Source organism: Peromyscus maniculatus, chromosome 9 (genome assembly GCF_049852395.1).
Source record: "Peromyscus maniculatus bairdii isolate BWxNUB_F1_BW_parent chromosome 9, HU_Pman_BW_mat_3.1, whole genome shotgun sequence".
In the NCBI taxonomy this organism is placed as follows: Eukaryota; Metazoa; Chordata; class Mammalia; order Rodentia; family Cricetidae; genus Peromyscus; species Peromyscus maniculatus.
In genome coordinates this window covers 71,302,830-71,374,918 of record NC_134860.1, presented here as the reverse complement: position 1 = coordinate 71,374,918, position 72,089 = coordinate 71,302,830, and the positions used below count along the sequence as shown (strand labels likewise).

The 72,089-nt window shown below is 44.1% G+C and overlaps 1 protein-coding gene across 1 annotated transcript; it reads left to right on the top strand.

Annotated features, from left to right (window-relative positions):
* The first annotated feature begins 46,826 nt into the window (after positions 1–46,826).
* Itm2b (integral membrane protein 2B) lies at positions 46,827–70,717 on the top strand. The gene is made up of 6 exons (XM_006992147.4): positions 46,827–47,121; positions 65,105–65,233; positions 67,114–67,320; positions 67,771–67,881; positions 68,838–68,988; positions 69,988–70,717. The coding sequence occupies exons 1-6, from the start codon at positions 47,005–47,007 to the stop codon at positions 70,071–70,073; spliced, it is 801 nt and encodes a 266-aa protein (XP_006992209.1). The 5' UTR covers positions 46,827–47,004; the 3' UTR covers positions 70,074–70,717.
* The last annotated feature ends 1,372 nt before the right edge of the window (positions 70,718–72,089 follow it).

The following is a 72,089-nucleotide window of genomic DNA, read 5'->3' as shown; positions in this document are numbered from 1 at the left end:
AAGAAAACAGTCGGGTCCCATCCACCCTCACCAGAAGCCATCAAACTGTGACGCGCTACACTTCAGCATCTTCATCGGTTTTTAAGGAATCTCTTCAATAGCTTCCTATCTAGACTGTTTCCTTTTTTGGGGTGTGTGTGTGTGTGTGTGTGTGTGTGTGTGTGTGTGTGTGTGTGTGTGTGTGTGACAGAAACCTTCCATCTCTCTCATTCCCAGTTGAGTTCCTTGCCCATAGCAGTTGGTGGCAGCACAGATCGTGGACTTAAACGTGATTTCCTGCGGCAGCTGAGATCAAGGACATCACCCTGGTCTCCAGGGGCGATGAAGATCACGGACATCAACATGGTCGACGGCGGCAGCACTGGACACAGACACCCACACGGTGTCCTCTGGCGGCGTGGACCACGAAAAACTTTCAAGGAGACGTAATCCAGAAAATGAAGCATTCTTTGCCTCAGATATCTTGTGGCTGTTCATAGTCGGGTGATCGTGTGGCTGGGCAGCATGTCGCGGGGACAGGACCTTGATGAGCTGTCTACCACCCGGCCGGCCCTCGGTGTCAACCCCCCGCTACCCAGGCACAGCCATCATGTTTGCGGGGTGAGCAGCCCAAGTAGCAGCAGCCCGGCGGGTGGCTACAGGGTGTTGCAGGCCTGGTGGTGACCTGAGTCTCCCAGCAGCCTGAGGACTGGCCCTACTCAGCAACAACAGGCTCCTTTATCTGCCATTGCCATCCATGCGCTCATACCTGTCGTCGCTGCTGCTGCTGCTGCGACTCTAATCCACTTCTTTCTTCCACGCACGCCTCTTCGTTCCACCATCTTTTTCCCCAATTCTATGAAACCACTTTTTAAAAAGCATCTTCCCCAAAGGCCCGCCTTTTTTCAGTTGTTCCGGAGATATTGCGCTTTTGGCAGGCTCATCCTCCCTCAGAAGCTGCGGTCTCCCTGCGAAGCCCCTGTGGGTCCCTCAGGCTCCTCGGAGCATCCCAACATTTCTGGGGGTGCTAGTGGCTGCTTCCATGTTCTCCCTTATGTTCACCTCGGCTTTTAAATAGAAATTAAATTATGAAAAATCTTCCAGATATTGACATTGCTGGCTGTCCACGTGAATAAAAATTTGATTCCTACCCACAGACAGGTCTAATGTTGACCTTGGCTCAGCACTCAGACACAGGTGGCCACCATTAGGTGACAGTGACTTTCCTGGTATATGGGAAATTAAATAGCAATACACTTTAATATACTTTTAAATAATAACATTAGCCAAAGTCTTAAGGGTTTATTGTATACCGTTGGCTAGCTCCTAGACATGGGGAATGGTAGAACTGCTTCCAGAGCCCAGGCCCTTAATCATTAGCACTTTCTACTGCATGTCCAGTGATTACATCAAATTCTGTCTCTACCTAGAACGGATGCAGATTAAGCTGTAAACAGGAATGCAGTTTAAAATCATTTGCACCTGTGGTCTATCCAGAAGCAAGAATCCCAGTGGCCCAGAGAGATAGCTCAGCAGGTGGAAACCCTTGCTGCCCAGCCTTGATAACCCGTTTGATTCTTGGATGCCACAGGTGGAAAGAGAGAATCAACCTCTACAGGTTGTCCTCTGACACTGACATATGGATGCACAAGCACACATACACACACACACACACACACACACACACACACACACAGACGCACGCACACTCACACACGAATAAATAAATGTAATGCTTTTTAAAGCTTTTCAAAAATTTTATATTTATGTGTATGTGTGTGCCTATGTGAGTTTTGGTGCATCAAGTGTGTGCAGATGCTGTGGAGGCCAGAAGAGAACATAGGTTCCCCTGGGACTAGTTATAGGCAATTGTGAGCCATAGGTTGTGGGTACTAAGAACTAAAACCAGGTTCTCTGTAAGAGCAATATGCAGTCTTAGCCACTGAGCCATCTCTCCAGCACAAATAAATATAATTTTAAAAATTAAAAAAATAAAATCTTCCTAACAGCCTTTGGAGACTCATATATGATATAGTCTGGAGAGGTTAATTATCCTCAGTGAATAGCCAGGAAGTGACAGCACTGTGACTGTCAATCAAATCATTCAGCTCCAGTGTCTGGGCTTTACAACGTGAGTTCAAAACTAGGATTTCAGAAGACAGGAAACTGGTGTGTCACTGCTTTCATAGGTAAGTTGCTGCACTTGAGCCTTTTCTTTTTTAGATTCTATTTCTTTTTTTATGAGTCTGAGTGTTTGGCCTGAATGTTATAGCTGTGCAGTTCATGCATGCAGTGCAGAAGAAGGGCGTCGGGTCCCCCACAGCGGCCATATGGGGGGCCAGAAACTGAATCCGGTTCTCTGAGAGAGCAACCAGTTAGTGCTCTTAACCGCTGAACCATCTCTCCAGCCTGATCCCTCATTTCTCCAGGACACAATTATTAAGCATGCTGCATGTCCCAGAGGGCTGAGGACTAATGACACGAACTGACACAAAAATAAGTGCCAACCAAGTGGGAAAGCGTTACAAAGAAGTCTGCCCTGGTCACAAGGAGGAAGGGCTCACTCACCATTCGCATACTGTGCGGACCGTCTTCAATTTCGCTGGTGTAACTTCTACGTTGACGGGGTAGGAAAAAAGACCAAAAGCAATATTGGAAGATACCTGGGGCACAAGAAGATTGAAAAGCCTCTATGTGGTCTACTGCAGCATAAAAACAACCAGTAAAGCTGTGCACGAGATAGAGGGGAGGCACTGGAGAAGAGGGAATAATAAAAGGCACCATGACAAGCAATGATAGGACAACCTGCAGAAGTCAGAATTACAGGAGCAGTTATCTATCCCGTGAATCTTTAAAAGATACTTGGATAAAACTCCTCATTTTCCAAGCAGTAATTCCTAAGGGTAGGGAAATGTCCAATACAAGATAACTATCAATCAGGGCCAAAGCAGAGGAGTCCAAATGGTAAGACCCTAGAGGTTTGAAGTTCATGTTTTTTTAGTATAGGAAGGCTAACCCAGAAGAGGAGTAAGAGGATGGCCAAATGATGATGGACCAAGTCAAATACAAGGAGCCGAAGCAGCAGCCAGTGATGCTGAGGTGGCTCTGTCAAGAGTGCTTCTCCCACAGCGACTGCTCGCCCAGCTTTCAGACCCTCATGGCTAGGGGAATCCAAGGGATGGAAGTGTTGATGAGCTAATGGAAAAACACAACTATCCTCTCAAACTTACCCAATTTTTAAATTGGCTTGTCACAGAAAAGAGAATCTCCAACAAGTGAGAGGTCGAGTGTTTGCCTTATCAGAATTTCACCCACAGAGAACACAAAGTGGTCAGCCCTCGGGGTGACTCCGAACTAGACCTTGGTAACGGGTGAGAGCTCAGTCTGGAGGCAACACGGAGAAGGGGCAAGAAAGAAGGCCCATCCACGACAGAAGGCGCAGAGAAGTCTAAACCAGCAGCGTCCCACTACCGCGTCCATCACTGCACACCGTCTCCATCACTGCACACCGCGTCCATCACTGCCCACCAGCAGCTGCCGTGTCGTCCCTGGGGCTCCCTCACTTCATTTTCACCATCTGTGATGGCTAATACTGATTGTCAGCATGACAGGATCTGTAATCACCTAGGAGACAAGCTCTGGGCAACTCTGTGAGGGAGCTTCCAGATTGGGCTAACTGAAGTAGGAAGGCCCATCCAAGATGTGTGTGGTACCAGTCCCCCGACGAGGGTCCTGGACTACATAAACTGAGGACCGGCATTCATCTCTCTTCGCTTCCTGACTGTAGACACAGTGTGGCCAGCTACCTCTAGCTCCTGATAGCATGATAGAGTGTGTCTTATAGATGAGCCAAAATCAATCCTTCCTTCCTTCCTTCCTTCCTTCCTTCCTTCCTTCCTTCCTTCCTTCCTTCCTTCCTTCCTTCCTTCTTCCCTCCCTCCCTCCCTCCCTCCCTCCCTCCCTCCCTCCCTCCCTCCCTCCCTCCCTCCCTTTCTTCTGTCAGGGATTTCTTTGCAGCCATGGAGAAGTAGCTAACACACCACAAAGCTGGCAAAGCTGCTTCCAGAGCCCAGGCTTTTTTTTTTTTTTTTTTTAATCACCAGACCTTTCTATTGCATCTTAAGTAATTATGCAAAATTCCATCTCTTCTTTGAATGGGAGAGGAACAAGGTGTGCTCATGAATGCAATCTAAAAACATTTTTGCATCTGTGATCTATTCAGCCCAGGAAATCTGTCCTATTTTTCTAAGTTTGTTTCTAGTCTGTCACAGGCTATGAAGGATTGGAGTCGAGAATGAAAGGCTTGTAAGGAGCCGAGAGTGAACGCAGTGACATTTGTATGACAGCATACACTGTCTCCTGGGGCTGGAGATAACAGCTCAGTGTTAGAGTGTGTGCCTTGTATGAATGGGGTTCTAGATTCAGCCCCAGAACCAAAAGGAAATTAAAAAGAAATTCTCTGGGACTAGCAAGATGGCTCAGTGGGTAAAGGCACTTACTATCAAGACTGATGGCCTGAGTTCAATCTCTGGACACAGGGCACGCTGTCCTCTGACCTCCACACTTGCATGTGCACACACGTGTACGCACGAAATAAATAAATGCGTGTAATAAAAATAATTTTTAAATTCTTCTCAATTTTGAATATTACTGAAAACACGTCTCAGAAATGTTATTATCCTGCGCAGAATTTATCCCCCAGACCTTATTTGTTTACAGCCCCAGGGACTTCGAAGCAGCCAAGCTCTTCTTGGGAATCATAGCACACTCATATGGGAACTCAGCAGGTCTCATACGATTCACACTCAATCTATTCCCTGAAAGATAATGAGTGACTTTGTAATATCAGGCATCAGAGAATAAATATTAATTCTCTGACACCCTGAAGATAAGATTTACATGTCAGTTATACTCCCTCGTGACAAGATGAAAATTTGTCCAATGTCTGTGCATTTGTTAAATAAGGAACTGCAAACACTGGAACAGTGCAGGAAGATGTAACACGAATTGCTAAACAGTCCTATTAATTAAAACAAAACAAAAACAACCAAAACAAACAACAACAACAAAACAACCCGGAGCCAGACTTTGGAGTGAATGCTGAAAGATCAGAGAAACAAAACAAACTACAGCCAACCTCACCCCCCCAACTCCTCAGTCAATCCTGTTTCCATGAACCCTCAGACTGAAAGCCTCTGAGTCCTCACCCCTGAGGGTCTCAGTTGAACTGCTGCTTAGTTCCTGTCTCCTCAGGCCTTATACACTGTTCTCCACCCAGCCATGTCACTTCCTGGGATTAAAGGCATGTGCGCTTTCCAAGCAAAAACATAAGATCTTAAGTGCTGGGATTAAAGGTGTGTGCCACCACTGCCTGGCTCTGTTCCCAGTGTGACTTTGAACTCACAGAGATCCAGACGGATCTCTGCCTCCCAAGTGATAGGATTAAAGGTGTGTGCCACCACTGTCTGGCCTCTATGTCTAATCTAGTGGTTGGCTCTGTTTTCTTATCCTCAGACAAGCTTTATTTGTTAGAGCACAAATAAAATATCACCACAGGAAGGGAAACAGATCAGCAAGTGTCAGAGTAGAATATACTTCCCTAGAAACAATCAGGGGTGTTGAGAGCCGGACATGCTTAATTTCTATCTTAAGACCTTCCTCCTCATGAGGTTGTTTATTTAATTGCTAAATAGTATGGACTGGGTTATAGTACTCTAAAAATTCCAAAGTTGAAATCCCAATCTCCTGGTGCCTTATAATAGGATTGTATTTGGACATTCTACAGAGGTAAACTTGGGTCATTAAGGTCGACTAATTCAGTATGACTGGTGTCCTTAAGGACCCAGCACTAGCCAGGCAGAGACAGACCATGATGACCATGAATTTGAGGCCAGCCTGGACTACAGAGTGAGAGTCAGTCTCAAACTAAAACAAAAGCAAACAAGGAAATTTGGCTACTGACACAGAGGGGAGATGGAAAGATTTCTCTCTCTCTCTCTGTCTCTGTGTGCATGTGCATGTGTGTGTGTGAGAGAGAGAGAGAGACAGAGAGAGAGAACACATAAGTATAGTATGCATGTATGTAAATGTGAGTACACCCTCAACATGTACATATGGAAGTCAGAGATCAACATCAGATGCCTGTATGGCTCACCACACTTTTGTTTTGTGACAGGGTCTGTCAGTCAGCCTGGAGGTCACCATTTTGGCTAGACTGGGTGGACAGCAAGCCTTCTATAACTTGCTTGTCTCTGTTCTCTAATCGATAGGGTGTCAGAAGCACACAGCCCTGCTTAACTCTTTACAGGGTGCTGGGGCCCAGACTCAGCTCCTGATGTTAGCACAGCAAACACTTTCCTGACAGAGGAAAGTGTTTCCCGCTAACTTACCCCTCTAGCTATTCCTACCATAATTAACACTACAGTAAGTATCTTTGGCCGGGCGGTGGTGGCGCACGTCTTTAATCCCAGCACTCGGGAGGCAGAGACAGGCGGATCTCTGTGAGTTCGAGGCCAGCCTGGGCTACCAAGTGAGCTCCAGGAAAGGCGCAAAGCTACGCAGAGAAACCCTGTCTCGAAAAACCAAAAAAAAAAAAAAAAAGTATCTTTGGCGACAAGCCCTTTTAAAAGATTTATTTTTATTTTATGTGTATGAGTGTGCTTGCCTGCAGATATGTGTAGGCACCATGTGCTTGCCTGGTGCCCCTGGAGTTCAGTACGGGCATCAGATCCTCTGGAACTAGTTACAGATAGTTATTAGCACCATGTCGGTGCTGACAATCAAAGTCTAGTCCCCTGCAAGAACAGCAAATGCTCTTAACTGATCAGTCATCTCTTCAATCCTGGCACAAAAGCTTGTATCCATTTTCTAATACCTCTCTGGGGAGGGAGAGTCCGTTTTCTTCAAGGGTGTAGCTCTTGGTAGGGCACCAATGTTCCAGTGGATGGTCTTCTACTCATGAGCAAGTGGAAAGTCTAAACTGGACCCAGGGTCACTAAAATAAATAAATTAGTTAATTAATTAATTTTAAAAAACCACGAAGCTGGAAGAGGTTGGGGGTAGACCTGGGAGCATCTGGGGGAGAGGTGATGAATATGATCAAAATACATTGTATGAAATTCTCAAAGAATAAACGTTTATTGAAAATGCCATCCTATCACAGTTATGTAAAAGATACACCATTAATAAGACTTTAATACATCACCTTTTATTGCGTTTTGAAAAACTTAAACTACTTTCAAGGTAATCCATAAAGCTCCTCATTACAGTTTGTCCTTAAACACTGCTTTTGCAAACTTTGCTAATTTGATAAAAATAAAACGGGATTCATGACATTTTAATTTATTAATATATTCTATGAATATTAATGACGCTTTCCATTTCTCCCCTATTTACAGTTTTGTCTTTTAAGAGGGGGCTTCTCTAAACCTTGTATAATGGTTCACATATGTCCTAGCATTCGGGAGGCTGAAGCAGATGGATTTCCAGGCCAGACTCGACGACACAGTGAGTTCTAGGCCAGCCTGGCCATGGAGTGAGACTTTTTCAACAAACAGAAAGGAAGGAAGGAGGGAGAAGGAGAGAAAGAAGGGAAGAAGGAAGGAGAGGAGAGAGGGGGAAGGAGAAAAGAAGGAAGGACAGAAGGAAGAAAGAAGGAGGCTCTTTCTGGAAGCACATGACAAAGCTGTGGTCCTGCCTGGCCGTCAGCCACAGCCTTGATTCCTCAGTCAAGGAGACTATACATGTAGAGTCGTCTCAAATCTTATCCTTACGGGCTGACAAACAATAATGCAATTTCCACTGTTCAGAACAGACAAGGGAATTTGTCCCAATTATTTTCCTCCTACTCACAAAATGTTGATACATCAGATGCGTGTGAATATGTTTAATTTAGCTATCTAAGTCTGAAATCAGCCTTCTTTGCAGAATGAAAAGAAAGTTTTCATTTAATCTGGAAAAAAAAGGGGGGTGCTAGAACTTTTGGAAAGAAAGCAGATAGCTCTCATTATTTCCAACGTAATTTTAGCTCAAACACACTCATTTCCCAGCTGCATTTCTTACATTCAGGACACAGAGAAAACTCAAAAATGCAAATGTTTCCCAGGTGACTCATTCTCAAATTCAGAGGCCCTGCAAGCAAAACATTGCATCTTGAACAAACCTAGAGGTCTTGAGCAAACTCCTCTCTGTTCAGAACTGGAAATTCTCAATAGAAATGTTTTTAAACGATATAGTTCATGGGGAGAGGGCTGAGTTTTCCGGGGAGAATCATACCAGAGAGGTTGGCTCGGGCAGCACATGATGCTGAGCTGGGGGTTGGGGGTTGACTGCGGAACGGTCCATGGCCGCAAACGCTGTCATGTGCATCCCCTCCTCACCCAGCTTTGATTCTCCTCCTCCTGTTCCCAGGGCAATAGGTGTCCCTTAGCCAGCCAAGGATGACTCTGCTCTTCCTTGTTGGTGCTCTCCTCCACTCCTCCACATGCCACGGCCCCCGCCTCTTCCAGGGTCATCCTCCCTCTCCATCTGTCTTACAAACTAAAAATAGGTCCAGTTTCACCTTCCCGAAAAGAAAGCCTTGGTTTTGGCTTCCCTCACAAGTGTTACCCATTTGCCCCCTTTCTTAAACTCCTTGAAATGTACACACACGTGGGTTCTCCTTTTTTTCAATTTCTTTTTCTCACTCCACCCATCTCCACGTAAGCCTGGCTAGCCTTGAACTTCGTAGAACCGAGCTCCTTGCATATTCTGTGTGTGGCTTCTTTATGCATTATTTACTAGTACTATTATTATTAATAATCATTTTATTGCAGTGGCACACGTAACAGGAGCTGGGGTCGTGAGGGGTTCAGTTAGTAAAGTACTTGCTGTAGAGCCTGAGGACCCGAGTTTGATCCCCAGCACCCATGTGAGAAAGTCAGGCACAGGAGCATGCTCCTCCGATCACAGCACTGGGGAAACAGAGAAAGGGGATTCCTGGAACTCTGGCTGGTAAGCCTAGCACAGTCAGTGAGAGACCCTGCCTCAAAAACAAAGCGGAGAGGCCTTTTAAAAGACAGCTCAGGAGGAGAGTAAAGCCACTTGCCACCAAGCCTGACCACCTAAGTACTATCCCCAAGACCCACATGGTAGAAGGAGAAAAGTTATTCATGAAATTTGTCCTGGCAGAGTGTGTGTGTGTGTGTGTATGTGTGTGTGTGAAATAGGTACATACACAGAAAATATGGTAGAGAAGTAATTGAGGAAAAAGACACCCTATGTTGACCTCCGGCTTCTGCATGCACTCACACTCACACACAAATACATATAAACGACCAAAAAAAGCAAAATGTAAAAAACATATACACAACACAAAAGACTCCACATTAGCTATTTTAGGTACACACTTCCGAAGCATTGAAACTGCCCAGGTAGGATTGGATGGTGGTGGCACACACCTTTAATCCCAGCTCTTGGAAAGCAGGGGCAGGCCGATCGCTGTAAATTCAAGGCCAGCCTGGTCTATACATTGAGCTCCAGGCCAGCCAGGATTGCATAGTAAGACCCTGTCTCAAAAAAGAGCAACAAAAAATTGTCCAAAGTGTTGAGCAGCCATCACTACCATCTATTTCCAGAACTTATGTGTCTTCTTAAATGAGAAACTCTGCCCATCACGCAAGGGCTCTGCGTTCTTCCTATCTCCTGCTCCGCACCTTCCAGTTCACTTTCCGTCTCTGAGCTGCCTTTCCTACAGACCTCTTATAACCAAATAATAACTGACATTTCCTGTCTGACTTCTGCCACTTTGCCTCATGTTTTTAAGACTCACTCATGTTGCAGCATCAATCAGAAACAATTCTTTTTTCAGGGCTGAATGATATTTCTTAGTACAGACTATATTTTGGGACTTTTCACACATTTATTAGTGGATATGAGGGAGAAAGAGAAGACTTTCACGCTTTTTGTTAGTGTGGATTCATCGTACACCGTGGTATTTTTCATACGCTATTTTCAGTCTAGTGTACTATGTACTTCGAGCATATTCATCCCTAACCCCCTCCTTTCTCCTCTCTTCCTTTTCTGGTAGTTCTCCCCTTTGCCCGGAAGGTCGGCTCCTTTCATGTCATGTGTGTACACATCCAGGATCCACATATGAGGGAGGAGGGAGCACATGCAATACTTGTCTTCCCGAGTCTGGCTTATTTCCCTTAAAATGACCCCCAGCTGTGGCCATGTTCCTGTGACCCTCATTTCATTCTTCATCATGGCTGAACACAACTCCGCTGTGTAGAGACTGCATTTTCTTTATCCTTCCTCAGTTGACAGGTACTTGGGCTTTTTCCAAAACTCAGCTCTTATGTACAGTGTTCAAATAAACATGGACGTGCAGGTGTCTCTGTAGTATGCTGCCTTAGACACCTCTGGGTATGTTCCCAGGGGTGGTATAACTGGATCTTATGGTAATTCTATTTTATTTAGGTTTTGGGATTTTGTCTTTGAGGAACCTCCATACTGATTTCCATCATAGCTGAGTCAATTTACATACTGCCCAGTACTGGGTAAGTATACCTTTCCTGGCTGCCTATATCTTCACCAGAATCTTTTTTTTTTTCTTTCATAGTTTTTTTTTTTTTTTTTAATAATTCTGACTGGGATGAGATGAAATCTTGATGCTTTCTTGTGTGTGTGTGTGTGTGTGTGTGTGTGTGTGTGTGTTTATGTGCACATACGCATATGCACAGAGGCACACAAGTGCTCTCTGAAGGCAGAAGAGATCCCCGGGCCCCCTGGAGTTGGAGTTACAGGCAGTTGTGAGTGGCTTGATGTGCATGCTGACCGCCAAACTGAGGTCCTCTGCAGGAGCAGCCAGCCCTCCTAACTGCTGAGCCATCTCCGCGGCCCCTCCATGTGGTTTTGATTTGCATTTCCCTGGTTTCCAAGGCTGACAAAGCACAGAGTGGCCAACATCACCATTTTTAAATAGGCTTTTGGACAGCCGGTTTAGGCTCACAGTAAAGCTGAGCAGATGAAACTGGGATCTCCCTGATGTCCATACACAGCCTCCCCCACTGTCACAGCTGTCCCCGCGACCCAGTGGCACATTTGTTGTGCAAACCAAGTAAGTTTGGGAGTCTGCTGCAGTAGCTTAGTCTCAATCAGTGTGTCCCATGAACCCTGTGCAGGAGCGACAATCAACATTACTAAGTCATCGTCACCCAGGCTCCATGTTTTGCTTTGTGTTTTAATATCAGTACGGTACACTGTAAGGATTTTGATGAGTGAAAAATATGAATCCTCCATTACTTTACACACAGAGTGCTTTCATTATCCCTTTCTGCCCAGACCCTGAACATCATTGAATTGTTTATTGCCTCCATCCTCCTCCACTGCCCCAGGATGTCATATAACTGGAATAGCACAGGAGGTAATACTTTCATGTTAGTTTCATTTACTTAGTAATTTGTGTCTCTTCTTCTATGTGTTTATGGCTTGGTAGCTATCGTTCAGTGCTGAATAACAGTCCATCATATAGACAGATGTACTGCAGTCAGCTTACTAGTCTCCCACTAAAAAACACTGGACTGCTTCCAAGTTTTGTCAATTGAGGAGAAAGCGGCCATAAACATATACGCACATATTCTTGTGTAGACATGGTTTCTAATTCTTCTGATTAAATACCAAGAGGTATAATTATTGAATTGTATAGTAAGAATACTTTTAGCTTTGTAAGAAATAGCCAAACTATGTTCCAAAGTGGCTGGACTATTCCACATTCTGCTAGAAAGAGTGTTCCTTTTTTCAGTGCGGTTTATTCAACCCAGGGCCCTGTGCATGCTAAGCAAACACTACCACTGAGACTCTCTCTCTCTCTCTCTCTCTGTCACACACACACACACACACACACACACACACACACACACACACATTCCTTTTTCTTTCCTTCTTTTTTTTTTTTTTTGTTATGTTTGTTTGTTTTGAGACAAGGTCTTATTTTGTAATCCATGCTAACCTAGGACTCACTATGTAGACCAGGATGGCTTCAAACTCAGAGCAATCCATTTGCCTCAGCCTCCCAAGTTCTGAGATAACAGGGATGAGCCAACATAAGGGGCAAAAAAAAGACACCCTACTGAGTGTCCTCTTCCCAAGTATTCAGTGATGCCAGAGAAGGAAAGAATTGAAAGGATGAATTTTGTTAAAATTTAAAACTTTATCCAGGTGGTGGTGGCTCACACCTTTAATCCCAGCACTCGGGGAGGCAGAGGTGGGCAAATCTCTGTGAGTTCAAGGCCAGCTTTATCTACAGAGCAAGTTCCAGGACAGACTTCAAAGTTACACAGAGAAACTCTATTTAGAAAAACAAGCAAAAAAAAAAAAAAAAACTTTAATTTTGCAGAAGATCCTGTTAAAAGAATGAGAAAAAAAGAGCTACAGATAGGGAAAAAATAGCTGCAAAAGACATATCTGATAAAGGAGGAGTCTACAGAACATGTGAAGAACAACACATGCCGCAGTAAAGCAAACAACAGAAAAGAAAAATGGGCCAAAGACAGATATCTTAACAAAGAACATCCTTGGTGAGAACCGGGCCCAAGAAGAGGTACTTCCTTATGTGACATCAGGGAGACATGAATTCCAGAGCACAGGCTGCCTCTGCATGTTTACACAATGCCACACACACTGTCATTATCCTCTGTTATTTGGGGAAAGGGGTGTGTGTGTGTGTGTGTGTGTGTGTGTGTGTGTGTGTGTGTGTGTGTGTGTGTGGTGAGAAAGGGTCTGTTTCCCAGGATAGCTCAGAACTCACTGTGTAGCCACAGCAGGCTCAGATTCCCGGCAATCTTCCTGCCCAGCGCTGCCCCCACCCCCATGCTGAAATTATAAACATGAGCCACCACCCCGAGCTCATAACCATTTTCAAGTGTTGTAGTTGAGAAGTGTAAATGCACTCCCCTGTGTGAGAGTTCCTGACCTTCAGAACTTCATCTTACAAAACTGAAACTCAATGGTCCTCCATTTTCTCTTCTTGTAAGCTGTGGCGGCCACCATTCTACTTTCTGTTTCTATGACTGTGGCTATTCCTGCTCCCTTACGTGGAACTATACATGGTTTGTCTTGCTATGACTGTCTTACTTCACTATAATGTCCTCAGGCGTCATTCATTCATTTGAAACAGGTGACAAGATTTCTCATGTCTATATCTATCTAACCTATATATGGAGACAGGGTCTCACTATGTAGCTCCGGATATCCTAGAACTCACTATGTAGCTCTGGCTATCCCAGAATTCACTCTGTAGACCAGGCTGGCCTCAAACTCACTGAGATCCACCTGTCTCTGCCTCCTGAGTGCTGACATTAAAGACATGCACCACTGTGCCTGGCTAGAAACTTTTTTTTGTTTGTTTTTTGTTTTTGTTTTGTTGTGTTTTCGAGACAGGGTTTCTCTGTGTAGCTTTGGAGCCTTCCTCTGCCTCCCCGAGTGCTGGGATTGAAGGCATGCGCCACCGCCGCCCGGCTGGCAAGAGTTTTTTAATTTAAAGTATTGTTCAGGCCTGGGATGTGACTCAGTGGTAGAATACCTGCTTCACATCCACAGGGCTCTAAGTCAATCCCCCTGCAGAACCACCGACACCAAAGGTATTTTTGTGGCCTGGGTAAGTGTCACCCAGGTCTGTGTATTAAAGGTTCAGTCACCAGCCTGTGGCACTATTGAAAAACTGTAGAACCTTTCAGAGGAACTTGTGGGAGGAAGTTAGGTCACTAGAGGAGTGACCTTGAAAGGGACTTTGGACACCGGCTCCTTTGTGTCCCTCTCTTGTTCTCCAGTCCCAAGGTGAGGACTTCACCCAGAAAGTTCTCCCAACCATAGTGTACAGCTTCACCACAGGCTAGCCAGAAACTCATTCTACAGTCCAGTCTACCTCTCAAATGCTAGAACCACAGGCGCATACAACCACGTTCTGATTTTCAGACTTTTTAACTGAGAAATCACACTAAGAATTAGTCTTAAACATATATTAACACAGACGCACAAATATTGATGTTACTGTGCCGCTCTCTGTAATAAGGAAAAGAGCAAACCCCCTGCAGGGAAGGAACTCTCTCTGAAGTTTCCCTTCTACAATGTACTATCCAAAGCTAACATGCTTGCTTAGCTGGGCTTGGACGGCATATGCCTGTAGTTGCAGTGGCTGAATCAGGAAGATCACTGAGGTACAGGAGTTCAAAGCCAGCCTGGGCAACATAGAGGACAACCCCCCTCTTATTAAAAATAAAAACAAAGCCTAAACCCAAACAGCGCTTACTTAAGAAAGATATTCATGTATTATTTAGTGAGGAAAGCGATCTGACGGGGTATATACGGTGAGATTGCACTTGGGTGAACGTGTGTTAGATGTTCTGGTTAGGATAGTTTTGGTTATGGAGAGGCCATTTGGGTTTAAGATTGGTGTGAGCATCCTAACCCAGAGATCCAACTTGGTTTCTGTGAGGAAGGGTCTCTCACCAAACCTGGAGCATGTGGGTTTTTGTTTGTTTGTTTGTTTGTTTTTTTGTTTGTTTGTTTGTTTTTGTTTTTTTGTGTGTGTGTGTGTGTTTTGTTTTGTTTTGTTTTGCTTTGTTTTGTTTTTTTGGTTTTTCAGTAGGCTGATAGCCAGCCAGCCCCAGAGAACCTGTCAGCCCTCACACTGCTAGAAGTTTCAGCAGTGCTGGAAAGCACATCTGATTAGCTCCATGAGTGCTGGGATCTGGACTCAGGGCCTCATGGTTGCGCAACAATTTCTCTTAACCTCTGAGCAGTCTCTCCAAACCAATATTTTTATTAAATTAAAAACATCTGAATGTGCTTTTTGGTATTCATGTCCTTTGCCAAGCTTCTATTGAGTCCAGTTTTCTTACTAACTTGAATTATCCCTTTGCAAAGTATTTTAAAGAGTTATTTGTTACAACGATTATTTTTTCCTCTGCTATTTAGTACTGTTAGTTTTTCATGGTCCACTTTTATGATAAACTTTTATATATGGTTTAGTGTCTGAGTTTTCCCTTTATCATTCTAGATAGTATTTTATGCCTTGAGTCCTTTTTTGGCTCCTGAGATTTTTGTTTGAACTTACCAATTTTCCCCTTCAGTAGTTTGTGGATTCCTACTTACTTTTAAATTTCTGACCCAAATAAAATGCTATCAATCTACATAAATGTGTACTCTCCCATTTATTTTAAAGATCATTTTATGTGTTTGTATCTGTGTGCATGTACGTACGCCATGTGTCTGCAAATGCCTGCGGAGGCCCGAAGCCTTGGACCCCCTGGAAGTGGAGTTACAGGAGGTTGTGAGCTGTACAACGTGGGTGCCGAGATCTGCACTCGGGTCTTCAGCAGGAGCAGCAAGCGTTACCAAGCCCTGAGCCATCCCTCCAGCCCCCGTCCCAGCTCTTGTTACCATAAGCACATAGTGCTTTTATCATTATTAAAAGCCTAGTCAGTAGCTAACATAGCGTCGGCACATCTTTCTATTAAAATCTTGACAAAAGCAAAACCAGGAGCAGATGTACTGTGAAAGCTGTCAATATGTCAGAAGAAGGAAACTGGGCTTCCCATCTTTTACTTTAAACTTTGAAAGTTCATCGTATGTGTGCCTCTCTCTGGCACTTCCGAGTTCCTCTTGCACATGTGCCACTGTTCAGCACAAGAGACCTTCAGCTCCGTGTCAGTGACTACCACTCTTGAGTTATCCATCCGCAGAGGGCAAAGGAAGCAAAGAGAGAGAGCAACACACCACTGGAAGAAGGGTTTTTTCCCTAGGCTTCTCCAAATGACAATAGTATGACTTGATTTCCATCCCACTCTTCAGAGTGCTGGTCTATAGCTCCAACCAGTCTCCAGTGGACAGAAAGCTCAGAGCAGGGCCTCTTGAGCCACACTGCTTGGGTCACAATAAACTGTCACAGGTAGCTCTGGACCCTTCACGTCTTCCCTGAATCCCTCTAGACCTTGGTTTTCCCGCCTGTAAGACGAGAAGAGCGTACTTATTTTGAGTGCACATCTTGCAGATTGATGACCTCACTTAATACATGGAAAGCTCTTGGCAGTGTCTAGAATAGAACAGTGGCCTACCAGTATTTACACAAGACCAGCTAGGCCCGTGTGAGCCAAAGGTCCACTGTAGAAGTCTAGGGGACACCTGAAAGCTAGGAATTGTGGGATACTCCAGTTTTACTATGGTATGTATGACAGCTGTGGGAAATGATACAAACTTTGCCTTCCCACTTTCCTGAACTCTGCCCCACAGACAATTAGCTTCTCATTATAGCTAACTACTAATTGTCTAGTACCCTACGTGTATAGTGTGAGGGACACTAGCTTTACAGTAGTTACTTAACTTAAGACCTGTTGCTTTTTGTCCAAGTGACTCAGCCTGCTCCATACGGCTGTTGTGCAAGAGCTGGGAGAAAGTTGGTGAATCACTCCAAACTGCCTTATTAATGCCAAGAGCCCATTGTGCAAGCACAGACAAAAGATCTTAGTCCCACAGTGAAGGCAGGGGCGGTGTGTTTGCGAAGAATGTCTTACTTTGAAAACCACGGAACTGGGGAGTGTTTTATAATAATAAGTCCCACGATTATATAAATCAAGAATTCCACGAAGTTGTCTTTGAAGTCCCCCTCAAAGAGAAGAGCAAAGCAAAGGAAGACCAAGCTATACTGAGTGCCACACACCTGTCTGTCGAAAAGTCCTTGGGAGGCTGAAGCTGAGCCAGGGGGGGGCCCGCGGACGGGGCTGGATGCCAGTTAGAGCTGAGCCTAAAGAAAACAAACAAAATCAGAGCAATACCACTCACTCGACAGGCTCACATCCCCAGGAACAGTGTTAGAGATCCAACACATGCATATGTACGTATGCATTCTCTCAAAACAAACTACCACCTGGCACAAGGGCACACATCTGGGAGCCCAGCATTCGGGATGTAGAGGCAAGGGGAGGAGGAACCCAGGCTACTCATAGTTACAGAGTGAGTCTGAGGTCAACCTGGGCTACATTAGAGCTTACGCTATGCAGAAAAACAGTGTTCCCTTTCCACCTCTGACTGCCAGGCTCGATTCTAGCCGATTCTCATGTTCGTTTTCCTGCACAGTCTAGTCACCCTCTGACTTGGCTATCTGCACTAAGAGGCCTATGATTTTGGTGGTCATGAACTGTTTTTATTTTCAACATAATTCTTTAAAAACTGCCTGTAATTATGACTGCAGTATCCTTTACTACCTCTGAGTTTAATTGCAGTGAGCAGTGACTCTTATTGGCTCCGCTGACAATCTCCTGGGGTGCTCTGTCTTACATTTGTTGGATGTTGGGGTCCTTCAAAGCTTTGTGATTCTTCATCTGCTGTTTGTTTTTGCAGCTGAGCATCTCTGTGATGCCCAGAGCTTGTCTAGGGCCTTTGTGACTGGATCAAAGACGAGATGCCCAGAAGTCAGCCCACTGTTCTCCCCCTTAGCCAGCTCAGTGCCCCCTGGAACAGTAGTTCACAATCTTTTTTCCATAGCCCAGGCAGGCTCTCAACTTCAATCTTCCTGCTTCAGCTTCCAAAACAGCCGCAAATCATGCTACCAGCCCAGTTAGGTTTTTTCATTACTATCCTCTTAAGAAATCTTTTATTCTTATCAAAATTTGTTCATTATACAGCATATTTTGATCATATCCATCCACCACTAGCTCCCTCCAACTTCTCATAGTACCCCACAACCTGTCTCCCTCTCAACTTCACGCCTTCCCCCCTTTTTTAAATATAACTTCCAATTAATAAAAAATAAAAGAATAAAAAGTATTCTGATTCTAATGATCTATTTATTTTTATTTTATGCACATTGATGTTTTGCCTGTGTGAGGATATCAGATCTCCTGGAGCTGGAGTTACAGACAGTTGTGAGCTGCCATGTAGGGGCTGGGAAGTGAACTCAGGACCTCTGGAAGAGCAGCCAGTGCTCTTAACCACTGAGCCATCTCTCCAGACCTACTATTCTGATTCTAATTAGCTGTCCATATGCACATGGGGATGGGTTACCCACTGGGGCATGTGCAGCCTGCCAGCAACCACTTCCCCCAAGGAGACTAGCTTTCACTCCTTCAGCAACCAACAACTGCCCAGAGTTCTTCCTCCTCCTCCTCTTCTGGGGGAGGGCTCCCCGATACATGCTGGAATTTTGACTGGCTTGATCTTGTGCAGGTAGCCACAGCTGCTGTAAGTGTATTTGTCCAAACGCCATGCCATACCCCAAACCCAGCACTTCACAGCTCTCCTGCCCACCCACCAGCTCTTACCTCCTTTCTGCAGCCTCCTCTGCAATGTTAACTGACCCCTGAATAGAGGTTGGTACAGATGACCGGTCCACAGCAGAGCATCGCAGTTGCATACACCCCGCTCTTTGACCAGTTTCTGAGTCTCTGTGTTAACCAGTGCACACAGTAAAAGGAAGCTTCTCCAATTTAAAGTAAAAAGAAATACAAAGCTGGGCCGTGGTGGCGCACGCCTTTAATCCCCAGCACTTGGGAGGCAGAGCCAGGCGGATCTCTGTGAGTTCGAGGCCAGCCTGGTCTACAGAGCGAGATCCAGGACAGGCACCAAAACTACACAGAGAAACCCTGTCTTGAAAAAACAAAAACAAACAAACAAACAAAAAATGCAAAGCTATGGACAAAAATACAAATATTTAGAAGGTAGTTTGGGGCTGGTGAGACTGCTTAGTGCGTTAAGGCGCTTGCCACCAAGCCTGGTGACCTGAATTCATCTCCAGGACCCACACCCCAACCTCACTATTTAAATAAATAAAATGAAGAATGGTCTAGAACGCAGTGTGACCATGTGACAATTTGGCAGAACAGTATGTGACCCCTTAGGGATTCATGAACTCCCTGGCCACAGTATTTTGACCGTGTTTACAGTACCAAGCATACATCCCTCCCGTGGAATCGTCCTCATATCCAATCGGAAAGCAGTTGGCTACCCCCCTACCCGCCATGCCAGTATGGCACCATGGGCACCTCTTGCCAGGAATGTTAGTATCGCAGCATGTAGGGTCTAGTGCTGGGTAAGCCTATTGCGGTCCTGCCTCCCTCAGCGGCCTGAAGAGGACTTTCTGGCACTGGGTAAACTAGCCAACAGGAAGGGGGTTTCCTGCTCAGTTCAAGACTGGCTTCACCTATGTTCAAAAGCGTGTGGTGTCTTCAGCATCAGGCTCTCACCATCTGGTTACGGCGAGCCACCAAGAGCAACGACAACAGCCTGCGTTGTTCTGAATGCCTCTGGGGCCTCCCTGACCAACAATTATTTATTTAAAAAAAAATCCAGTGCCTGGCACTGAGAGTTTTCACTTAATAACCCAGGTCTTCTAGACAGCATTGTCCACTCACGCAGAACACACACACGCACACACACTATTTTTTAAACTATCCTACAAACTGGTGGATTTCAATTAGGCTTCTCCATGCATCCTTAGGCTAGCCTACTCCCTACCATACTCTCTCCCTAATCTTCCATCCCCATTTAAACCTCTAACTCTGAGTTATTCTCCCCGTCTCCTTCCATGTTACCTGTGTTCTATCCCCTCTAATCCCATCTCCTCCCCTCCTTGCGTGGGAAGATCACGTGTTTCCACATAGCTTTACCACACACCCTTCACTTTGGTTAAGCCCTCTCCGATGTGCACCTCCCCATCTTCTCTCCTGCCTCTCATTGCCCGCCATCATCCACCTCACTTCATCCTTGAGTTGGTCCATCCCCGGTACCCCCTTCTCCACTTCTGTTTTCCTTCCTCCTCTCCTTCAATGCATCCCACTCTCAGTGGCCTGTTTCTAAGTTCCTGGCTTCCAAACATACTCTCCAGGCTAAACATACACAATAAAAAAAATCCAAAGCTAGAGTCCACATAGAACAGAAAACGTGTAGCCTATGTCTTTCTAAGTGACCTAAACTCAGTATACTAAAATGTATTCAGTATGTTTTCCCAGCTCTGACCAACTGCCTGCAAATTTCATGATTTCATTTTTCTTCCCAGCAGAGTGTATATGTAACACATTGTCCTTACCCATTCATCTGTTGATGGGCATCTAGACTATCTAAGCTATTACGACTAGAGTGACTGAACATGGACGTGCAAGTGTCTCTGTGGTGGGGTATACCGTTCTTTTGGGTAGATTCAGGAGAAAGATGGCTGGGGCATGTGTCATTTTGAGACCAATTTCCAGAGTGGCTACACTAATTGACACCCAGACGAACAGTGTCTAAGGCCTCCCTTTCTCCACACATAAGTCGGCATCTGTTCTTGTCGGTATGCCTGACTTGGAGTGAGATGGAACTAGGGAATCTTTCTAGAGCCTTCTCTTTTATCCCCCCACCTCCCACTCCCATGTTTATCTATGGTGGCCCTTGTTGGGGGTGGGGGCACAAAGTATGGTGACATTTATATGCTCCCCTGTTTCTCTTTCTCTCAACATTCCAACCATGAGCCAAGTTTTGCCAAGGGAGGAGTATCAACGCATGGAGAATGCCCCTGTACCTCTGCCTAAGTGTCCAGGTAAACGTGGGTTTCCCTCTCTTTAGAAATCGACTGACCACAGAATTCCCCTGATGCTTTTCCCAGTACCGGCAACTTGCAACACCAGAATATTACAGAAGTACAAAGAGCTACTGTGTACTGCTTCCTGAATGCGCAAGGCCACCCCACCAACAGTTTGCATCAGGTGGTACATTTTATATTAGATTTTAAATTAGGGTTTGCAATCTATTTATACATGCTTTGAATCTCGAGTTTTGTTTTTTGTTCATTTTTTAAAAAACATTTGGATCTGCTGATGCCTAGTCGATTATTTTCAAGCAACAGTACAAATGTTCTCTTTTGTAGCCTGACAAATCTAAATTCCGAAGGGCCAGAAGAATATTCTTAACTAAATGGCATTCAACTTTTGTCTTTGTTTTGGTGAGTTTTGTTTGGTGAGTTTTTGAGACAGGGTCTCATGTAACCCAGACTGGCCTTGAACTCTCCGTGCAGCCAGGGATGACCTTGGACTCCTGAACTCCTCCCTACAGCTCTGAAGTGCTGGGATTGCAGGTGTGTGCCAGCATGCCAGATCTCCACATCCTTTATAAATATTGCACACTAGCCCAACTGTGAGAAAGCAGAGTAATGCTATGTCTGATCAGTCCTTTTTAATGGCTTGCATTTATGGTTATTGGAACTTGGGGTATATTTCATTCATGAAACATATTAAAATTACTAATTAGTACTAAACACTTCAGCAAGTGCATAAGAGAAAAGGAACACCAAAAGCCAGGTGTAACGGGAATCCCTGTGCTCAGGAGGCTTTGGACCACCACAAGTTCAGGGCCAGTCTAGGTTCTATGGCAAGTACCGTGGCAGGTAAATCTACATAGAAAACCTTGTCTCAAAAAACAATGCTAACTTCCAATGGCTGTGTATGGGTGCATGTGTGTGCATAAGGGACAGTTCTGATGTTTTATGTAGCCTTGGCTGGTCTGGAACCCACAGAGATGCATCCGTCTCTGCCTCCCAATTGCTGAAACTAAAGGTGTGCACACGCCCAGCTGACATTTTTCTTATCGACATAAATACTAAACTACACAAAACCATTGTGTTTACTGTCTCAACATTTCTATATATTTTTTTGTGCTGCTTCAAAGGGACACACTGTCAGTTTTCTAAACTCTTAAACTAATTTAAAATGCACCTTCAGCCAGGCCAAACACTATGTTCAAAATTTTAAATTCTTTTGGAAGTTTAAGATTAGCTTCCTGGGGTTGGGGTGTTGTATGTGCTAAGGCAGGTGTTCCATCCCTGACCTACATCGGCAGTGGTGGCCCCGCCCCCAGCCTCCTTCCTATCTCACTCCTTATCAAACCCGTGCGTGTATAAAAGTGTCTGTGACACAACGTACGTTCGTTCTCCATCTGCCACAGCCAAGCCAGCACGTGCACTCCTCGTTGAGAGGTCACAGCTACTCTGTCCCTTCAATGTGGCTGGTTTGGGGACTGTGGCTGAAGTGACACCCTGCAGTCGTCTCCCAAGGTGGCCTCTTGGAAGAGAGCCATCATGCTGTGAGGACTGCCCCTCTGGCTGAGCCCACAAGGTGGCCGGTCCCAACCCACTCTTCACTCCACTGCCTGCACCTGCCATGATAGCTGGGCTTCGGAGGAGGGAAGCGGAGAGGAAGCCTCTCTGCTGAGCCTTGCCCTGGTTAAAGGCTTATGAAGACACACACACAAAAAGCAACTGTTGGTTTCAACTACAAAATCCAGAGCTAGTTTCACCCAGCAAGAGAGAATCGATGCTTATTTAATTCTTCATTTTGAATTGCCGCTTATTTTTTAATGAAAAAAGAAAGAAAGAAAGAAAGAAAGAAAGAAAGAAAGAAAGAAAGAAAGAAAGAAAGAAAGAAAGAAAGAAAGAAAGAAAGAAGACAGAAGGCAACCTAGCATAATGTGTAAGAGCATTCTGAAATCCCTCTGCTGGGCTCTGCCAATCAACCAAGAAATTATTAATATGGAGCTGGTTATCTGTTGAATGGAAATGATAACCATTACCAATTCAGTAGGAGTCCTGTGAAAATTAAATGAATTAATATATTGCGAGAGTTGATCTTGAACGACAGCTTGCCTGGACCTAGAATCACCTAAAAGACACACCTCCGGCCTGTCTGTGAGGGAGACTCTCGGCTGGGTTAAATGAGGTGGCATGCCCCACCCGAAACATGGCGGCACCATTCTGCGGGCGGGGGCTTTGGACGGTTTAAAGGAGGAAGCTAAGCAGCTGCTTTCACTGCTCTTGGCTTCCAGACTGCTTATTCAGGAGCTGCCTCCCAGTCCTGAGACTGAGCCAAATAAACTCCTCCTTCCTTAGGTTCTGTGTGTGAGGGGTGTTTGTCACCAGTACGCATGTCTAAAGTCTTTCAACCAAGGCTCAGCTCCTTCAAAGAAAACAGACAAACAAACAAAAACCTGCCTAAGAGTTGGCTGTTCCGGGGCTGGAGAGTGGGAGAGCTGAGAACACTTCTGCTCTCGGAGAGGACCTGAGTCTGGTTCCCAGCATCACAATCACCTGTAACTCTAGTTCCAGGGGACTCAACATTCTCTGCTGGCCTCCCGGGGCACCTACACTGCTGTGCATCTACTGTTCCCCACTGATAAAGACATCATTTTAAAAATTTAAAAATCTAGAGTTAGCCATTGGAACAGATGCATGTTTTATACACACTCTTCTTTTGTTGCTTTCTCCTTTTTTTTTCCTACTTCAACTTATTTTGTGTGTATGGAATGTTTTGCCTGCACATATGTCTATGTACCATGTACATGCCTGGTGCCGGCAGAAGTCAGAAGAGGGAGTAGGATCCCCTGAAACTGGAGTCATAGATGGTTGTGAGATGCCTTGTGGGTACTGGGAATTAGAGCCAGGTCTTCCTCAAGAGCAACAAGCGCTCTGAAGTGTCGACCTGCCTCTCCAGCTCACTCTCTCTGCATTAAAACGTACATGTTTTCTTTATTATCTTTTTTGTTTGTTTGTTTGTTTGTTTGTTTGTTTTGTTTTTTAGAGACAGAGTTTCTCTGCGTAGTTTTGCGCCTTTCCTGGAGCTCACTTGGTAGCCCAGGCTGGCCTCGAACTCACAGCGATCTGCCTGGCTCTGCCTCCCGAGTGCTGGGATTAAAGGCGTGCACCACCACCGCCCGGCTTTATTATCTTTTTAGTAGGACTGGAAATCCAGTACTGTTTCCGTTGTTGCTGCTGCTGCTATCGTTTGCTCGTGTGTGTGTGTGTGTGTGTGTGTGTGTGTGTGTGTGTGTGTGTGTGTGCATGTGTGTGTGTGTGTTATATGTACATGTGCACATGTATGCGTAGGGACGTGTGTCTTTGGAGGCCGTTGGAGGGCATCAGCTATCCTGCTCTACCATATTCCATCTTATCCCCCGATAGGGTTATTCACTGCACCTGGAGCTTGTTGTTTATTGGCTAGGCTGGCTGGTCCTTGTGCCCCACCTCCTCCAGTGCGGGAATTACACGAATGCTCAGCCACACCTTGGCAAGGGGTCTGAATTTAAGTTCTCACACTGGCGCAGTGAGCATTTTTATTCTCTGAACCACTGTTTGCCTTTTTCTAGAGGGAAATGTCAGCCGGGAGTGGGGTGCACGGTTTCTATCCCCGCGCTTAAGAAGAGAGGGAGGAGGGTCAGGAGTTTAAGAGCGGCCTGGCTACAAGAGACCTTGCCTCAATCAATAAATCAACGGCCACAGACCAGAGGGTCAGCCGCTATCTGAAAGTGGAAGCACCAAGCAACGGCCTCACCTCTCAAGTATTCATGGGGAACACAGTTCCACTAACACTTCGATTCCGACCTTGCGACTTCTGGCCCCCAGAGCTACGTAAAAACAGCTCTCTGTTGTTTTTCCAGCCATATTTATGATGACCTGTTAGAGCAGCCACAGGAAATGGCCAGGGTGCTGACCACCGCCACCCTGGGAGGCTGCTGATGCAGCCGACTTCCTGAAGCCCTCTCTGCCTTCCAGCTCTGCGAAAGGGCACCATTATCTATCAGCCGCACTGCTGCTGGTCAAGGAGGCAGCAACTCTTGATGCCTGTTATGCTGCACCCACCGAAAGTAAATGTTTTATTTTGTTCTTGAGACAACAGTCTCACTATGCAGCCCATGCTGATCTCCTGCCGGGACCTCCCGAGTTCTAAGATTGCATGAGTTCTAAGATTGCAGGCATGCCTCTGTCCTGGGCTATCTTAAGTAATTTCTTTTTCTCTCTTTCTTTCTTAAAATTAATTAATTAATTAATTTTTTTTTTCGAGACAGGGTTTCTCTGTGTAGTTTTGGTGCCTGTCCTGGAACTTGCTCTGTAGACCACGCTGGCCTCGAATTTACCGAGATCCTCCTGGCTCTGCCTCCCGAGTGCTGGGATTAAAGGCGTGCGCCACCACCGCCTGGCTTTAAGTAATTTCTTAATGAAGTTCAAGAACCTTTAGTCTACCAGGTGCTGGTCCGTTCTGGTTGATTTTTACCATTCTGGGTTGTCAGGAAGTAGGAGTCTTTAGCAATGTACTGTGTGATTACAGCAGGGTTCAGGACGGGAAAGGGGGCTACCTTGGTATCTGCCTTGAAACCAAAGTATTCTATGGAATAACCCAGCAGCGGAGTGGGGCCGTCTTCAAAGGGAAAAGGAAAACGGTCGGCTTTCTGCTGTGGTTGGGCTGTAGACCCCCAATGGTCCTATGCTGGAAACGTAATCTTCAGCTTCACGTGTTCACAGGATTGAGAGGCAGGGAGGTAATGGGTCAGAGAAGAGCCCAGACATGGGATTCTCAGGATAGAAACAACAGGATTATGAAGTGAGGAAGGAGCCCTGGCTTCTAGCTGTACCAGTTCTGCTCATATGATGCCCCCATCACATTATGACACAGCATAAACCCCACAACGACCGATGCCATCCCTGATGTCCCCATCACATTATGACACAGCATAAAACCCACACGGATGCCATCCCTGATGCCCCCATCACATTATGACACAGCATAAAACCCACACGGATGCCATCCCTGATGTCCCCATCACATTAGGACACAGTATAAAACCCGCACGGATGATGCCATCCCTCAACCTCCAGAAGCATACACCAATACATCTCATTTCTTTTCTTTTTTCAGAGCTGAGGACCGAACCCAGGGCCTTGTGCTTGCTAGGCAAGTGCTCTACCACTGAGCTAAATCCCCAACCCCGCTTCTTTTCTTTCTTAAGACGGGGCCTCACATAACCCAGGATGGCCTTAAATCCTGATCCTCTTGCCTCTACTTCCCAAGAACTAGATTTGCAGGCCCAGGCCACTCTGCCTGCCATATTTCTTTTCTTTATAAATTACTTGACCTCAAATATTCTGTTACAGTCTCATAAAACAGACTAAAAACATTTCCCAAATTAAAACAGCTTTCTTTCTTTTTCTAATTAAGAATATGAAAATAACCTGGTTATCATAAAACTTAAGATGGAGCAAAATTGCCTATTAGACACCAATGAACAGAAATCTAAAAATGTAGTTTTCGAGTATGCAACAGGGCAGCCATCCCTCCCCTCCCCCGCTCCCAGGGCTTCCTGTGAGATAAGGTCTTTTGTTTGGCTCACTCAGGAATCCCCCGCTCAGGACACTAGACAGACAAAGGCCTCCCCCTGCTCTGTAACCATTTTTTGCTTGCTTGTTTGTTTGTTTTTAAAACCAGGAGAAAAAAAAAAAGAGTCTACATTTGCAAGGTCATTAACTGCGTCTCAGCGCTCCTCTTTTCACGAGCATACGGTTTTCTGTTCTTGAACCTGGAAAAGAACTCAACCACAGCGTAATGCTTAGTTTTTAAAAATAGCAGCTGAAAAAAAAAAAAAAAAGGCACAGGATGTGTGAGGCTAAAACCCACTGTTTAGGCGCTCTCTCTGTCTGTTAGGTTTCCGCAGCTCCCTCCTGCCCTAGGCCAGCTTTAAATGTTCCCCAACCAGCCGAGAGAAGTCCCCTAAGGTGAGCGGCAGCACCAGGAACAATCTGCTCCAACGTCGTGGGTACAGGGTTAATTGCAGGTTTGCAGCGCGTTTTCCACGGCTTGCTCTGCTCCTTATTTTGAGACTTTGAGTGCGCTGGGCTTGGCTTCTCCCCTCGGTTGTGTGAAAATACCACTTGATCATAGAGTGGAGCTTCTAAAATACTGAACTTACTCAGGAACTCTGTTAAAAAAAAAAATTCTGAAAATTTTATCTTCAGCCAGCCGAGTGCCTCTTTTTTTTTTTGTTTGTTTGTTTGTTTTGAGATGTGATCTGCCACACAACAGGATTTATTAATTTAACTTCCTGCCCGGCAAAGCTACTTGGCCTTAATGCCACATGTACATCCTTTCTCCTACTTCTTACCCCTTGTCCATCTCTCTGCCCAGAATCTTCCTTTGAATCAGCATCTTTGTACAACTGCGCGCAACCACCCACCGATCTGGGCTGGTGGGAATGGCTCAGCAAGTAAGAGCTTTTCCCAGCGAGCCTGACCTGAGTTCAATCCCCAGGACCACATGGTGGAAAGAGAGAATCAACTCCTATAAACTGTCCTCTGGCTCCACACCCATGTACGTGAGCGCACGTGCACGTGTACACACACACACACACACACACACACACACACACACACACACACACACACTTTTTTAAGGGGACTTCTCTCGTCCCTATTGTTACGCATCTGACTTTTATAAAACACACAAAAGGCAGAGGCAGAAGGATTGACACAAGCTCATGACCAGCCTCTTCAACGCAGCAAGTTCCAGGCCAGCCAGGACTACACAGGGAGGCCCATACAAAAACAAAACAAAACAAAACAAAACAAAACAAAACAAAACAAAACAAAACGCTCCTTGTCTGCAGTATGCACCTTTGTTTATTTTGCACCCTCCCCTGTTCTTCATGTAGCTAACTCTAGCACCACAGGAAGATGGTCACAGTCTTTTTGGGTAATGGCTACAACCCGTGCTAAAATTATACACATATCAAACTTATCAGCATTGGGATTCAGGACTTCCTGCGTGCTAGACAAGCACTCTATCCACTGAGTGACATCCCCAGCCAGGGCATCAAAATAGAGAACTTTTTTTTAAAAGGTACTAGGAAAACCTAGCAGTCACAGCAGCATGCTCCATCAACAGTTCGGCCCACAGTGGCCCTGAAAGGGTCACAGTGGCCCTGACAGTCATGCAGAGTCACTGTGGGGTACCGCCTCCCATTTTATATCGGATGTGGCTTTAACTGAGACTAAACCACATTGGGAAATTTCCTGAAGGTAAGTTGCTTCATGAACAACATTTTTTTTTTTTCTTCATTTATGGTGAGTAGAGGGTGGCTTCTATGCAATTTTATTATTTTTTTTCCAGGGACTGTCTTAACTGTGTTTGCTCCTTTAATCTTTTTTTTTTGTAAGATTTATTTTTACTTTTTAATCATGTTATGTATGTATGGCTATGTGTCAGAGGCATTGGATCTCCCTGGAGCTAGGATTACAGGTGGTTGTGAGACATCTGATGTGGGTGCTGGGAATTGAACTCAGGTCCTCTAGAGGAGCAGTAGATGCTAAATCACTGAGCCATCCCAGCCCTCTACTTATTTATTTTTTTTTTTTTTAAGATAGGCCTCATAAAATGAAGTCTAGGCTGGCCTAGAACTTGCTAGGTACACCACTCTACCCAGCTGCAATCTTCCTGTGACTTGAAAGAAAACAGTCCTGAACTGAGCCCTCAGAAGGGGGAAGACGGTGGTGCCGGCGCTGACTGGCTCTTCTTCTTTCGCTGTGTTCCTTGGTAAACTTTGTGACTGTCACTGTGTGACTCACACTGGACTCAGACTCACAGCAATCCTCCTGGTGTAGCTGCCTAAGGGGCAAGCTTTCAGGCCTGGGCTACCACGCCAGCTTCTGATTACCCTTTTCCTCTGTGTGGCCTCTCAGAGCAAAGGCAGCTGAACACGAGATTTCTGATTTAGGCCACGTGCTTTCTTTAAGATGAAATTAACAGGCTTTTTATGCAGCATGATCATTCAAGCCATGACTATCACAAGGAGAAACTTGTGTGTTTTGTACATTGAATAGGCATGAATTTCCTCTGACCTTCACAAAGTCCATCCTGACTGCGCGTTTATTTTATCTGCCTGAAACATCCTTTAAGGGTGTTTTTTTTTCTTTTTTTAACTTAAAGGAGTTTTCGTATCAACATTTTTATACTGGCTCCTTGGAACTTTAATAAATGAAACCTTCTCCCCCACCTCCTTTCTTAAAACAAGCCAGAGGGAAGCAAGATGAGCGATTACGTTGAAGCAGGTTCTTCGGCTGTTTGCTGAGTCACAGTGCAGGTGGTTTCTCACTTGGCTGTGAGTCTTCATCAGTATTCAATGATTCAAAGTACAAGAAAGCTCATCATTACAGATTCAAGGTAAAAATCCACGCAGGTTTCTCCGGTGGCGGGGACTCGTTTGCACTCTCTATATTCTTTCGCAGTTGGGAGAGACTGGGCGAGGCACATGCATATTTAGAAACGAAACAATGTCCCTGTGTCTGCGTGCACTATAGGAAGCAATCCATAAGACAGAGGGCAGGAAAATAGTCTGTTTATTTGTTTGTTTTTTTTTGTTTCTTGAGACTGACTCACACTGTAGTACAGGCTAGCCTGGAACCCATGGCAATCCTCCTGCCGAGGCCTCCTGAGTGCTGGGATGATAGGCTACAGGCCCACTACAGAACCACTGCCCTCAGGTCAAACATTGTTGTCTGAGGAGTGTCCTTTGTTCCCTGGCACGGATGCCACCGCACAGATCACTTCTTAGACTGCCATTCCACCTGGAGCCACTTCAGTGATAAATCTCCAGTTTGCCTTGCAGATGTCACTTCGTTAAAGAGAGAATATAGTCCACGTTCTCTCTCATATGCAGAACATAGAATTAAATCTGTTTGTATAAATATATATAAATATACCTATCTGCATATACATAGATGTGTGGTTTTATACACACACACACATACATACATACATACATACATACATACATGCATGGATATGAGAGTCATGAAGCTAGAAAAGGGATGATGATCAGAGGAGGAGGTATAAAGGGAGGGAGGAGCAGGGAAAGAAGGTGATGGAATTACTGGACACAGAGGCAGAGAATCAGCTCCTAGGTAAAAGGGGACCAGCAAGAGGGCACAGAAGGGCATCGGGGAAGGGGATGACTACGAACAAAGTAAATATGAAAAAGCCATTACGAAACCCATTACTTTGATAACTTAAAAAATTAGTTTAGGGCCAGCCAAAAGGCTCAGCAGGATCTTACTGCTAAGACCGGAGATCTGAGTTTTGATGGAAAGAGAGGACGAACTCCCCACAAGCTGCCCTCTGACTTCCCCGTATGTGCTATGGGGCACACATGCCCATGTGTACACACACACACACACACACACACACACACACACACACACACACAGAGAGAGAGAGAGAGAGAGAGAGAGAGAGAGAGGGAAAAAATGTAGTGAAAACGCTTAATTTAGTTTTTAAAATGTTTAAAAATAGGCTGTGGGGCTGGAATGTATTTTGGCAGAGTGAGTACTTGCCTCACGTGCACAAAGCCCTAAACAGCACCTCATAAAACTGGATATGGTGCTGCATGCCAGTAATCCTAACACTTGGGAGATGGAGCCTGGAGGATTAGAAATTTAAAGCCACATTCAGCTATCTGAGGTACTATCTAATAGAATAATTTTAATAGGAAAGAAAAACATGCAAGAAACATCAAAAGGCAAGGGACCCTGCAATTACTGAAGGCAAAGATATTAAAACACGAGCAGAACATTTTAAAGTTTACTAGTAAAAAAAAAATGACAGCTAACCTGAAAGAGGGCACAGAGCAGACGGATGTAATCCAAGATGGTGCTGGCTAGTTTTGTGTCACCGTGACACAGACTGAAGTCATTTTGAAAGAGGAACCTCAATGGAAAGAATGAGCCCACCAGACCGCCCTGTGGGCAAGCCTGGGGTACACTTTCTTGATTGACAATTTCGATGAGGGACTCAGCTCACCATGAGCACTGCGGCCACTGGGCAGGTGGGCCTGGGTGCCGTAAGAAAGCAGGCTAAGCAAGCCATGAGGAGCAAGCTAACAGACAGCATTCTTTCATGGTTTCTGCTTCAGTTCCTGCCTTGAGCCCTTGCCCTGACTCTCCTCAGTGACAGACTGGGAACGGTAAGATGAAATAAATCTTTTCCTCCCCAAGTTGCTTTTAATCGTCATGTTTATCACAGCAAACTGAGAACTAGGATGGAAATTGGTGTCAGAGAGTATGCTGTGCTGTGACAGACCTGACCAGGATGGTTTCGGGGGAGGACTGTGGAAGCTGAGGAGGAAAAATTTGGAAATGTTGCCAAAGAAGAGCTTAAAACTTAATGAATCAAATGTCACGCGGGAAAGCATGATCAACAGAATCCACCTAATTGAAAGAAAGAGGGGCAGAGGTGGAGGGCACGGGAGATGAAGTGCCACATTCAAACATCAATAAAAGGAAAAACAGACAGACAGACAGACAGACAAAACAAATGAGTATGGCCATGACATCATGTAACTCTGGATACAACAGGAGACGAAACTCAAGAATGCATGCAATTAAGGAAGGAGCAGATATGAAAACTAAAAGCAGGGAACCTAGTCAGTAAAATTATAGCAAAAAAAAAAAAAAAACAACAAACAAACAAAACAATTTCAAGTGCAGAAGAAGAAACAAACAAACACCAGAAGCATTGAGAACCCCAGATCCGCCTGGCCAGAGGACCCCCAGGACACACTGTAGTCAAGTAGTCAGAATGCAAAGCAGAGAAATGGGCCCCCGAGACGGCTCACAGGGGAAGCAGAACTGCTCGTCTGACAACCCGAGTTCCACCCCAGAAACCACATAAAGGTGGAGGAGACAACCCACTCCACAACACTGTCTTCCAACCTCTACACACATCCTGTGGCACGGATGCCCTCCCTCCCCACAAGGTAACTAAATGAAGATAAATTTCTAAAAACAAAACAAAACAGCAAAAAAAAAAAAAAAAATCTATTGAAAGTTGTAAAGGAAAAACCTACAGGAAAGGAAAGTGAACTCACCTACAAAGGACACACATCAGAATAAATATCAGGTCTCTCATCTGAAATGCTAAGATCCAGGAAAGCATGGCATGATATATTCAAAGCCCTGAAAGGGAACAACTGCCTACCAAAATCCCTATATTCCCAGAACATTATCTTTTTTAAAAAGATGAGGAAATGAGGTTATTTATTTTTATTTTTAAGTGGTGTGTGGGTATATGCACGGGCAAGACAAAGCACACACATGGAAGTCAGAGGACTTGTTGTCCAGTGTTGTTCTCTCCCTTCACAATGGATTCTGAGCATCAGACTCAGGTCAGCCAGGGGCTAGCGAGATGACTCCCTGGGGAACAGGTAGGTACCTGTGACCAAGTCTGACAACCTAAGTTTAATCCCCAGGACATATGTGGTGGATGAGAGGACTGACTCCGGCAACCTGTTTCTGATCTCCAAATGTGTGCCATGACACCTTTCCTGGAACTCACTCTGTAGATCAGGCTGGCCTCGAACTCACAGAGATCCACCTGCCCCTGCCTCCTGAGTGCTGGAATTAAAGGCATGTGCCACCACTGCCCAGCATGAATGGTTTTAAAAGAGAACAATCCAAACTCAAAAGCAGTATACAACAATAAATAACAAACATATATAAAGGCCAAAAATTTAATGAAATTGAGACTGAAGGGATAATATATAGAACAACTTATCAAATGAAGGAGTTAGTTTTAGAAAAATGAAAGAGCTTGGTAAGCTCCTAGGCAAGCCAGGAGAGAGAACACTCAAGCCAATGAGAGTAGATTTGAAAAGAGGAGCTTGCCAAAGATGCCAGTGAAATCCAGAGAACCATTAAGGAATACTTTGAAAACTGACACTCCTCAAATCTGGAAAATCTAGAAGGGAATAAATGCCAAACACAGATGTGGTATCTTGAATAAGAATGGCCCTCATAGGCTCATATATTTGAATGCTGGGTCATCAGAGAGTGGCACTACTTGAGAGGGATTAAGAGGCGTGGCCTTGTTGGAAAAAGTGTGTCACTGGGTGTGGCCTGTTCTCTCTCTTCCTGTTGCCTGCAAGATCCAGATGTAGAACTCTCAGTTGTGTCTTCAGCACTGTGTCTGCCTGAGTGCCACCTTGCTTCCTCCCATGATGACAATGGACTAAACCTCTGAAACTGTAAGCGAGCCTCCATTAAATACTTCCTTTTTTATAAGAGTCGCAGAGGTCATGGTATCTCTTTGCAGCAATAGAACACTGACTAAGACAACAGATAACCAAAACAAAATCAAGAAGATATAAACAGTTTAAACATATCCACCACAATCAACAGGATTGAAGCAGTACTTAAAAAAAAAATAGTCTCTGAGCAAAGAAAGGCCCTGGAGTCCCTGCTGAATTGCACCAAGTCTTTAAAAAATAACTAAGCCAAACAGCCCTTTAACTGTTCCATAAAACAATAAGAGAAGAATACCACCAAACTCTTTCTTTGAAGTTAGTCTTACCTTCATACTAAAACTTAATAATGACAAAACAAAACAAGAAAACTATACACCAGGTTCCATGAGAACAGAGATGCATGGACAAGTTCTCAATAAACTTCTTACAAGCTGAATTCGAGAATGCAGATAGAACCCATGCAAAGCTGGGTACAGCAGTGCATGCCGACGATCTCAGTGTTCCTAAGGGAAGGTAGAAGGCGGAGACAGGAGAACCCTGGAAGCTCAGGGGCCAGCTAGCCTGTTGTAAGCAGGACAGCTGCAAACAACACATAGACCCTGCCTCAAACAAGGTGGAAAGCAAGAACTCCACATGCAAATGCACACATGCATGCATGCACACACGCATGCACGCACACAAAGAAAGTACCTAAGAATAAACTTAACTAGAAGCTGAAAGACCTCTACAATATAAACTCTATGACACTAAAGAAAGTAATGGAAGAAGACCCTGGAAGTGGAAAGACTTCCCATGCTCATGGATAGGCAGAACTAATACTGTGAGGATGGCTGCATTACTGAAAGCCATCTACAGAGTCAGCAAATGCCCAGCAAAACCCTAAAGTTCATATGCAAGCACAAAAGGTCATAAGTAGTTCAAGCAAGCCTGAGCAGAAAGAACAATGCTGGTGGCGTTACAATACTTCATTTCATCACACATAACAGAGCAGCAGTAATAAAAGCAGCATGCTGCTGTCACAAGAATCAACATGCAGACTAATGGAATACAACAGAGGTCCCAGACACAGACCTATAATTTTAGCCATCTCATTTTTCACAAAAGCTGTGAAGTATACACTGATGAAAAGGCCACCTCTATAACAAATGGTCCTGGGAGAACTGGATTTCTGTATATACAATAAAGCTTGATCTTCATCGTTAGCCCTGCACAAAAATAGCCACCACAATACAGATCAAAGGCTTTAATATATAAAGCTTTGAATCTGCCACAGGAAAATAACAGATAAAACACATTAAATATAGACAAGGACTTTCAGAAAGAACTCCAATAGCACAGGAAATGATTCTAAGAACTGGCATCTAGTCATCTAGTGGCTGGGAATATGAGAGACAGTTTAGACCCAGACATCTATGCTGATCTAGGAAATGGTCCCAGAGTTAAATAGAAACAGCCTCCAGAGTGTCCGTGCATAGCTTATATCACCACCCAGTAGCTATAAAAACTAAGAATGGAATAAAGCTCTTACTGTTGTTTCTTTTCAATTGAAAATAGATTTCTTTTATCCAGTCTATTCTGATTACAGTTTCCCCTCCCTCAACTCCTCCCAGATCCTCCCCACTTCTCTTCCTATTTTTAATCCCAAGAATTACACTGCTTTATGTGTGTGTTTCTTACCTGTATCATTAAGTTTTCTATTGCTGTGATAAAATACCATGAGCAAGGTGATTTTTTTTTTGGGGGGGGAGGGTGTTTCAAGATAAGGTTTCTCTATATAGTTTTGGTGCCTGTCCTGGATCTCGCTCTGTAGACCAGGCTGGCCTCAAACTCACAGAGATCCACCTAGCTCTGCCTCCCAAGTGCTGGGATTAAAGGTGCGTGCCGCCGCCGCCGCCGCCGCTGCCACCGCCGCCGCCACCGCCACCACCACCCAGCGAACAAGGTGATTAATAGAAGAAAGCATTTATTTGGGCTTATAGCTCCCAAACGTTCGAGTCCGTGATGGCAGGGTGAAGAAGGCACAGCTGCAGGGCCAGGAAGCCGAGGGCTCACATCTTCAACCACCCGCATAGGAAAAGAGGGAACCAGAAATGGTTCTTGAAATTCTTTAAATCTAAATTCCCCAGTTGCAGACTTCCTCCAGCAAGGGCCACACCTCCTAAACCTCCCCAAATGGTGGGATCAAGTATACAAATGCCCTGGATTGTTGGGGGCATCTCATCTGAACCGCCACATTAACCAGTAACTATGACTAGATGCAACAAGTCGTGTGGGTCCCGTGCCGGAAAGATCTCTTACTTTCTGCCCATGTACACCTGCCACTGTCTACAGCTCTGCAGGAAACCAAAGTAGTTCAGTTATTCCTTTGAGTTTTGAAAATGTTTGTTGACTGATAATGTCAAAGTAATTTTCCTGTGATTGAAAAAGAGAAGAAGGAAGGAAGGAAGGGAGGAGGAAGGAAGGAAGGAAGGAAGGAAGGAAGGAAGGAAGGAAGGAAGAAGGGAGGAGGAAGGAAGGAAGGAAGGAAGGAAGGAAGGAAGGAAGGAAGGGAGAAAGGAAGAAAGAAAGGAAGGAAGAAAGGAAGAAAGGAAGGAAGGAAGGAAGGAAGGAAGAAAGGAAGGAAGGAAGGAAGGAAGGAAGGAAGGAAGAAAGAAAGAAAGAAAGAAAGAAAGAAAGAAAGAAAGAAAGAAAGAAAGAAGAAAGCCCCTAAAAATGCATGACCTTTGTATTTCCTTACAGCATGACATGTTTTGGACTAGGCAGCAAAAGACGTATGAGAGGCCCGAGTTGTTTTCCAGCATTTTGATTCTATTAGCTGGAACACTGTTTGAACACAAAACAAAGTCCTCTGGCTATTAAGTCTGAGAACACAAGACTTCAAGTTCACAGTTTCCAGAAATTTCTGCTTCCCAAGCCAGCCATTATTTTTTCTGTTGTTGTTATTTTTAAACTTCTGCTTAGAACATTTTTCTATTTTGATTTAGATTTAAATTACATATGTGCTTTGTGTGCCACATTCATTGGAATACACAAAATATGAGAGACACACAAAGTACATATAAATATAGAGAGCTGTATGTAGCCCATCACACCGTGGTTACACTATGCTAAGTCACTCTCAAAATGGCTCTAGACATTAATTTTAAGTTATTTAGCAGTTAGATCATTGAAAACATTGCCAGGAAGCAACCTCTATCACTTAGAGTCTTCTTATAAAAGTGCCACCTGGGAAGTGGGAGAGCCTTTAAGAGAAGGGGGCTAGTGGGAAGGTGTAGGTCACAGGGGATAAGCCCTTGACGGAATTATGGGAACTCGATTTCATCCTATCACTCTTAGCTTCCCAGGAGTTTTCTCGACCACATGCTCCTGCTGTGATATGCTGCCTGGACCCAGGCCCAGAAGCAACAGAGCCAACTGTGGACTGAAATGTCCAATATCATCTTTTCTTTTCTCCGAGCTGGTTATCTCAGGTATTTTGTTGCAGTATATTGGAAACCTAACACAACATGCAGCCCAATGGTTCCTGCTAGCCTTGTTTCCTGTAAGTACTCGGCAGACACCTTCCGCCTGCTCAGGCTACCCACCTCTTCCTGGCTCAGTCCTTTCTCCTGATCCTGGTGTTATGCTTCATTCAACTCAGGCTGTTGTTTTCATCTTCCTTTGCCCTTATCCAAACCCTTTTCCAGAATTTCAACTAAACTCTTTTTGAAGAAACCTTACCAAGGCTATGGTCATGTATTCTAGAGTTTGATGTCATACTACTAACAGCTGGTTTGTACAGGGTCTTGGTCAGGGTGTCTATCGATGTGAAGAGACACCATGATCACAGCAATCCTTATAATGGAAAATATTTAACTGGGGCTGGCTTACAGTTCAGAGGTTTAGTCCTCTGTCATCATGGTGGGAAGCATGGTGACATACAGGCACACATCTTGACCTGCAGGCAGCAGAAGACGACTGTGTGCCATACTAGGCCCAGCTTGAACATATATGTAAGACCTCAAAGCCTGCCTCTACAGTGACAAACTTCCTCCAGAAAAGCCACATCTACTCCAACAAGGCTACCCTTCCTAACAGTGCCACTCTCTATGGGCCAAGCATTCAAACACATGAGTCTATGGGGGCCATTCCTATTCAAACCACCACATATAATCAGTCCTCCACATCCTGCTGCGGTCCAGCCGCAGCCTGGGTTCGGGTCCTGAGGCGGGGAAGAGGCATCGGAATTCCGAGAAAAACATTCACATTCATACGTCTTTAAATATTCTGCAGCAGGAGACACTTGAAAGGGCCCTACTTGGCGAAGAATCTCAGATCCATCACTAGCATCATGTTGCCTCTGGGTCCGAGATCAGCCAACCAGTTTGCACGTAATCCATGTTGGCCGCTGGGTTTGGAGTGTTACGGCATCTGGGTCACGGCTAGCGCTATAGTACCTCGTAGTACAGTGTCTCTCTCAAAGCTTCCACTACCGGGTCATCTCCAACACTAGAGTCCCTTGGGGGCAGCTGGGACACTTGCTATTAGCAGAGCCTGGGTCCCATGCTAGGTGGGCAAGCCAAACTCACGTTTGAGTCAGCCGAAGGGTAGTTAGACTGACCTATTTGGGGGCGTCCCGGCCTCTGGCCCTGGAGGGCTCCAGTCTGTCTCTCAAACCCACTAAGGTAGCACAGGCCTCGATCTCCCAGTCGCTCTGAGCCGCACAGCAGGCTAACCAGCCCGGGCTTTCTGGGTTGCTGATCTCTGTTACCAGACCGTCACTATGGGCAACTGTCCTGCCTTAGTTTCCCCGAGTGTGCGCTGAGGTTTTTATGATTTAGTTCTTATTAAATTTCTATACTACGAAATATGCCAGTTCCTGTGCCCTAAGTTTTATACTTATACGTAAATACCTTCTTTTCTGAGACCAACATACCCAGACTCACAGCTAGAGAAATGAATAAGTAAAAATGTTCCGAGTGCTGGGATTAGAGAAGGATAAGAGGATGGCCGTTTTGAATTTCCAATTTAGCGTCTGGGACCTGGTATAGCACCACAGACATGGTCAGCAAGGCTTCCTTTGTTTTCCATACTAACAAACAAGTTTTCCCCATCCTCCAACGATAATCTGCGGCAAAAACAAATTTGTCAGATCTGTTTTCTGCCAGCTTTTACATCAAAACATCTTAAAACCAAAACAACACTTACCATTTTGTTTGCTTGGCCAAATATCGAGTCAGGTACATCCTGTCTTCACAAAACTGAAAGGTGATTGATACAGGCACACATTTCTAAAACAACAATCTTATTCAAAACGTATTTACAGAAATGGGAGTGATCTGCCCCCCATCCTGTCAGCACTGAATTAGAACAGCTTCTGGGGTCCAAAGTGACAGCAGGCATCCCTAGACAAGAAACCTGAGAAGCATCTTAGGGGATGAATTTTAGGGGAAAATATTTGAGAAAAAAATGGGGTTTCCAGGAATGATCGCATCTGTCCCATTCGTGATTGACAAAATGACACTAATACCACCAAGAGAATCGTCAATATTATGAGAGACAGGAGAGCATGCAGGCCCAGTGGTCCCAGCAGTATTCTGCACTGTCCCAAAGTCCTCTGGTCCTTGCCCAGTGAGACTGTCCCCATGGGCTTTTGCCTCATCTGGAGACAAGCACTCACATACTGGACCAAAACTAGACGGCACAGCTCCCAACAATATCCCTATCTGTAAAGTCAATCAATGGCATGTTGAAAGTATGTATTTCTTTAATGCTGCATCTCTACTGATCCTGTACATGCCTTTTCTTCTTGTGCTAGTCATTAACAAGATGGCACCATCCATATTTATAGTCCACTGACATCCATGGACATGAAAAGGTTATATGTAAATACCGTATCAGTGTATCTATAGGATTTGAACATCTAAGGACTTATATATCCAGCAGGAGGTTGGGTCCAAAATCACTCTACTGTGCATACAAAGATAACCAACCAGTGAAAATATGAAGTATGCTGATGTTTAAAAAAGACACAGGAAGCCCTGGGTCTCTTGGACCACCACCTTTTTTTGTGATATTCCACTTTTCTGACTTTGTTGCTATTGTTGTTTTTTGAGACAGAGTCTCCTAAGGCTTCAAACTTGCTTGGTAGCAGAGGCTGGCTTTCAACTCCTGATCTTCCTGCCTCTACATCCCAAGGGCTGGGAACCATGCATGACCATACCTGGTCTTATCTCCTTATTCTTTTGGTTTTATTTATTTGTTTTGTCTTTTTTTTTTTTTAAATCTCCACTTTGTTTTTCTCCTTTTCTTCTCATGGCAAAGAAATATATTCTAAACATGGACATGAGATGATAACTAAAGTACTCAACATGGAAGAGATCTAGTCTTTTCAAAATTAAACAAAACACAATAAAAAAAAAACACTCCCAAATTCCATAACCATTTGAATTCAAAGCAATCTTCATTTATTATTTGGACAATTCTATAAAAGGTTTGGGATTATTTTAGTTTTTTCTTTCCCTGTTGCTATGGTAAAATACTCTGACCAAGACAACTCATGGGAGAAGGGTTTACTTTGGCTCACAGTTCCAGGTGGCAGTCCATTGTGTTGGGGCAGCCACAGTGTCTGGAGCTGGAGGCAGCTGTGCTGCAGCTGGAGTCAAGAGGAGGGAGGAGACAGGGATCTGTGCTTGGTATGTAAAATGAATAGAAAATTTCTTTTCTTTCTCTCCCCCCTCCCCCAGACAGGGTTTCTCTGTGTAGTTTTGGTGCCTTTCTTGGATCTTGCTCTGTAGACCAGGCTGGTCTCAAACTCACAGAGATCGCCTGCCTCTGCCTCCTGAGTGCTGGTGTTGAAGGTGTGTGCCACCACCGCCTGGCAGAAAATTCCTTAATAATAAAAAGAAAAAAAGGAAAGAAAATGAGTGCTCAGGTGGCTTCCTCCATTTTATACAGTCTAGCATCCCCTGCCCAGGAATGGTATGACCCACAGTTAAGGTGAGTCTTCCCACATCCATTAAAGTAATTAGAATTATCTCCCACATGCATGCCAAGAGGCCCATCTTCCAGGTAAGTCTAAATTCTGGCATGTCAACAACACCAACCATCACATAGCTATATTGCAGGCCAAGATTCTGAAGGAAGCCCTTAGAAGCTGCTTAAGCTTTAAAAAAGTGGTTCTTCACTTGGGCCCATAAGATAACTAAAGACATCCCAGTTGGTAGACTGCCTGCCTAGTGCATTAGTCAGGTTCTCTATAGTAACAGAACTAACATAGAGACTGAATCTCTATATATATAAAAATAGAATTTATTAGAACCATTTATAGGCTATGGTCCAGCTAAATCAACAATGGCCGATTAAGAACAGAAGGTCCAAGAATTCATTCATTGTTCCATCTATGAGACTGGATGTTTCAGCTGGTCTTCAGTGTAACCTGGAATTCTGAAGAAGTATGCTCTAATGTCAGTGAAGGAATAGATTTTCTAGTGAGGCAAGAGCAAGCAGGCAAAGAGCAAACATTTCATTCTTCCATGTCCTTATATAGGCTTCCAGAAGAAGGTGCAGCCCAGATTAGAAGTGGGTCTTCCTACCTCAAAAGGTCGGGTGATTCAAATGTTTTAATTAAAAAAAAAAAAAAAAAAACTCTCACAGGTGTGCCCAGTCACTTTTAGGTTTTAGTTAATTTCACATGTAGTCAAGTTGACCACCAAAAATAGTCATCACACCTAGCATACACTCAAGCCTGGATTTGAGCCCCATCACTGCATACAGCTGGTACAGTGGTGCACACCTACAATCCCAGAGATAGAGGAAAGAAGAACAGGAAGTTCAAATTCATCCTTGGCTAAATAGCAAGTTTAAAGCTAGTCTGCGCTACATTAGACCATAAAGAAGGGAAAAGGGGAGGGTGAAAATGAAAGCCCGCCATTCCTGACGTCGGTTTGGTGTCTGTTGTTTCTTTTACTTTGGTTCACATTCCTACTTAACTCTGCCTACCTAACCTAGCTCAGCCTCTTTTAAAATTTAAGATACAGAGATAAGTCACTCTCCTAAGCCTACCTTCATTTCCAGGAAGAGCGATACCTTACAGACCCTGGCCTTACAGACAGACATGGCCCCCAAAGATGAGAGCAATTACCCACGAGGGAGAGGCTGCACACTAAAGTAGAATTAAGGGTCTCCCAAGCACCACCTTCTTTCCTCTCAAGCACTCCTCTGGACCATCTTGCAGAGCTGGAGCTGAGGCAATAACGCATATGACCACAGCTTGGTCAGCCCTGCTTAGTTATGTGCACCTCATATTCCCTGGACCTAATTCCTCCTCTATTTAAACCTACAGTTCATGTCAGTACCCTAAAGAATAGGTGGAGATCACTTGACATCTTTATCTGTTCTTCTCTGCAAGGAGGTCACACTGATAAGCTTTCTTCTTTCTGCTTGTTATGATTCCTCACTGATCTCTTCAGTTGGTTTATTGGGACAGGCTAGCCTTGCCTTTGGGGGCTTCCAAAACCTTATCTTTTGGGGGGGGGTTGTTTTTGTTTTTTGAGACAGGGTTTCTCTGTGTAGCCCTGGCTGTCCTGGAACTCACAGAGATCTGCTTGCTTCTGCCTGCTGAGTGCTGGGATTAAAGGCGAGGGAGTGCCACCACCCCTGGTTAAAACTCTCTCTTTTGCTGCCCAAATTCCAGTAACAATCTTAAGGAGGAAAATCATTTAGTTTATTGTAGAAAATAATGGGTTTTTTTACTCATTCAATTTTTTAAGAGTGTGTGTGTGTGTGTGTGTGTGTGTGTGTTGGGGGGGAGTATTTACACATGAGTACAGGTGCCAGAAGAGGGTGTCAGATTCTGTGGAGCTGGAGTTACAGGTGGTTGGGAGCCACCTGATGTGAGTGCTGGGAACTGAACTCAGGTCCTCTGCAAGAGCGACAAGTGCCCTTAACTGTTGAGCCATCCCTTCACCCCCCACAATGAAGTATTTTTAAGTTTAAATAACAGCTATAAGCTGTGTATGATGCTACCATGAGGTGAAGGCAGGTGAATCAGGAAGGAGTTCGAGGCCAGGCTGCGCTACATAGTAAGACTGTCACAAAAAAGAAGACCAAAGGTATATGCCAGGCATGATGGCGCATGTCTTTAATCCTAGCACTCAAGAGGCAGAAGCAGGTAAATGTCTGTGAGTTTGAGGCCAGGCTGGTCTACATAGAGAGTTCCAGGACAGCCAGCTGCATAGAGAGACCCTCTCTTAAAAGAAAAACAAAAAATAAAACAAAACCAAAACAAAGAAACAGACAAAACCAAGATATACTAAGTGAGCATAGTGGTTCATGCCTGTAATTCCAATACTTGGAGGCTGAGGCAGGAAAACTACTGTTGGTTTGAGGTCAGCCCGGGCTGTAGATGGAGCTTCAGGATGGCCAAAAGTGCAAAGTGGGACCCTGTTTCAAAAGACTAAACAACAATAAACACAAAACAACCAAACAATGACAACAAAAACTGCTATCACAGAAATTTTAAAAAGCATTCAAGGAGTAGATAATAGAACTTTAGGAGGTAAGAAATTTATAAGCAGAAAAGGACAGCCAGTGTTGCAGAGACAAGAGCAGTGTTGGCGTCTCTGTAGAGGCAATTTGAAGAGTTCTTGTAACCTAGAAGAGGCACTTCCTTTTGAAAGCTGAGACAAAGCCATAAGCTGCCTAGCTAAAGCCACACTTGGGCCAGGAGGGCAGGTGCCAAGAACACATTTCAAAAGGGCATATTCAGTGATGTTGTTTCACCAAGGGTACTATGTTTGCAAAAGATGCTCTCTAATCGTCCTGCTCAACTTCAAAGCTGCTCAGAGGAGGGAGGTGCTGTCTTGAGAAAGAACAGAGGGAAAGGGAATGGAAAGAACTTCTAAAAGCAACAGCGAAAACGAAACAGCCCAAGCTTATTGCACAAATCTAAGTGAATTACGATTCTAGAATTTAGTTGCCCCACATTAGCCTCCCTCCCAGTTAACCAGAAAAAGCGAGTGGGGATCCCGGTGAAATGTGAAGTGAGTATCACTTTAAAAGCAGATTCACATGAAAAAGGAAACCAAAGTCCTTCTGAGACTGGCCCTTTCCACGGGGTAGTTAATGGCAACTTCGGTGGATGTTTTCAGCTTTCTGTTGAGTCATTTACTTCCCCCCCCCTCCACCCCTTAGTTTACAGGGTCAACAAGCCAACTTTCTTCATCACGGGACTGGGTTTGCTATGGTTGGTCTCAAGCCAGCTTCTTTATTATCTGTGTTGTTATGCACCACACAGCTCTGTAGACACACCAGATCAAACCAGAGAAGCAAAACCCAGAGATTATTCCCAGACTGTCGGCCAACTGATTTTTACCCTGTTGCTCACTGCGACCACACAAAATAATAAGGCCTTTTATTCACAAGCCCTTTAAAATAAAAGTCCCGGGCAGAGGAGCTTTTCTGGTTCTGTCAACCACACTGACTCTTCCTTTGCCTCAGTTTCCTAAGCAATGTAATAAATGGTCTTGTTCAGAAAGAACTTTCTTTCTTCTCTAAGTCTATCTACTGTCGAATGCTTTGGAGACTTTTCTATGGCTTCATCCTAACATAGAAAGAACTAGGAATGTGTGTTAGTTTCATTTCTGTTGATAAATACTCTGACCAAAAGCAACTTAGGGGAGGTAGGGTTTACTTGGTTTACAATTCCAGGTGACCATTCATCAGGTCAAGGCAGAAGTTCAAAGCTTCTAGTCACATGACATTCACAGTCAAGAGCAGAGAGAAAGAAATGCATGCGTGTGTCCGGCTTGTTTCTGCTCAGCTAGCCTTCTTCAATTCCTGTACATTTCAGAAAACTGCCTAGGGAATGGTGCCACCCACAATAGGCTGGGTCCTTTTGAATCAATTAGTAAGACAATCCCCTACAGTCAAACCTGATCTAGATAATTCCCAGGTGATTCTAGGTTGAGTCAAGTTGTTGATCAAAACTAACCAGAACAGGTTTTAGTAAAAATTTAGAGGGGCAGTGAGATGGCTCAGGGGGTAGAGACACTTGCTGTGACAAGCCTGATGTTCAATCCTAGATCCTACGAGGTAGAAGGAGAGAACTAATTCCTGCAAGTTATCCTCTGACCCCCACGGGTATGCTGTGGCTTATGGATGCCCATCTTCCTATCCGCATACAAATAGTATTTCTTTTTTTAAAAAAATTGTTATATGAAGACCTTGTTTTAGAGTAAGCTCCTGTAAAAGGTACTGAATATCAAAATGGAGCCAATTTACAGGGGAAGTTCCATGTCACCATGGAAATTATTTGACCTTGAGGAATTAGGATTCAAGATAACAACAGCCCAAATTTCTCCAAAGGGCCTCTCCCAACAGGCATGCTAGTGAACTTTTTTTCCCTTTTTCCTGTGTTTCTTTACACAAAAGGGAAAGAAACCCTTTAAAAGACAGAGATTACTCTTATAAGGCAAGATCACACAGCCTAAAGAGATCAGGCCTAGCCACCTTGAGTTAAGACACTCTCATACCTAGCAGGAGCCCCCTACTGTGGTCCTAACAGGTACCTGAGTCCTCCATGCTCTTTGTCAAATGATGCAAAACTTCTCAGCACCCCCCCCCCCCCAAAAAAAAACGTAGAAGAGTCTGTTATTTCCTTTGTTCTTGGGATTTGCTCTGGGGTGTCTGACAGGCCTCCTCGGCACCCCCCTGTCTGCTTCCCTCTCATGGAAGCTCCCCCTTCTCATTCCGTTTTTTCACTCTCATTGAGGAAGTACCTCTCCAAATTTGAAAGGGAAGTCTCCTCCTTGTGAGGCCCTATTTTTTAATAGACTGTACTATTTGATGTCTAATAAAACTCACTTCTGGAGGGAATTGTGTCCTCTCTCGGGACTGACTAACTCAGGTATAGTCTCTATTATTAGTAGTAGTGTTTATTTGACCCCATGTGACCTAGTATTAACCAGTGAGCTCTGATTCTGTTGTTCCGCTTCCTTGTCTCCACCTTGAATGTGACTTTGAAATGACATTCTGATTCTTGCTTCTTGAATGCTTTCTTCAGATTTTTTTTTTCTATTTATAAAACCAACCACCCCCTCACCTCCTCTTTCATAGAATGGAGTTCTACTCAATTCTAGAACTAAACGTAAAGATATGGGGCTGGAGAGACGGCTCAGTGGTTAAAAGCACTTGTTTCTCTTCCAGAAGACCTGTGTTTGGTTCCCAGCACCCACGTGGTGGCTCACAACCATTTGTAACTCCAGTTCCAGAGGATCTGACTCACTTTTCTGACTTCCTCGGGCACAAGCACACAAGTGGTACACATAAATACATGCAGGCAAAACATTCATATGCACAAAATAAATAATCTTTAAAAATAAAAAGAATTAGAGATTAAGATATTTCAAGTAACTTGTAATTTTGTCCTATAGGTTTTACTTCCAGAATTCTTTGGTCTTCGCTTATAATGTCTTGTGAAATCTATGAAATGAGGGAGCTTAGGGGCAGTAGCCAACTTTGTGGTATTCGATTCCATTTTTCATTTCTGTTGTTGCTGTTTTGTTTTGAAACAGGGTCCTACTACACAGACTGGACTGGCCTTGAACTCGATATGTTGACCAGGCTGGCTTCAAACTCACAGAGACCTACCTGCTTCTGCCTACAAAGTGCTAGGACAAAAGGTGTTTGGCACCGTGCCCAGCTGCATTCCAGCTGTCAAAAGCCAGTTGGCACTTTGCACACCACAGGATTGCCCTTCGACCAAGTGACTCCAGTTGAAGGGATTTAAATAAGCTGCTGCGAATCCTGCAAATCAGCTCCTGTGGCATTGGTCGCAGCTGGAACACAGCTCTTTCCCATGCTTATTTCATTTTGACCGGAATCTCAAAATACCAAAGACATTTTAAAATCTAGACTAGGTTATTCTCAAGGGGAATTTCTCGGGGATTTGGGGTCCAGAATTCTATGGGGATTTTAAAACATAGTTCCCCTCCTTGAACAGAGCCAAGTACTTAAGAACCCCAGGCTCAGCTGCTTTCGTCAAGGTTTACCTAGGCCAGAAATGACCCAGCAGGAACCTTCTGGCCAACAGGCACAACTCTTGGTGAACAAGAATGATGGTGTTCAGAAGGGTACAGGACCAACCATTTGACCAAAGGAACATCTGCTGACATAGTTGAAGACCCAGCAGGAGTATGGACCGGTGTGTCTTCTGTCAGTCATAAGTCTTCAATGGAGCCTTTCTAATTTTAAAGAAAAATAAGGACTTATCCTAAGTACATTGTCACAAATCACAGATTGGCCTGGTGCACATTTTTTTTTTTTTTTTTACAAGTGAGCATGGTTGCTATATTTTGTTTTACCGGTGTGGGATTTCAGGAATACAAATCGCCAAAGAAGGTCCCTTGCCATTAGATTGGGACTAGGCAGGCAGGACTTGGTCCAGGCTGGCACTGACCTCTGGAGGGAGGAAGAAAAGACCAGCCTGGTGAGTCAGGCAACGCCTTAGGGTGAGGTCTGTGGGAGATAAGTCAGATCACCATCAGGACACAGTGCTTCAAATACTCCTATGCTCTACTGAGACGCTTGCTAAGAAATGACTAAACGGAGTTTTTATTTTATTAATTTATTTTCTCACACAAAAATTCCACAGCCTTTGGACCTCACAACTGAAGAGACTCGGGGCGGGGGGTGGGGGAGCTATCAGAGGTTAACTTATCCTATGCAGCCAAGCAGCCGCGTTCACCCCATTTTCTTATCAACCAGCCACACTGGGCCCCGCCGGAGGTCAACTAGTTGGAAGTGAATTCAGAACCGGAAAATCCAGGCAGCCCAGAGCGGCAACAAGTCCCAGCTCAACCAGGCGCGCCCTCCACAAAACCTGGCCGGATTCCCGGGGAGCGTGGGGGCCCAGGGAGGGTCTGGCGTGGGCCCAGGGAGGGTCTGGCGTGGGTCCAGGCCCCGCCCCGCGCAAGGCCCCGCCCCCCCGCGGGCCCCGCCCCTCCGGGCCCCTCCCCGCGCCCGTGCCCCAGCTGCGAGGCCGGGAACCGAGCTGCTCGGATCCGCTGCTGCTGCCGCGCCGTCCGCTCCTCCGCTGCAGAGTCGCGCCCGGAGCTCGGCCGACTAGGCTGCACCCGCAGCCGGGATCCCGCCGCTCGCGACCCCAGCCTTCGCCGCCGCCGCCCGCAGGGCGCCCCAGGCCGCACCATGGTGAAGGTGACGTTCAACTCGGCGCTGGCCCAGAAGGAGGCCAAGAAGGACGATCCCAAGAGCAGCGAGGAGGCGCTCATCATCCCCCCGGATGCCGTGGCGGTGGATTGCAAGGTCCGGGCTGGGGTCGCGGGCGGGGTCCCCGCGGAGGGGACGGGCGCCCCGAGCGGCCCTCCGCTCCCCGGGTACCGTGGTGCGTGTGTCTCGGGCGGGACGGGGTCTCGGCCCTGGCGACCCCCGCGGGGACAGTTGCAGAGGCGTGCGAGCTCCGGCAGCTTTTGCACCTGGTTTGGTCGCCGGGGGACCTGCAGCGACTGGCCCCGCCACCGCCGAGTTTAGCACTTTCTTCCAGGATAAATACTGTGCCTAAAATGGCTGACATCATAACAAGCCTAAACCTCTGTTGTTTCCTACTTTCGTTTCTAGGCTGAACAGCACTTGGACTAAGTCCAGCGACTGTAAGCATCTTAATTTTGGAAGCCGTTTCTTTCACAAACTCTCTTGCCTACAAATGGCCCTCGGGGGTGTTGGCAGGTGAACTTCACCTTGGGGTCTGGGGGCGGTGGGGGGGGGGAGAGGACAACACTATCTATACTGGGAGTAGCTTCTGGGTGGCGATTTTATTATTGGAACAAATATTCCAGGTGAAAGTAATTACTGTTGTAGCTGTTCCGTGTAGCCAACAGTTGACTTTTAAATGTTATCCGTGTCTTTTCTGGGGACTACTGATAAAGGGAAACCTGGAATCCAAACGTAGGAATTTGCTCCTGCAAAATTCACTCTCATTTCACCAGATCCTCAGTAAACACCGAATAAGCATGATTGAAGCCGTCGCTGGATTCACTCTTTTAAAGTGACTTACAATAATGTTTTTAAATATGAAATTAATCGTCTCCTAAGTTTTACTCTTCGGCCATGTCTTTAGGCTGCAGACATTTGATACCTTCAGATACTAACTGTAGATGTTGCTTAATTTTTCACTAACACTTTTCAGTACCTATTATCACTTGGGTCGTTTCAGTTTTGACTCAAAAACAATCATTCGTGTCCCTGGTATGAGTAGTAAGGGATTTTTTTTTTAATGATGTAATGAAAATTACTATTAGGAAACAGGCCGCTAATGCCCCATAAAAAATTTTTGAGAATACAATGGCAATCTGGGCGGCTTGTACTCGTTTTCTGGAAATGTTCCAGTTAAAAGCAAACATCGGGTTGATTTTTAAATGACTGCCTTCCCTTGAGATAGCACGATTGAGCTGGTTCCCGAAAAGGATTAAAGGTTCTGGCTTTCGTATTGTTTTCCTGAACCCAGTGCAAACAGTCTTGGTCTTGAAAATGTTTCGAATTCACAGGTAAAAATTGCCGTAGCCAATTATCTTATCCCCTTGTCAGATGCACATTTTATGTAAAATAGGCCTGTAGTCAAGGACTCAAGTCCCCACAGCCTCCCGGTCAGGATCCTTGTTTGTGGAGACTGAGTCTCACCTGGCCCAAACTGGGCTTGACCCAACCCTGAGCCTCCTTCATCTTCCTCCCAAATCCTGGGATTACAGGTGTGCACAACCATGCCCAGCTTCAGAGATACAGTCTTAATGTTATTATATAGGTATCTGCTGTTTAAATTTTAAAAATATAACTCCTCCCACTCTAAGAAAGTACCAATGATGTCATTTCTCTGTCCTTGATTCCACTGTTGTAAAGGTTTGAAACGCTGGACAAACCTCAGAATCCACTTACCTGAGTAGGTTTGAATCAGACTGTTGGCCAGTCTTACCTCATTTTCAGGCTCTTAGGATTTCTCCTATGCTCACCATAGTTTAGTTTTTTTATTTCAAAGTAACTATAGCTCCATACTTTTATTTCTTAATTTCTCTGATCTCTGTGTCCAAAGAAAAATACTGAGGATTAAGCAGTGAGGGGTCATGTTTCTTTATAGACACGCAGAAGTCACAGCCAAATTGGTTACTACAACAAATAACGTAATCCGTTTTCCTTTTCTGGGGGAGGGGGACACGACAATATTTATCTACAATGAAAGTCGGGAGGCTAAAGGCAAAGCCTCCTTAAGGACAGACATCTGTGAGAACTTCTGATCTCATTTCGGAGCTGCGGAGTGATTACATAATGTTCTGGTGCTCCTTTGGGCTGGCTGGTGTGGCAACCGCCTTGTCTGACTGCCTGGGCTGGGAACAGAATTAGCCTTAGTGTGTTCTGCCTGGGGCATTTCCTTTGGCCTAGAGGACCACACTAGGCTAGGCTAGTTGTAGTTCAGAACTCCGTAAGAAAAGCATGTTAACTCTTAGAGACCACATTAATCATGGATCATGTTTTGTTGTTGTTTTTGTTTTGTTTAAATGTTCTTGAGGATTACTCCTCTGGGTATCCACTACCCGGTGCTGTAAGAATTCTGGTCCCTCCTGTCACTCAGTGGCTTATGTAACATGTATTCCTGTACTTTTAACACTGCTCTCCTGCTGTTTCTTTCCCCGCAGAGAACCTTCTGGAAGCAGTTCCCCTGCTCCATTATGGTTTCAGTCTTGTCTTTTCAGTAGCTGTAATTCCAGCAGCTATTTCTTTCGATTGCACTATCCCAACTAGTTTGCATTCTTTTCCGTCCACGTTTTCCTGTTGACGGTCTTGTCCTCTTCCCAGACCTGCCCATATAGACACAGAGCTCTTAGAGGCACAGACACAGCAACGAACTGTGGTGCCGTGACTTGTGTGACAAAGTTCAGTTTGAAATGATACGCATGCACTTAGGATACAGGCTACAGGCCTTGATTTTTGTGCTCATGCCCTTTGAACCCTGGAAAACTGTTGTGGATGTGCAAATACAGAAGAAAAGACTGTTACTGTATCAGAAGTTGCAAATAAGCCCTGATACAACTGTTTGACTTTTTCTTTTTAAAGCTTAAAATTTAATTTTCCTTTTTTATAAAATGAGAGGATAGAGCCAGATGGCCCGCAGGGACTCTTTCAGTTTTAAAATTCTATGAAAAGGCTAGGATTATATAATTGCATTTTTTTTGCAATAATGAAAATTGCCGTTTGGGGCTTTGTTTTGAGTCAGGGTCTCCCATGGCCCAGGCTGGCCTTGAACTCAGTAAATAGCTGATGATGACCTTGAACTCCTGGTCCTCTGGTCTCCACTTCCTGGAGTGTTGAGATTGTACTCAAATAGCACCACACCCGGCTTACAATTCAATTGTTTCAATTGTGGGAAAAACAACCACCACCTCCTCCTCTCCCTAACTAGACAATTTCCTGTCTTCCTTTCCACACTTAATTTGTTCCATCCCTCCCTTGAGTCCTCCTAAGAGGCAGTGGCCAAAGTAAAGAAGAAAAAAAAAACTAAATAGAGGGGAGGAGGATTATGTAATAAAGTGGGTTCTCATTTCTGCTTACCTCACTGTGGAGCCGGGGAGGAAGCAGCCATTCTTGCTGCAGTACCTGCTCACGAACCCCCTCTTCTCAATTGCAGCCCTCAAAATAACTTGTTTGCTTCGTGAGCCGGCCTCACAGGCTGCTTGTGATGCACTGTAAGAGGTAAATTGCGTGCAGAGCCAACAAAAGGGACAGCATGGGTCCCAGAGTGAAGAACACATTGAGTTGTCAGAAAATGGCTGAATGGATCCTGGTTTATGCTGATTTTTCTCTATGTTTACAATACAGTCGAGACTGGATCATTTAATAATTTAGATTTTTGTTTGTGATGATGGTTTTGGTGTTTCTGTGGCTGGAGCGGGGATAGAACATAAAATGCGTGTTGATCTGTAGAGGGACTGGGAACTTGGCTCTCTTTAATCAGAGTGCATCCCATTACCTATTAACATGATCTTATGTAAGTTTATTATAGAGTAGACTCGGCTGTCCCAGAACTCACTGGAGATCAGGCTGGCCTGGAAGGTGCTACAATCCTCCTGCCTCTGCCTCTTAATACTGGGACAAGCATGCCCCACCATGCCTGGCTAGAGCCAATTACAGCGTTTACATTCATTAGGTCTTGGCCTCCATAGAGGATATGGATAGCTGAAGTGAGTTTTATTCTGGGAGACCGATAAGTTGCTTCTGGACATCTCCGCTGGGACACTTTGGCTTTTGAGGGTGGGTGAGGTTGCATATTGTCATTGGTTGGAGGGCAAGTTAAGTGCCAGGAAGATAAGTGTTCCCCAGGTGGACAAAGTCAGATATTGTCCTTGGCATAATCACAAACCTCTAAGAACTCATGAAATTCAGCTCTACCACCTAAGAGTTTTATTTCAATAGCAGTTTTTTTTTTTTTTAACTAGAAAAATCTCAAACACATTTATGATCTGGGTATATTTAATGTGTTCAGTGTTCAACTTCCAAGTGTTTATTATGTGTTGTAAAAGCTTGACCTGTGTGTTAATGCCCAGAGAAGAATGTACGAGGCAGTAATCTGAGACATTTCAGTTTCATCAAACCATAGCCCAGATATTTGAAGTGGCTTCAAAAGCTGCATTCTTTGTCAAAAAGGGGATGCTTTCTGAATTCGTGTTTTGACTAGAGTCTCTTGGATCGCTTTGTGTGACACCGTGTTAGAGTAAAGATCATCCTGGACAAAGAAATGGGTCAAAATAAATGTGCTCTCTTTAACTGTTTGGCAAGAGTTCCACTTCCGTGATCCTGGGAATTGAACCTAGAGCCTTGTACCTGCTTGCCGAGGGCTTTCCACCCCCGCCCTGAGCTATTTCTCCAGCCCTTAAATGTGTCACTTTAATTAGAGCCTGGAGACTGGAGGAGGAGTTAAGGACTTTCCCACCACCAAAGGATTCAGGCCATCCACTACCTGTTAAGATAAGGGACCTGCCGCTTGCTTCTCAGTCTAAAGGTGATGGTTATCTGAATGTCGTAGACAATGGTTAACTCTGGGGCCCTACTTGTGTGCAGTGAGCTCTAGTTCTGGGTAAAGCTAGTCTCCCAGGCATTCACTCTGCAGGAGCTTCCCACCAATGTCTTCTACAAGACAGCTGAAAGTTCAAGGTTTGAGATTACGTTGCAGAAGTGACCCTAGGGACAGCATTTTAAACTTTCCACTTAACACAATGAATCTCATTACTTGGTGTGCTATCTTTATAAATTACTAAAACAAAACCACTAAAACAAAAAACAACAAAAAAAACCCTCCTCTTTACCTAATTGTGGTTTTTATTTTCCACTTCTGTATTTGGATTCTTATTCTCACAAGCTTTAAGCTTATGGTGTGTTACCAATCATTGAACACTTAAGATTTGCTGATTTTTAAAAGTTCCTACGACATTGAATGGAGGAGAAAAAAAAAAGCTAAGAAGTATTTTAATAGTTGTTCCATTTTAGGACAAGTTAGACTGATAATAAACTTTTTATTCCCCAACAGGAAACTGAATTCATTTATAGGAATGAGAAAATGACCCTTATTGGTACTGGCTTGATTCTCCTCACTCGGCGTCCTAACTCACTCACTGTTATATCCTGCATGCTCACAGGTTTCCTGGAGTGATTCGTGACCTGGTGCTAATATGACTGAAGCTTAATGTTGAAATAAAATTTATAGTCTGGTTTATTAATGCTAGCAATTTTGAGAAATTGACACTGCGTGTGGCATTAGAACCTCTTTTTTTTTTTTTAATTTTTAATTTTTGTTGTAGGACTTTCCTGTTGTTGCCGAGGCTGGACCAGAACCTATGGTTCCCTCCTGCCTCAGGCTGGAAAGTGCTGACAGATTCAGGTGTGAATTTGAAATAGTCACATAAACATTTTTGTTTACACAAGTATTCCACAAGGTAGTTGAATTCCATATCTTAAAGAATAAGCTTTGGTGGATTTTTAATATTCACATTGAACTTTTTTCTACTTTTTGTTTTTAAACAAGGTCACACTATGGCAGCCCTGGTTCCCCTGAAACTCACTATGTAGACCAGGCTGGCCTCAAAACTCAGTGCTCTACCTCTCTCTGTATCCTGAATGTGGGAACTAAAGGCACAAGCTATCTATCACACCTGGCTTGAACTTTTAGTGCCAGATTATTTTTAGAAATTAAATTCGATTTTTTAGTGAGTGTAAATAAATCTTAATTTTTTTTTCTTAAACATGATTGCAGTATTTAATGTAAAAGTTTTTGATGAGGCAAGCCTCAGTCTGTAACCTAGGCTGACCTCAGGACTACAATCTAGCCTGGCTCTGAGCTCACCGCACTCTTCCTGCTTTGGCCTCCTGGGTGCCCTGATGGCAGGCTTAAGCCATTGTACATGGTTAAAATTAATTACCATAAAAAAGCAAACAGCTAATACTATTTTATTTTCTCTCTCACCGTCTCCCCTTTTCTGAGATTGCTTTGTAACCCAGGCTAGCTTGAAGTTTACTATGTAGGCCAGACTGGCCTCTGTCTCTAGGTCCTAGAATTACAGGCATGCACCACCATGCAGTTCTCATTGTTAAACTGCATAGATCATTGTGGTATCCAGAAGATCCCCTGTTAGACTAGAGAAGGTGACATCGAGAGACGGTCATTGTTACTCATTTAGTTTTTGCTTTTACTTCTGGATGGTATGGAAAAGTCCCCGGGCCAGCACTTTTAGCCAGCACAGGGCTGGGCGTGTTAAACAGCATGGCAAACTCAGCACCTTATTGCCCAAGAAAGGCAACTTGAGGAAGCAGAGTTTCTGCGTAGTAAGCAAGTTAGACTTTCTCTGGTTTTCACTTAAAAAATCCGGTCGACTTATTTCTTGGGCTGCTGCAGGCGGTTGTTTTCTCCTGGTTACAGGACCCACAGATAAGCCCACGCAGTCCCACCGAGCTGCTCTACACAATACCCTATAATATCGTTATTTCTTGGTTACAGGACCCACAGAGTAAGCCCACACTCTACCACTGAGCTACTCCACATAATACCCTATAATACCACAGCTTTAAAGGCAAATGAGGATTTTTATTCAAATTCACACAATAATTGAGCTAGAACCACTAATGGCTTTACATGGACCACCATTTTATAATCTTCTTTCATGTGGAAAGCAGAGCTATCGAAGTTGGGCTCTTGTGTTCCTATGTGACATTCTGCTTGGTCTTCTGTGGCATAGGAAATAGAATGACAGCTGGCATTTTTTAGTGATTAGGGAAAAGAGAATTAAGAAACGATATTTCTCCTTTTTACCTAGTACCCTCAGTAAGTGGGTCTGGGGATATAGTTTGGGCTTCAGTACAGTTCAGTGATGGTAACTCGAAGTGTTGTGGGTCAGGTTTGAACCTTGCCTTGATCTCTCAAGTGCTGTGTTGATTAAATCACCTGAGGTCTCTCTCGGCTTCTGTTTCCATCAGCAGCACAGTGACTACAGGACTCAGAAGCCATGCCCTCAGGCCCCCGGCAGCCAATACTACTTTGGGATATGACCTCTGGGATGTTGTTCCGGATGTCCCTACTTTGCGTCCATTGTAGAACAGTGTTGACACTTCCGTTCTGGATTTCCTCAACATAAAAACCTTTAGCGTTCTAAAATGTGTATTTCTCTAGTACATAATAGGTATCAATAGATTAATTTAGTTTTAAAAAGTAAATAGCCCTGCAATATGTTATGGGAACACACTTTAGAGGCCCTGGTGCAGTTAGTTACACACAGCAAAATTTATGCTCTTGAGTGACAGATCATTTTAAATGTATGTACCTGAACTAACACCCCAGGCAGTGCAAAAAGAATTTTGCCACCAACTGGGAAAATTATTCTTTTCACAATATGCCTTCTCTCCTTAGGGACAATCACTATTCTAATAATGAGTGTCCCTTCTCTCCTTAGAGACAATCACTATTCTTATGAGTGTCCTTAAGTTAATCAGAAGCAATTACATTCACTTCTTAGCCACTTTTGGTCTCATATTACAGTTTGGACACTAGGCCGCTCCACTTTGAGGCTTCCCTGAGCAGAGCATACTTTGGTATCTTCGTGCTGGAAACGCTACCTAGCCATACGTGGTGATAGGAACTCCACATTTCTCTGAGTCAGGGATTCTCAAACGTTTTGGTCTCCGAACCTCTTGAGTAAAAGTTAAAAATTGCTCATAAACCCAAGGAACTTTTGCATTCCACAGGTTTATATAAAGATATATTTACTATATTAGAAAGAAGGTAGAGTACTTAATACACCTACCACATTAACATACGCAGCCATTTTGTGAGTCTCAGACATTTCTAGACATCTCCAATGGTTTCAGAGTAAGGCCCCCAGAGTTGCTCAGTGTTTAGTGAACACTTTGACAGGAGACAGCTGGAGTCTGCATGTCCGTGCTGTTGGTTAAGATGTCACGTATTCAGCTCGTGGAAAACTGTGCTGCCCACTAGAGAGTGAAAGTGAAAACGACATGATAGCTTTATTAGGAAAATATTAGGACTGTGGACCTCAGGCGGGGCTCTGGACTGCATTTGGGTAACAGTGGCTACAAACACTTTCTTATACTGCTCTTTCATGTTATTTTCAAAAGTTTATTTTTAATATACTTTTTTTTTCTAGTTTTAATACTATTTATCAGTAGCATCCAAATGGAAGATGGATATAGTTAGCATGTGCATATGTATTTTTTCACTACACACATAATCTGTTCTCTTGGTATGCATAGTAACCTCTTGCTAAATTGATAGCCACTGCTTCTGTTGTGCGTGACAAGCACTGTTTATACCAGAGTAATGTATATACTTGGATTATACTTCCTTTCTCGTATCAAACCTTTTTCCTTTTTTTAAACTTTTAATTATTTTATGTATATTGGTGTTTTGTCTGCATATGTCTGTGCATCACATGTGTGAGTTACAGACAGTTGTGAGCCACCAAGGGGTGCTGGGAATTGAACCTGGGTCCTTTGGAAGGTTCTCAACCATCAGGCCATCTTTCCAGCCCTAAAACCTTTTCCTTTTGTCAGGATTTGATCAATTGTGTCTTGGAGCTGGAGAGAACGTGGCTTCATTTTGTATGGAGTTTTGGTAGTTCATCTTCTGACAGTCTAATTGCTTTTCCGTGTCTTCCGGCTCAGTGGAGAGTCAGTCATTCTGGGTTGCGTTTGCTTCCATGCATTTGATCTGTTTAAAAAAAAAATCTGTGATTAAAATTTGTAGAGCCTCGCATATCTGAGTGTGCCGATTCGGTCTTTCTCCCTCTCGGTGCCTCCTTCCCCAGGCTCTTTCTGTAGCTTAGGCTGGCCCAGAATGATGCAGTCCATGGTTGCCTCTTACACTCACATACTCTTCCTGTCTCAGTTTCTTGAGTGCCGGGATTGCAGGCATGCACATTCCCAGCTGATCTTTCGTTCCATTGATAGTTTGGTATCAAGTTCCACTTCAGCTGTGGTCCCTGGGCGCTGCCGAACACTGGCCACGTCTCCAGGTCTGCTGCCATCTGGAGTCTCGTTCTCTGCGCATTCATTTTCTTCTGCTGCTCGTCTCCCCTCTGCAGATGCCTGGGCTTTTCTGCTCATGCTTTGGTGTTGCCCTCTAGGAGACAGCGTTGATAGAACCCTGCTGTCGGTCATTTCCATTCTGTGTGGCTGAAGGTTTGTTTGCTTTGCGTTGGCCGGCACTTCATTGCGTTTTCAGAAGATAAACGTTAGCTGAAAATCAATATTAGGACTTTCAACGCTGCCGTCACCGTAGCTCTTGAAAGTTTAATTAGAATATTCCCTTTGCACTAACAATAGGCCTAATGATAATTAATAATGGATAATAATGGAAACCGTCTGGATTATTGGCACTAATTTAAGACCTGACAAGATGACCTAGAAAAAAGAGCCACCAGTCTCTGATGTCCAAAGAGCGGAGCCTGCTGACTTCCGGAGTAATCTTGAAGACAGCTCACTGCCGACACGGGGATTTTACGTTATGCCTTCACTGCTCCAACTGTGAATTTTACTTTTCAGTGAATATTTTTCACTTTTCACTTTTCTGTTTCAGCCAGTGTCTAGAAGTGTAGCCCAGGCTGGACTAGGACTGGCTATGTAGCCCAGGCTCGCCCTGTACTTGCAGGGGTCCTTCGGCCTCTGCTTCCTGAGTGATGATAACTCTAGGTTTTCATCACCACGCCCAGCCTTTCATTTATATCTTGGCTTCTTAAGATTTATTTTCAAATGTGGCAACCGGAATATTCTTTATTGTGTCTATGATTTCAGTAGTCTTTCTTAAACTAGCCTGTATGACTTGATGATCAGTATATCCCTGTGAATTTGACAGCATGTTCAAAAGTGTCAATTCTGCTTTTATTAGAAAATTATATCCCTGGGTCCAAGAGCCAGAAGCATGGTAGAATGAGGAACCAAGATCAAGTATTTGCACTGAACTTTAATTCTATTTTAGATTTATTGATTTGTTTTTGGGTTTCTAATCAAGGCCCAGGCTGGCCTCTCAGATCCAGCTGTGTAGTGGAGGATGATCTTGAACTTCTGATCCTCTTCCTGCCCTTGTGTCCCAAGTGCTAGGATCACAGTCCGAAGCTGACACCCAGGCACCTCCCCCGTTATCGGTGCTGTCTCCACTCAGTGCAGACCGCTGAGCCATTGAGTCAAAGTGCTTCATACCTGGCCACCGTGGAAAGGCCTGTGGACCTGCTCGCGGGAGCCTGAGATTAGGTACCTAGTACTTTTTTTTTTTTTTTTTTTTTTTTTAAATCTTGCCATGTATTGCAGGCTCTCTGCAAACTCAAGGTCTCCTTGCACTCAGGCTCCCAAGTGCTGGAATTGCAGCTGTCTACATCATTGTGCTCAGCTGCGTAGTCATTGTGTTTAACTTTCAAATCCTCAAACTCAAATGGAAGTTGTCTGTAAATGTTCACATTTAAGTTATTTTGTATGGCTCAGTGATGTAGGCCAGTGGTAGAATATAAGGCCCTGGGTTTTATTTCCAGTCTTTGCAGTAAGATAATAAATAAGTAGAAATCTAATTAATTTTATATTTTTCAAAAGAATATGCTTAGAATTACCAAAGGTTTTGCATGTCAAATAGAATTGCTTGCATTTTAATACAAGTATAAAATTATTTTTACTGTGTTTCGTTAAAATCTAACTTCCATACAAAATGAGAGTCGGGGACAGGCTTGGTTCTTTTTTCTGGTCCTGGCTCAGTGGTGGGGGACCACCTGTGGCATGCTGGAAGGTTTTGGGAAGATGGTTGTTACTCTAGACAGATAGATTCTGGAGGGAGGGAAAAACCTGTCTCTGCCAGCTGATTGTCCCTGGTAGAGGCCGTTTTACTAACAACGGGTAAAACTCGCCTGTGATACTGCTTACAAAACAGTTGCCAGTTATTCTCCGTACTTTATAACTCGGCATCATCAACCCGGGTAAAGCTTAGAAAGCAGAGAGCGAATAAATAGTAGAGAAACGATGGTCATCTTTAAACTGTGGAAAAAGCATGAGATTTTAAATGGTGCAGGGAAAGAAGAGATTGTAAGTTACTCCTAAAATAGTATTTTACTTTGTACCTGCTTTGCCCTAATGATACAAAATTGACTGACGTGCTCCAACACTGAATGCATTTATTTTACAGCCTTACTGAATTTTCTCTGAATTCAGACCTGCTTGTTTATTTAACCTTAGGCACGTGTTCATTTTATAAGATGCTAATAATTTGGTTCAGATTCTATATATTTCTCTAGATTGTCATGCAGTAGCTTAAATTGTTATTTTTCTTTCTGTATTGTGGAATTTGTTAGCAAAAAAAAAAAGTGTTCGTGAGAAGCAGTTTCGCTGACCTCAGCACTGCCACTGAGTGCTCCTTTCTTCACCCTCCCCGAGTCTAAATATAGACTAACTCGATAACTCCCGACCAACACGGTCTGGGCTGCCTAGTTTCAGCTCAATAGTAATTAACTTGGCTGAGGCCGCTGTGAACTGTGGCACTTACATGCAGAGAGCAGCTTTCTGCTCCTCAGCGCATGCCCAGCTCTGGAACCCTGCTTCCTGTTTATGTGTCAGAGGTAATGAATACTCCTGTGTGGACTTGGTTAGTAATTGAGACAATGACAGTCCCGTTGGAAAAGCCAATTGGGAAACAAGATTTATATACGGATGGGAATGGAGGAGAAAGAAGGCAGACAGATATTTGCTGTGCTCAACAGATGATTAACCTCTCAGCTTGAGGTCCTGCTTCACCTACATCAGACGCTCTTGGTAACTGATGCTGGTGGTGGTGGACAGATGATGAGGTTTGTCTTTTTGATGCTTCTCTACTGAGAAGAGCAGCCTGATGTGCAAGCAGGTGAGCAGAGCATCTCCTAGCCTCTAAAACCTGGAATTCATGGGTCTGGTGGCTCATGCCGGTAATCCTGAGGACTAGGGAGATTGAGGCAAGACTGCTAAGGCTCAAGGATTGCCTGGACGACTGAGATCTTCCATCACAATTAAGTTTTAAAAGAGGAAAAATGGGCTGGAGAAACAGTTTGTCTAGGGTGTAGACTCTAGGTACAGTCCCTAATACCAAGAGGAAAAAAGAAAAGCAGTTAAAATCTTTTTTTTTTCATATTTAAGGATTCTTTTACTATTTATTTTAGAAAATATTTTCAATTCATCTGGGAAAGACATAGTTACAGCACAAAAATCCAGTTTCCATTGAAGTTTTGTGCACTCAGGAGCCAAGTTAAAACCTATATAGTAATGTCCCACAGTGAAACACTTTCTGGAAAGAGTTGGAGGGGCTGACTGTGAAGAGTCTTGTGATGATGCCTGTAAAGGGGAAAAATCCTCTAGGCTGTGGAAATCTCCAGGTGCTGAGAGGGAGCCGACAGGGCAGCGTGGAATCAGTGAACTGTTGAGGGTTGAGCCCATGCCTTGAAAAGAACAGGCAAGTGCTCAGTGCCGAGCCACACGCCCAATCCTCTATTTCCTGACTTGAAAAAGTTTTCAAATTTTTTGCTTAGCATGCAAAGAAATGCCAAAATCTTTTTATTTATTTTTAAGCAGAGCGAACACAGATTAATTATGGAAAAGTGAGGAGAGAATTCCCAAGACCAGGAGGGCGGCCCCCAAGGGGGGATACCCCCAAAATCTTCTCCAAGGGACTTCCTTTGGATTGTTTCATTATGTAATACCCTGTCAATATTTACCTATATTTTAAAATGTAGTCATCTATTTCTGATGGTTCAGTAGCTCATGCTATTTTGAACTTAAGTATATTGATTCTTTTCTCTATTTTCTTTCTTTCCTCTATTCTGTCTTATTTTTATACCTAGTATTTTTATGCCACAGTCTCCCCAACCTCAAGCTGTCTCTGTTTGGAACATACATTTATTTACTGATTTATTGGGATAGGGTCTGCTGTATTAACTCACTCTGTAGCTGAGGATGACCTTGATCTTCTGCTTCTCCCGCCTCCACATCCTTGGCACGCAGGTCACCGGTGACCCACCACACCTGGCTTCATGCAGGTGGTGCTGAAGATCAAACCCAAGGGCTTCACTGTGCTAGACAAGCATTCTCCCCACTTGACCCCCATCCTAGCCCGGCCTGGTCATGTTTAATACTTGGGATACTTTCCTCCACACTACTGTGGTTTCCAAGGCACTGCTGCAGCATCTGCTGTGAAAGGGAAAACATTACATGTGAAGAGCTTTGGAAAACGTCTCCTCAAAAGCTCACGTTCTATTCATTATGTAAATAAGGCTCAAATAGAAGTGGCGAAGGATGTGAAGTATTTGTTACTTTGAAACGGAATTTTTTTTAAAAAGTGAACCTTACATTTTATTTGAGCTTCTGATGGAAGCCCACTTCTTGAGGCCTCTTAGGGAACTGACTGAAGTGACCTAATTCGTAAGTAATGGAAGTAAAGCACAATTTAGCCTTCATGTTGCTTAAGATATAGTTAAGTGATCTTGCCTTACTGTCCATTAAGATTTATTCCAACCAGAAAATACTGTGGTACCAGAGAGAATGCTTTACGGAGCCACGTCTGTGCGTTAGAGACTGAACCTGGGTCTTTGTGTATCGAGAGTACTCCGTCACCACACTGCATCCCAGTCTTTTTTAGTTCAAGTTGTCCAGGCTGCCCTCGCACTGTGGCCCACCTGCTCAGCCTCCTGGGTAGCCGAGATGAAGGCCTTTGACCACCAAGCCGGGCTCTGTCTGCTGCTGAAGATGGGAATAGGCCCAGATGTGCCTCGCTGTCTCCTTTGTAAACTGGGCTAAAGCCTTGACTTTGAGGAGGATTAATGAGACGATAATTGTGTGGGACCTGCGGGAGTTCTCAGCATAGTTGAGGTGTACCAGTTCCAGGGCAGTACAGTGACTTGAATTAATCAGGCCAGGTACAGTTACGGACCCCAGTGAACGGTTTGCTAACAAGAGGTTTTTTTTTAAGTACTAGTGTTAAGAGAATGAAAAACACTCCTGAGAATGTGGGGGTGGGCTTCTCCTCACAAAATACTGGACCTCTGCTGTTTCAGAATATGAATGTGATATATGGAAATCTACTTATTGGTTAATGAATATTTGGGTTGGTTTTAGTTTGGGACATTTGACTAATGATCCTATAAATATTTAACAGGTGATTTATGTTTTTTCCTTTTTGGTATTTTGAAGCAGGTTCCCCAAACCTAGGCATTCTTAAATCTGGGGAGGATTACCTTGAATTTAATATTTTTAAAAACAGTTAATTATTTGTATGAATGTGCCTGAGAAGGCATATGTACCACGTGTGGATCTCCAGGTCCTAAGAAGTGTTGGATCCCTGGGAACTAGAGTTCCAGATGGTTGTGAGCCACCCGATGTGGGTTCTGGGACCTGAGCCTGGACTCGCGGGCAAGAACAGTAAGGTTCTTACGCACCGGAGCCATCTCGACAGCCCAACCTTGAACTCGTGATTCTTCTCTTTCCCAGGTGCCAGGATTATCGGCTTAGGCCACCCTGTCCAAGGGCAGGTGATGTTTTATAATCTTTAGTAGAGTAATTGACTTGGTTCAATTTCTCCAGTTCTCTCTTTTCTCACCCTGTGCCTGTTGTAGCCTGGGTCCTGGCTGGGATCAGGTACTGCCCTGAGTAGAAACAGGCTCCACTTTAACAATGAGCGCCTTCGTCCTCCTGACTAGAGGCTGTGGTGTGAGTGTTAGTAAACCAACAGCTGTGGGGTTTGCTCTGTGAGGGTTTTGTTATTGCGTTTCTGTGTTTTTTATTTTATTTTCATTTTTTGACACTGTAGTCCTGGCTGACTTGGAGCAGCACAATGTAGCCCAGGTTGGCCTTGAGTTTGTGGCCATTCTCCTGCTTCAGCCACCAGACTCAGCCTTATTAATGACTGTTACCTTGAATGCGGTCTATGCTTGTTCTGTAGCTCGGATTGTAATGTGGCTCATCGTGTCTGTTGTACTTGTTTTAATTCGTAAACTGCTGATAGTATGAAGCGTGTATTCACATTTGGATTTTTTATATGATCTTGACCAGTGTGTTCCACGTAGCTGGCCTTAACAGATGTTAGGTGAAGTGCAGTTACTGCCTTTGCCGGAGAGGAGAGCCAGTTCGTTAGGCATCATAGAGGATTGTGTTGTCCCGCCATTATCTTTCTGGCTGCTGATAGAACTTTTGTGAATCATGAAAAGTTAAACAGCCAAGCTCTTTCTTCATTCAGTCATCAATTATCTGCACGTTAACTAAGTGCCAAGCGCGGCTTAGAGTTTCCAGGAATGCAAAATGAACACGAATAAACACAGGAACTGTCTAGCCTAGTAACGAGAGATAAGATCTCTTCGTGAATTTCTAATGCAAGGAAGCAAGTGACTGAGCAATATGGAGGAAACAGATCAGGTTTGAAGATGGCAGAGCTGTGCGCAAGTTCCGATGGCATATGGACTTGGGTCTGTAATTTAGCTACTCAAGTAGACTCTTGTAGATACCTTTATTCTCAAGCCGTGTTTCAGGTGCTGATAACGGTCTTTAAAAGTGTTTTAAAGTGAAGTTCTTTAACAAATTAATCTGTTCTGCTGTCCCAGAACAATTTTTTAAAATAACTTAAGAATTCAACTCCGTACCAAGGCCCTCTGTGGCCTGCCCCAGTTACCTCTCTTCATCCTAGGATTCCTCCCACTGTCCTGAACACTCAGCTGCACCACATCTCCCTGGCAATGTCCTGTATCCTGCCTTTGTGATTTTATTCATTCTTTACCTTTTATATCATTTCCTAGAACATTGTCTTCTGCCTGGCAATGTCTGTTTGTCCTGTAACCTTGGATGCCATGTTCTTTCCCTGGGAAGTCTCTCCCTAACTCATCCTGTCTCCTATGCTCTATGCATTTTTCCTATCAGAGCCCATGTTATGTTCTTTAGTGTCTTAGTAGACAGGAGATGGGGTTTTATATGATAGATCAGGCTGGCCTAGAGGTCACTATGTAGTCTAGGCTGATCTCCAACTCATGGCAGTCACTGGCAATAGCCCTCAAGTGCTAGGATTATAGGTATACACAGTCTACTTGGCTCTTTTGTGGATTTATTTATTTTCTAGAATGGTCCAGCCCATCTTTTCCTTGGCAGAGTCTGTATTCCTAGTGCCTAATACAACTGTTTAAACATATTAGACAAGTATAATTTATTTTCAGAATTGTTTGTTGCATAGTTAAAAGGATAAGCCCAAAAGCCTGAGAACTCACTGTCTGTGTAACAGTGAGGCTGCATATTGTTTCTTGACGTCCACCCATGGTCCTTAGCTATTCATTTATGCACTCGTAGGCAGGAACCTGGCAGATAGGCTTGGGTATGTGCATACTTGGCTTACTGAGCAGCTGATACCAAATGCCAAGAGTGACCATTCTCATCTGTCGTTCCAACCCCCACACTTGCCCCCACCCTGAGAGTAATTATGCCGGGAATACTTTGTCTCCTGCGACATTGTCAGGCAAGCTCAAACAGACCTTGTGTGCTTTCTTGCTCAGGTCTATAAAGCCTTATCACCTTATCCACAGAGTTCTTAGAACTTTCCACTACTAGGATACCTGATAAATTAGTCCAGGTTCCCTCCCATCCCATGCTGTATTTCAGTAGACTTGTTCTACACAGCCATTGATGAGAACTACCTAAAATGAAGTCCTCTCCAAAGCATTTGGTCTGAACCCGACATTGACTATTATTTGTTATTCTGTAAGGTTCTATGTTTAAAAGTGGAGCTTTCTACCCTGTGATTGTGACGGCACATGCCTGTAATCATCGCAGTTACAGGGCAGAGGCAGCAGGGATTGCTACCGATTTGAGGTCAGCCTGGGCTACATGGTAAAGAGCCTCTCTCAACAAAACCAAGTTTTTTTTGAGTGCATCACATTGTTCTTGTGGCTACAATACCTGGAATTGGACTTTGCCCAATAGTGTCCAGATATGATCTCTTGTCTTAGAACCGGAAATATAGAACTGTAGTTTTCTTTCCTAAGGGACTTGTCACATTAGCCGTAGCTACTCTTTTGGGCCAATAAGACTGACTCACTGTGTTTTGTTGATAATTCATCCAGTTTTTCTGTCATGCTTACCATTTTCTGATGAGGTAGTCCATATTGGGTTTTAGGGTTAGTTCCTCAAAAGAAAGTGAAAACCATTATTAAACTGAGATTTGGGAAGGGGTAGAATTATAGAATTAATTCTAGATAATTATCTTTGTTTTAGTTTCTGTTTATTCAAAGAATTTCAGTGCCCTATCTTATCACTTTTGCTAGTGTTCTTATAAGCTTTTCCTGTAGATTGTAAGGAATGGTTTTATATCTGGAATGAAATCAGCAAATTACTTGTAAAGGCTAACAATTTTATAAATGATCCAATTAGGAAATACATAAGCTATGTAATGCAACAAGGTTGTGTTAACTTTTTTCTGAATTTCAAATGTTGGAAGATACCACCAAAAGTTATATATGGAAAATAGAAATTGTTTGTATTACCGCTCAAGACATTGTTAGTAGATGGAATATTGAGTGAGAGAGAGAGAGGGAGGGAAGGAGGGAGGGAGGTCTCCCTGGGGACCAGTGTCCATCCTGTCTGAGGAGGCATAGGGCTCTTGATGCCCTTCTTCCTCATTCCATGGTTGGTTTTGATCGGAGCCGTACCTGCTTTGGTCTTTACCTTCTGTGATTCTGCATATTAACTGGCTGTCCTTTCCACGTTCTAGGACCCGGACGAGGTGGTTCCTGTTGGACAGAGAAGAGCGTGGTGCTGGTGCATGTGCTTTGGCCTGGCTTTCATGCTTGCTGGGGTCATCCTCGGAGGCGCATACCTGTACAAGTATTTTGCACTTCAGGTATCATAAAAAGATATTTAAACTTTTTTTTGTTACATTAATTTATTTGTTTGTTTGTTTATGGGGGAGGGGGCGTGGTCAGAGACAGCTTGGGGAGTCAGTTCTCTCGTTTTTACCTTGGAGGTCCCAGGGATTGAATTCAAACTGTTAGGCTTGGTGGCAAGTACCTTTACCCAGTGAGCAGTCTTGCCAGCTCCAGAAGAATTAGTTTTTGATCTGGATTTTTTTTCTCCTTTCCACTGTGAATTAGAACATGGTCCCTACCTTGCTCTTAAGTGTGCACTGTCTGTCTGGAGCCTTTCATTACTTATGTGTTTACCAGAAAATTAAACACAAAAGTCATTGAAAGCAGAATGACGGTGTTTGGATGCTGCAGATGAGTTTAAGTTGTTGAATGATATTTTTCAAAATAGACTTTAACTTTCCTACCATATTTGATAGTAAAGAGATACCTTTGGATGAACGTACAAGCTACAGTGTTGACAGACCAGTTTGGGTCGGTACATGACGGCTCTTGCTGTAGCTTTGTCTAAGAGTTGGGTGACTTGCAGAGACGATGAAGTCACTTTTGATGGAAACTGCCTGTAACGGAGTGCTCATAGTGCTCTCAGTGTGTAAGATACTGATTCCACTCAATTACAGTTTATGATATCATCTGAGACACACACACACACACACACACACACACACACACACACACACACACACACACACACACACACACACCCGTCCTTAAGGAATCTTGAGAGACATTTACTTTAAAGCTTGTGTGACGACTTCAAACTTTTTAATGTTTCAAGTAGGGGAAAGACTTGGCAATGAGATTTTTAAACTAATTTTGAAGACTTCTTCCAAAGGTTATATGAACTCCATGCTCATTTTTAGTCTTATTCAAGATGATGGCATGTTGATAAACATTACTGAACTAATAGGGTAAATGTATTTTTATTTTTGGTTATGTGAAATAGATTTATGTAGACAAGTCTGGCATTGAACTTTTGATCCCTCTGGCTACACCTTTTTAAAAGTAGTATTTTGTTTTCTTTTATACGAAGTATAACATACAGAAAAATAATTTGCCTTTCCACTGTCAAGAGAGAACATTTGTTACAGAATGTTTTTTCTTTTTTCTTTCTTTCTTTTTTTTTTTTTTCTGGTTTTTCAAGACAAGGTTTCTCAAACAGCCTTGGCTGTCCTGGAACTTGGTTTTGTGTAGCCCAGGCTGGCCTCAAACTCAGACATCTGCCTGCCTCTGTCTCCTGAGTGCTGGGATTAAGGGTGTGAGCCACCCACCCCCCTAAGCACTCTTAGTCTTTTATATATGTATACTTTTAAAATATCTTTCATTATATACATTTATTTCTTGTCTATGAGTGGGCACAGTCTCCCAGCTTTACATATACTGGGCATAGTAGCACTTGCCTGGTAGAGCTGAAGAATCAAAAGTTTAGGGTTATCCTTGGCTATATAGCAAGATACAGGGTAGCCTGGGCTACCTGAGATCCTGTCTCAAAGGAAAACATGACTTGTTTCTGAATGTGTTCTATGAGAAACTGCCTACAGGTAGGGGCAGGCCTGTGTGTTCCTTCGTATTTACTTGACACCAGATAGCTTTCACACTGTTTTTTATCTACCACAGAGAGTCAAGAGGAAATCAGCTGCTTTTCTCCTTCTGAAAGGCCTTTTTTTCCCCCCAAAAGACAGCTTCAGAATCTGATAAAGAATGTGTTAGCTCTGTAATTAAACTGTCTGACTTGTCGTCTGAGAAGTAGGAGTTTGTAAGCAAAATACTATTTAGAAGAGGTGGCAGCTTGAGTGAGGCTTACATTTAAAAACCTGTCTCCTGTGGAATTGCTGAAACGGTTTTTCCAACTCTGTAGCCAGATGATGTGTACTACTGTGGACTGAAGTACATCAAGGATGACGTCGTCTTGAATGAGCCCTCCGCAGATGCCCCAGCTGCTCGCTACCAGACAATTGAAGAGAATATTAAGATCTTCGAGGAGGATGAGGTTGAATTCATCAGTGTGCCTGTCCCAGAGTTTGCAGACAGCGATCCTGCCAACATTGTGCATGACTTTAACAAGGTGAGCGTATGTACAGGATTATGAAGAGAGTGCAGGTTCTCTAGGCTATTTGCAGTTTTAATTTTAATATTTGCTAAATTCTTCTATTTAGGGTTTAGTTGTTATTTAAGAGAGAGGATGGGGAGAGTTGGTGACTCAAAGCATGAGTCTCATCCCAGCACGGGGGAAGCTGAGACAGGAGGATCACAGGTTTGAGGCCATCTGGTCCGCACAGTGAAGCGCTGTCTAAAATGAGATAAACAGAAATGGGTTCCTCTCCCTCCGAGGCCTGGCCTTACACCTCGCTGCCTGTGGCTTGTCTGCTGATGCCGCCAAGTTCTTGATTCACTGAAATGCAAGACTTAGAAATTCTAAAGCCAGCCTGTCTTGCCGGTACCAATCTTGGAGCCCAGTTGCTGTGTGTCTCAGGTACACTGAGGTCCATCTGACTGACACGTGTCTTTTCTCCAGAAACTGACTGCTTACCTGGACCTTAACCTGGACAAGTGCTACGTGATTCCTCTGAACACATCCATCGTTATGCCGCCCAGAAACCTGTTGGAGCTACTTATTAACATCAAGGTATCAAGTGTTTTCCATTCTGATTAACGATATGGGTACAGTGTCTTGAAATTCTTCTTTGAAAATTTAGCCTTCTTGGAGCTCACCCTTCTGGAGGGTAGCCAAGGGTTTTACAACTAAGGGCTGACACTGGTGTGCTGTTTTTCCTTCTTTTTAATGCTTTAAATTTTAAAGTTAAAAACATTTTTAGCTGGGCGGTGGTGGCGCACACCTTTAATCCCGGCACTAAGGAGGCAGAGGCAGATGGATCTCTGTGAGTTTGAGGCTAGCCTGGTCTACAGAGTGAGTTCTAGGACAACCAGGGCTACACTGAAAAAAACCCTGTTTTGAAAAACCAGAAAAATAAAAAAGAAAAAGAAGTAACATTTTAAAAAACATTCAAAACTAGGCTGGCTAGCTCAGTGGGTAAACACCTGCCATGCAAGCCTGATAGTGTGAGCGCAATCCATAAGACCCACAGCGGAAGGGAAAGACCCAACTGCAGGAGGGGGTTCCTGGCATTCATGCTCAGGCCTCTACGTTCTATATACATGCACATATTACACACACACTACCTACATACATAGTTAATGATAGATAAAATAGAAATTAAAAAATACTAAAAACAATTTTTCATCCCATTTAAATTTTCCTGAAGAACTAGAAAATGAATATTAACCCGCTATTGAATTCTAGTGCCTCATTGATGGGCATGGCTGTGTTACAACAAAACTACGTATTTCTGGGTACAATGACACATGCCTGTAGTCAGTCCTGTCTACTTAGCAGGTTGAGGCAGAAGCAGCAGCTGAGTCCAGGAATTGAAGACCAGCTTGGGCAACAGAGTGAGACCCCAATTCAAAAACCAAAACTGTGTCTATAAAAACAGATGGTTAAATATTCGTAAACTCCCCCCCCCCCCCCAGAGTTACTCAGTGCATGTGTTGAAGGTTTGACGTCGCATTTTTGCATTGTAGGCTGGAACCTACCTGCCCCAGTCTTACCTCCTCCATGAGCACATGGTGATTACCGACCGGATCGAAAACGTGGACCACCTGGGCTTCTTCATCTACCGACTGTGTCACGACAAGGAGACCTACAAGCTGCAGCGCAGAGACACTATTCGAGGTAAGGACGATCAGATAATTCCTATAATGCTTAGGCATTGTGAGTGATGTTCCTGCCACAGGTGAGAAAGTACAGGGATACGGTGTCACCCTTGGTTAGGATTTCTAGGACTTAGAATCCTCTTCATCCCAGACCCACTTCCAGATCAAGTCAGCCAGCCTGAAATGCCATTGCCTTGAGATGCCCACTCCTCAACCTGGATGTAGAAAAGTCAGGTTTGTCTCTGCATCCCCACTATGGCCCAGCCACAGGAAAGAGGAGGTCTCATTATCCAGAGGTCTCTTCAGCCTTTTCACTTGGATTCTCGGGGATCTGAATTGTCACAGGGCCATTCACCTTTCGGGTCATGCTGAGGACAGCCATAGCCAGGTGACCTAGGAAGAAGTAGGTGAGGAATCCAGAGCATTGACACAACCATGTGGCTTTGCCCAGTCACTCAACCTTGTCCCTCCCCCCCCCCCAACAGAAAGAGGAGCAGCATGTGCCCATTACAAATGCAAAGTGAAAGTGCACATGACGACACAAAGTCCAGGGTGCCATCAGTGACGCTGCAATCTGGTTTCTCGGGGATTGCTTCAACCCAGTAAAACGCTTTCCTGGCCTTTTCTCATCCTTGTAATGACATTATTCTCACCTCAGGCTGATGAGTCATCTTACATACAAGTTACCATCTTGGCTTATAATTTTCTAAAACTAGTTTGACAGAATGATGTTCATTCTGCAGGCAGACGCAGGTGTGTGGAATGCATCATACATCACTAGAACAGTTCCCAAACCTTCAGGCTCATACATCTGCTGGCAGTTTGGAAAGCAGCGTAACCAGTTGCGAAGATGTATGAAAAGACACGGTGGAGAATAACTTTATGAAGGATGGGAATTAGGGACGGCTAGAGAGTGGCATACTCTTGCATATCTAAAGAGCTACTGTGAGAGTGAATGTGACTAGTTTGATGACAGAACCAAAACCTTGAAAATAAAACCCTTTACCTTCCCAAACAGGTATTCAGAAGCGCGAAGCCAGTAACTGTTTCACCATTCGGCATTTCGAGAACAAATTTGCTGTGGAAACTTCAATTTGTTCTTGAGCAGTCAAGCAAAGCGTGGGGAGAAATGTAATGCCACAGCATAGCCCTCCCCTGGTATTTTGTGCAGTGATTATTTTTTAAAACCTTCTTTTCATGTAAGTAGCAAACAGGGCTTCACTGTCTTTTCATCTCATTTAATTCAATTAAAACCATTATCTTAAAAAAAACAAAACAAACAAAACCTTTTCTTCTTTCTAAGTGTGGTGTCTTTGATATTTGAATTAGCAAATGTGTGGGGTCCTAGGTAAGATTTGCTTCTCCATAGAGCTCACATACTCAGAATAATTTCGTTTATCTGGATTTTTCCGTGTTCTTTCTGCACTTCCAAGAGGAAGGGTTACCTACAGAATGCAGAAGTTAAAAAGGACCACAGTGACTGACTTGTAGATGCTACCAGCCCGACTCCCTAGCTGCTAGTGTTTGAGCCCACCCTCTAATACCCCTTTAATTGAAATGTTCAGTATTTTCTGTGTTGCATTTAACTACTTTAGAGGATGATTTCAGCCTGATGTTTTAATATCCTAGGCCTCTGCTGTAATAAGATTTTAGACAAATGTTTGGAATTTAAGAACCGACTCATGTTACTAATTTGTATAGCCCGCATCTGTGCAATGGAATATAAATATCACAAAGCTGTGTCACGAGACTGTGTGTTGTTTTTCCCATAAGATAAAACCAAACAAGAATTTGGTTCTCTATATTTTAAGGTAATCCACATACATAGAGAATGAAACTATTTTATAAAACCTAGTTCTCTACATATAGTTATAAAATCAGTTTTTTAAAAATAAAGTAAGCCATTAATAACTAAATTTGATTTTTTTTTTTTTTGTGGATGCTGTTAAAGTGGCACTTAGATAAACTTGAATGATGCTGCCTGATAGAAAGTAGGTTTTTGCTTTTAATGGAAGGTTATTATCGAGGCCTAACCTTTTCAGGAAGCACATGATGGGGATCCAGGTAGTTGTGACAAGGTTTCTGTGCTGTTCAGACTGGTGATCTGCACTGGCCTCTCGTAGTAGGAAGACAAACACATACCACAAACTGACAAGTATAGAAGGGATTTGTTGTTACTTCAGTTTTTGAGAAGTTCTCTCTGGAAACCAGGCTGACCGGGAACTCAGTATCTAGTATCTTGAACTTAGGGTGATTCTTCTGCCTCTGCTTTCGGGTGCTAGGATTACTGGCATGAATGAGGCACCACCCCTGGTTTATATCTCGGGTTGCTGCTTACCTGAAATAATCGAGAATCCATTTCATGTAAAGCACCTGAGAGAAGGACTGGAACAATGGCTCAAAGTTGAGAGTGCTTCCTGCTGTTCTAGAGGACCCAAGTTCGGTTCCCAGCACCCCTGGGAGTAGTGGCTCAAACTGCTGTAAGTGCAGCTCCGGGGATGAACACCCTCTGCTGTGTCCCACTGGCTCCTGTACACGGTGCTGTGTACACACAAAGACAAATGCCTCTCCTGTGTCCCCCGGCTCCTGTACACAGTGCTGTGTACACACAAAGACAAACACCCTTTCCCGTGGCCCCCCGGCTCCTGTACACAGTGCTGTGTACACACAAAGACAAATGCCCTCTCCTGTGTCCCACTGGCTCCTATACACAGTGCTGTGTACACACAAACACAAATGCCCGAGAGTGGTTTTGCTACAAATTCCTGAGACAAAGCGTTTCAATTCTGACTTGAGGTGAGAAATTTTAAAACATCCAAAGCCTGTGGAGAATTTGATCTGGAAGCGAGTCCCTAGTTTGAAAGGTGTTTTGACCCTTGCCTTTTGTCTTTATCCAGTAGTACTGTCAGAGCTTTAGCACAGCCAAGTGGCTATTTAGGGACGGAGAATTTACTTTGAGAAGAGAGCTTTTACTAAAATGAGAACTGCATTTTCCTACCTTCCAGGCTTTAAAATGCCATGGCTTTTCAGGGGCTGTGAGCACTCAAGAGCAAATGCCACGGGTCCCATATTGGGCCAACACATACAGTTATGTGGAGAGATCCATCATCCTCAAAGGAA

Coding starts and splice junctions, on each gene's coding strand:
- Itm2b (XM_006992147.4), top strand. CDS start 47,005: ATGGTGAAGGTGACGTTCAACTCGGCGCTGGCCCAGAAGGAGGCCAAG. Junction 67,882..68,837: donor AGCTACTTATTAACATCAAG/GTATCAAGTGTT, acceptor TTTGCATTGTAG/GCTGGAACCTACCTGCCCCA. Junction 68,989..69,987: donor GCGCAGAGACACTATTCGAG/GTAAGGACGATC, acceptor CTTCCCAAACAG/GTATTCAGAAGCGCGAAGCC.